Source organism: Bufo gargarizans, chromosome 2, assembly GCF_014858855.1.
Source record: "Bufo gargarizans isolate SCDJY-AF-19 chromosome 2, ASM1485885v1, whole genome shotgun sequence".
Classification (NCBI taxonomy): domain Eukaryota; kingdom Metazoa; phylum Chordata; class Amphibia; order Anura; family Bufonidae; genus Bufo; species Bufo gargarizans.
In genome coordinates this window covers 1,485,457-1,557,304 of record NC_058081.1, presented here as the reverse complement: position 1 = coordinate 1,557,304, position 71,848 = coordinate 1,485,457, and the positions used below count along the sequence as shown (strand labels likewise).

At 50.8% G+C, this 71,848-nt stretch overlaps 2 protein-coding genes across 5 annotated transcripts; one reads left to right on the top strand and one right to left on the bottom strand.

The window, feature by feature from the left end:
• Positions 1 to 32,956: 32,956 nt before the first annotated feature.
• KIF1C (kinesin family member 1C) lies at positions 32,957 to 58,244 on the top strand. Of its 4 annotated transcripts, none has more exons than XM_044278495.1 (22): positions 32,957 to 33,257; positions 37,917 to 38,237; positions 40,553 to 40,693; positions 40,789 to 40,865; positions 41,007 to 41,186; positions 42,110 to 42,175; positions 45,510 to 45,688; positions 46,536 to 46,647; positions 46,736 to 46,813; positions 46,923 to 46,988; positions 48,528 to 48,603; positions 48,826 to 48,904; positions 49,862 to 49,992; positions 50,123 to 50,411; positions 50,964 to 51,039; positions 52,825 to 52,904; positions 53,192 to 53,286; positions 53,376 to 53,459; positions 55,139 to 55,322; positions 55,674 to 55,746; positions 55,840 to 56,433; positions 57,153 to 58,244. In XM_044278495.1, the coding sequence occupies exons 3-22, from the start codon at positions 40,588 to 40,590 to the stop codon at positions 57,834 to 57,836; spliced, it is 3,309 nt and encodes a 1,102-aa protein (XP_044134430.1). In that variant the 5' UTR covers positions 32,957 to 33,257; positions 37,917 to 38,237; positions 40,553 to 40,587; the 3' UTR covers positions 57,837 to 58,244. The 4 variants fall into 4 exon arrangements, with proteins under 4 accessions (XP_044134430.1, XP_044134432.1, XP_044134431.1 ...); XM_044278493.1 differs by lacking the exon at positions 32,957 to 33,257 and adding an exon at positions 33,381 to 33,506; XM_044278497.1 differs by lacking the exon at positions 37,917 to 38,237.
• A 69-nt stretch (positions 58,245 to 58,313) lies between these two features.
• Positions 58,314 to 69,665, bottom strand: LOC122926966 (motile sperm domain-containing protein 1-like). Its single transcript, XM_044278498.1, has 6 exons — positions 69,595 to 69,665; positions 62,500 to 62,709; positions 62,357 to 62,432; positions 62,070 to 62,281; positions 59,212 to 59,376; positions 58,314 to 58,694 (listed from the first exon to the last, which is right to left on the bottom strand). The coding sequence occupies exons 2-6, from the start codon at positions 62,663 to 62,665 to the stop codon at positions 58,663 to 58,665; spliced, it is 651 nt and encodes a 216-aa protein (XP_044134433.1). The 5' UTR covers positions 62,666 to 62,709; positions 69,595 to 69,665; the 3' UTR covers positions 58,314 to 58,662.
• Between the last annotated feature and the right edge of the window lie 2,183 nt (positions 69,666 to 71,848).

Here is a 71,848-nt window from a genome sequence, read left to right as displayed (position 1 = left end):
ACCCCCAGCGCTCAGATATTTTTCATTAAATCTCACCTCATTCTGCAGTATTGCATGGGTTAATCATCCTTTGGTTCTGTGTGCGGCTATGTCTAATGTGTTAATCAGCTCTGCTATATATGATATGCTGTTTGCCCCATCTGTGCCTGAGCAATAGGTTTACTAGCTTGCTAGAAAAGGAGCTATAATCTGGTTGTCTGGCTGTGTACTGACTTCTGCTTGATTTCCAGATTCTGACCTTCTGCTGTCTGACCTGACCCATGCCTGATCACCTTACTGACCCTGTGCTGCCTGCCTTGGCTTTTGGACTGTTTCTCAGAATTGCATAAACTCTGCCTTGACCTCGGTTCGTTACTGACTACGAGTTTTGTCTGAGGGTCAGCTGTCAACCACACCAGGACTACTCCAGGAGGTAGCAGCCTGGGTGTTGTTGGCTCCTCTTCAGTGAAGTCCAGATCCCTTTTATAGGAATTTAAGAGTGAAAAACAGGGGTCTGCCAGGATAATGCACGTAGGTTTAGCCCATTGATCGTTACAAGTGGTGATACTGGCCTGGAAAGCGACTCATGTACCTACTCTGGTGCACTGGATCCAACTAGTTAATATGGTATATTCCACTATAAAATACATTGTATCTGAATAGGAAATGTTCATATAAATTTGAAAAGGTGAGGAAGAGCTGGTTGGAGACGGACATTACTGCTGAGTAAACTACTGATTTATGAGTTAGACCTACAGGTCCTTCTAAAAAAATTAGCATATTGTGATAAAGTTCATTATTTTCTGTAATGTGCTGATAAACATTAGACTTTCATATATTTTAGATTCATTACACACAACTGAAGTAGTTCAAGCCTTTTATTGTTTTAATATTGATGATTTTGGCCACAGCTCATGAAAACCCAAAATTTCCTATCTAAAAAAATTAGCATATTTCATCCGACCAATAAAAGAAAAGTGTTTTTAATACAAAAAAAGTCAACCTTCAAATAATTATGTTCAGTTCTGCCCTCAATACTTGGTCGGGAATCCTTTTGCAGAAATGACTGCTTCACTGCGGCGTGGCATGGAGGCAATCAGCCTGTGGCACTGCTGAGGTGTTATGGAGGCCCAGGAGGCTTCACTGCGGCGTGGCATGGAGGCAATCAGGCTGTGGCACTGCTGAGGTGTTATGGAGGCCCAGGATGCTTCAATGCGGCGTGGCATGGAGGCAATCAGCCTGTGGCACTGCTGAGGTGTTATGGAGGCCCAGGAGGCTTCACTGCGGCGTGGCATGGAGGCAATCAGCCTGTGGCACTGCTGAGGTGTTATGGAGGCCCAGGAGGCTTCAATGCGGCGTGGCATGGAGGCAATCAGCCTGTGGCACTGCTGAGGTGTTATGGAGGCCCAGGATGCTTCACTGCGGCGTGGCATGGAGGCAATCAGCCTGTGGCACTGCTGAGGGGTTATGGAGGCCCAGGAGGCTTCAATGCGGCGTGGCATGGAGGCAATCAGCCTGTGGCACTGCTGAGGTGTTATGGAGGCCCAGGATGCTTCACTGCGGCGTGGCATGGAGGCAATCAGCCTGTGGCACTGCTGAGGGGTTATGGAGGCCCAGGAGGCTTCGATAGCGGCCTTAAGCTCATCCAGAGTGTTGGGTCTTGCGTCTCTCAACTTTCTCTTCCCAATATCCCACAGGTTCTCTATGGGGTTCAGGTCAGGAGAGTTGGCAGGCCAATTGAGCCCAGTAATACCATGGTCAGTAAACCAGTTACCAGTGGTGTTGGCGCTGTGAGCAGGTGCCAGGTCGTGCTGGAAAATGACATCTTCATCTCCATAAAGCTTTTCAGCAGATGGAAGCATGAAGTGCTCCACAATCTCCTGATAGCGGCTGCATTGCCCCTGCCCTTGATAAAACACAGTGGACCAACACCAGCAGCTGACATGGCCCCCAGACCATCACTGACTGTGGGGACTTGACACTGGACTTCAGGCATTTTGGCATTTCCCTCTCCCCAGTCTTCCTCCAGACTCTGGCACCTTGATTTCCGAATGACATGCAACAGTCCAGTGCTGCTTCTCTGTAGCCCAGGTCAGGCGCTTCTGCGCTGTTTCTGGGGAATGCGGCACCTGTAGCCCATTTCCTGCACACGCCTGTACACGGTGGCTCTGGATGTTTCTACTCCAGACTCAGTCCACTGCTTCCGCAGGTCCCCCAAGGTCTGGAATCGGTCCTTCTCCACAATCTTCCTCAGGGTCCGGTCACCTTTTCTCGTTGTGCAGCGTTTTCTGCCACACTTTTTCCTTCCCACAGACTTCCCACTGAGGGGCCTTGATACAGCGCTCTGGGAACAGCCTATTCGTTCAGACATGTCTTTCTGTGTCTTACCCTCCTGCTTGAGGTGTCAATGATGGCCTTCTGGACAGCAGTCAGGTCGGCAGTCTTACCCATGATTGCCGTTTGGAGTAATGAACCAGGCTGGGAGTTTTTAAAAGCCTCAGGAATCTTTTGCAGGTGTTTAGAGGTAATTAGTTGATTCAGATGATTAGGTTAATAGCTCGTTTAGACCTCGTTTTCATGATATGCTAATTTTTTTAGATAGGAATTTTGGGTTTTCATGAGCTGTGGCCAAAATCATCAATATTACAACAATAAAAGGCTTGAACTACTTCAGTTGTGTGTAATGAATCTAAAATATATGAAAGTCTAATGTTTATCAGCACATTACAGAAAATAATGAAATTTCCTTGGATTGTGAGGGGAGGTGGACGCATCTGAATGTGATATATGTGAGTGACTGGATGTATATGTGTGTACTATAGGTTTATTTAGATGATTTGGTGGGTTGGTTATATAAGAATATACACTGTGGATCCATATGATGTCTATATTCTTCTTTTAAATGTATAATGTGTTGTGTAATGATAACGATAACAGTATTATCACACCCAAATCTAATCTTTTTTGGTTGGTTATGTATATTAAATGATAACTAAAACTACTGTTTATAATAACAATGTACTGGATGGTAAGAAATATTGCAGATTTTGATTCATCAGACCAAAAAGAACAGGTTTCTTCCACTGCTCCTCTTCTTAGTTCTCTCCACCAGCAGTGACCTTATTACCTCCACCCCGAAGTCCTGATGAACAGAATCTACACCAGGCATCCTCAAACTGCGGCCCCCGGCTGTTGCAAAACTACAACTCCCAGCGTGCCCGAGCAGCCTACAGGTATCAGCCTACAGCAGGGCATTGTGGGAGTTGTAGTTTTACAACAGATGGAGGGCCGCAGTTTGAGGATGCCTGATCTACACCAAGGGTAACATCTGCATGGAGTGTGGATGTTTTGCCCGTGTTAGCATGAGTTTCCTCCAGCCACTCCAAAACATATTCGTAGCTTTTTTATTTATTTTATTTTTAAAAAAAAATTTCCCCAGTTAGGAAGAGGAACCTATGTGAGTGATGACAAGCTGCAAACAGCACTGCACAATATGTTGGTGCTATAGACATGAACAATAATAGCAGCTGATGTTAAGTTGCGTCTGCAGCTTGAACTCAGGGAAGCATCTAGATGGCATATGATACAACTCCTGTAAAGCGCAGGTCACGATTGATGGGCCTTTCCTGCGCAGATCCCCATGAGATTGTGTTTCATGCTAGAACTTGAACCCGTAGAGGACCCCCACCGTACATGTTCGGTGCTGGGATCCGTGACCTAAGGACCAGCGCCGTACAGCTACGGCAGGCTGATCAGGTGGGTGCAGGAGCTGCATCTGCCCAATCAGCGGCACGAACCCGGCAGTCTCTGACAGCCGGACCCCTGCTGCATACGCTGGCATCGATGAAAACACAGATGCTGGCATATTAATCCCTTGTATGCCACGGTCAAAGCTGACTGCGGCATGCAAGGGGTTTGCAGAGGGTTCGGGTTCCCTCCGCATCCGCATCGGGGCCCGCGCTGCAGTGACAGGGACCTGATGGCTGAGAAGGCAGCCCAATGCCTTCCATAGGCATCGAAACCCCTTAGGCTGGGTCTCATAGGCTCTCTGTCAGTGTAAAGGCTGACAGACAATGTATTACAATACAGATGTATTATAATGCATTTCAGAGGGGATCAGAGCCCCAGAAGTTGAAGTCCCAGAGTGGGACAAAAAAGATAGAAAAAAGCCATTTCCCAAAATAAAACACATTAAAAAATAGAATAAAAAAAATAAAAATAAAAACAGACATATTGGGTATCGCCACGTACATAACAACCAGCTCTATAAAAATATCACATGATCCAACCCGTCAACTGAACACCGTAAAAACAAAAAAACTGTGCTAAAACAAAAAAATTTTTGTCACCTTACATCACAAAAAGTGATTAAATAATCATATGTACCGTACCCCAAAATAGTACCAATCACACCGTTACGTCATCCCGCCAAAAATGAGCCCCTACATAAGACAATAGCCTGAAAAATAAAAACAATATGGCTTCCAGAATACAGAGACACTAAAACATGATTTTTCTTTTTTCAAAAATGCTTTTATTATGTAAAACTAAAATAAACAAATAAAAATATTAGGCATCGCTGCGCTGCATTCGTAGCGACCTGCTGTATAAAAATATCCCATGACCTGACCCCACAGATGAATGGCGTAAAAAAATTAAAAAAATCCTGTGCCAAAAAAAACATTTGTTTTGGTCCCCTTGCCCCATAAAGTGTAATAATGAATGATCAAAAACTCATATGTATGCAAAAATGGTACCAATAAAAACATCAACTCTTCCTGCAAAAAAACAGCCCCTACACAAGACGATCGGCAGAAAAATTAAAAAAATATGGCTTTCAGAAAATGGAGACATAAAAACATGATTTTTTTTCTCAAAAATGCTTTATTATGTAACGGAAACAGCAAAAAAGTAGTCATATTTGGTATTTTTGCATCAGTAACAATCTGCTCTATAAAAATAGCTCATGATCTAACCTGTGAGATGAACATTGTAAAAAACAAAAAATAAAAAACGGTGCCAGAACAGCCATTTTTTGTTACCTTGCCTCACAAAAAGCATAATATAGAGCAACCAAAAATCATATGGTCCCCAAAATAAAACAAAACTGCCACCTTATCCCATAGTTTCCAGAATGGGGTAACTTTTTTGAGAGTTTCTACTGTAGGGTGCATCAGGGGGTCTTCAAATGTGACAATGGCAACTTAAAGTTATCCCAGCGACAACGGCCCTCCAAAAACCATTTAGCGCTCCTTTCCTTCTGCGTCCTGCCGTGTGCCCGTACAGCAGTGTACCACCACACAGAGGGTGTTTCTGTAAACTGCAGAATCAGGGTAATAAAGTTTTGAGTTTTGTTTGGCTGTTAACTCTTGCTGTGTTACAGGAAAAAATGGATTAAAATAGAAAATCTGCCAAAAAAGTGAAATTTTGAAATGTCACCTACATTTTCCTTTAAAGGGGTTATCCCATCTTAGATAATGGGGGAATATCACTAGGATATGCCCCCATTGTCTGAAAGGTGTGGGACCTGCACCTACAAGGAGAACGGAGCGGAGAAAGTTGAGGAGGGCGCACTGCGCATGCACAGCCGCCCTCCATTCATTTCTATGGAGCCACCGAAAATAGCCAAGCGCTGGCTCGGCTATTTCCGTCGGCCCCATAGAAAAGAATGGGAGCGGTGGCCGCGCATGTGCGGTGCGCTTCCAATTACTTCAATGGGAGAGGCGGGGAGCTGCGCCTGGTGGTGGACGGACCCCGGGAAACCCGGGGTCCTCCAGCCACAGCTCTCCCGGGCTCCGTTCTCCTTGTAGGTGAGGGTCCCAGAGGTGAGACCCACACCTATCAGACAATGGGGGCATTGTCTAAGATGGGATAACCCCTTTGATTCTTGTGGAACACCTAAAAGGTTAACAAAGTTTGTAAAATCAGTTTTGAATACCTTGAGGGTTTCTACTTTCTACAATGGGGTCATTTATGGGTGGTTTCTACTATGTAAGGACCTCAAAGTGACTTCATAACTGAACTGGTCCTTAAAAAGTGGGTTTTGGAAATGTTCTTAAAAATTTTAAAGGGGTTTTGCCATCACATACAATGGGGGCATATCGCTAGGATATGCCCCCTTTGTCTATTAGGTGCAGGTCCCACCTCTTAGCAATATGCCCCCATTGTATGTGATGGGAATACCCCTTTAAGAATTGCTTCTAAAATTCTAAGCCTTCTAACATTCCAAAAAGTTGCGAATTTGTCCATATTTTTTTAAAAATTTTTGGCTTTTCAAAAAAACTAAAAATGAAATATCGACTCAAATTTACATGAATAACATGAAGTACAATGTGTCACAAGAAAACAATCTCAGAATGGCTTAGATAAGTAAAAGTGTTCCAAACATATTGCCGCATAGTAACGCTCATTGGTGATTATCTGGTGGTGTAAAGTTACCGCAGATTACCCAATGAACGAGCAAAACGCTTGTTTGTCAGGTAATAAGTTTGTTTGTGCAGGCACCTAAATCGCCGTTTGCAGATCGTGCTGTGTAAACAACAAGCCTGTATGGGGACAAGCGATGGCATTAGCGGCTGCTCCTCCCGATATTGTGGGGGAGATTGCTGCATGTAATGTGTCTCCTCCACTGGCGAAAAGGCGCTTGCACAATTGCTGCTGAATTGGGACCTTAAGGCTCTTTCTTGCTTTCAAATTTTTGGCAATTATCTGGATTATTTTTGCCACATTAGGGCCCATTCACACGTCCGCAAAATGGGTCCATATCCAGACAGGTGTGGACCCATTCATTTTCAATAGGGCCGGAATGGCTGGTCCCGCCAACATTTATCTAATGTGTATGTCCAGATTTAAAGAGGTTTTCCAACATTTTCTATCCTATCCTCTGGATAGGTCATCAGTACCTGATCTGTGGGGGTCCAACACTCGGGGCCCCTGCCGATCAGCTGTTTGAGAAAGCACTGGCACTCACAGTCGCAGATTTTGCTAGGCTGTGTGATGTCACGTTCATCGGTCACGTGGCCTAGGAGCAGCTCAGCCCCATAGAGCGCCATACCAAGCACGGCCACTATACAATGTGCAGCGCTGTGCTTGGTGAGCACGCAGAAGGCCGCGGCATTCACGGGAGAGCCGATGCCTTCTCAAAGAGCTGATTGACAGGGGCCCCGAGCGTCGGACTCCCACAGATCAGATACTGATGACTTATCCAGAGGATGGGTCATCAGTATTAAAATCTCGATAAACCCTTTTAAGCTATTCTTACCATGTCTATCAGGAAAGATGCCTTTCGGAAGATTTAATCAATCATTCTCCACCTCTAAATGTTAATTAAAGCTTTTGTTTTAAAAGGTGCTTCATCTGTAGACACATTTATCTAATTTCTATAAACTGCTCAGGAGCGTCCAAACCTCGGGCAGATACTAGACGACTGAGGAGACTTACCGATCCAGTGACCCCAGTGTTATAGACACTGAAAATAAAAGAATAATGTCACTATACAAGAAGAGAGAGAGTGACGAGGCTGAGACAGATAGGTACAATAACGAGTCACTTACCTGGGTTGTTTCATCAGTCGATCCCAAAACTCAGGCCCATAACGCTTCTGTGGGTGAATCAGTGGTGAGTGAGGAACGATGGGCTCCGGGGGAAGACGGGTGACCGTCCGAGATCGCCTGGGAGGGACAGTTATCACAGTGACCTCTATAGTAAGGATACTGCTTTAAAGGGTATGTACATTATTCAGCCTCATCTGACACCTCACAGAGGCATGATCGTTGATGGGGGCCATGTGTCAGGGTGTCAGGACCACCACCAATCTACTCTGGTAGTGTGGCCAGGATTGTAAAGATCATTATCTTACTAGACCTACCAAAAGGAGGGATCTGTCTAACACATGATTAAATCCCTGCAATATGACGTTAAAGTCATCAGAAAATTACCTATTGTTTAAATAATATTTTTATTAATTTAGATATTTTTTTTAAGAATTTTTTATTTCACTTACCACGTGACTATAATGGACCAGTTTTCATATTGGCCACTGGGATTAATATTATGTTGGGACATTCTGTTCTGTTCAGGTACGTTTTCAGAAGCTACTGCATTATCATCACAGGTGGGATTACAATGACAGATAACACAGGATCCACAATAAGTGATATCACAGCTTATATGCTCCCTCCCTCTATGTGGATACTCTTGACATGCTTTACATCTAGTAACTAGTGTAAAAACTGCACATTTTTAGAATTTTTTTTTTTTTTTTTTTAAAGGTAAAAACAAAAAGAAAGCATTTAGGAATTATTAAAAAAAACAAAAAAAAAAAATGAGGATGACAGGCAAATTTATAAGATTAGGCAGAGAGAGGCCAAACAAGTTATAAGAGCTTCTAAAGCACAGGCAGAAGAGAAATGAGCTCAGTCAGGGAAAAAAGGCGATAAGGCATTCTTCAGATACATAAATGAAAAAAAGAAAACTAAAACAAGGAATTACCAAATTAAAAACATAAGAAGGAAGGTATATGGAAGAAGATAAAGAACTAGCTGACTGCCTCAATGATTACTTCTGTTCAGTTATTACAAAGGAAAATGAAGGAAAGGACCTCAGTTAGGAAAGAAGACTAATGAATCTTTTGATGCATGTGTCTTTACAGAGGAAGAGGTTCTAAGTCAGCTGTCTAAAATTAATAGAAATAGGTCACAGGGGCCTGATGGGATACACCCAAAGCTATTAAAAGAGCTCAGCGGTGAACTAGCAAAACCATTAACAGATTTATATAACCAATCACTGGTAACAGGAGTCTTCCCAGAAGATTGGAAATTAGCAAATGTTGTGCCCATTCACAAGAAAGGTAGTAGGGAGGAATCGGGCAACTATAGGCCAGTAAGCCTGACATCAATAGTGGGGAAATTAATGGAAACCATACTCAAGGAGAGGATTGTGGAACATCTAAAATCCCATGGATTGAAAGATGAAAAACAGCATGGGTTTACTTCAGGGAGATCATGTCAAACTAATCTTATAGATTTTTTTGATTGGGTGACTAAAATAATAGATGGAGGAGGTGCAGTAGACATCGCTTATCTAGACTTCAGTAAGGCTTTCGATACTGTCCCACATAGAAGGCTTATCAATAAAGTGCAGTCATTGGGCTTGGACTCCCATATTGTTGAATGGATTAGGCAGTGGCTGAGGGACAGACAACAGAGGGTTGTAGTCAATGGAGTATATTCAGACCAAGGTCTTGTTACCAGTGGGGACCTCAGGGATCTGTTCTGGGACCCATATTGTTTAATATCTTTATCAGCGAAATTGCAGAAGGCCTCGATGGTAAGGTGTGTCTTTTTGCTGATTACACAAAGATATGTAACAGGGTTGATGTTCCTGGAGGGATACACCAAATGGAAAAGGACTAAGGAAAACTAGAGGAATGGTCAAAAATCTGGCAACTAAAATGTAATGTTGATAAGTGCGAGATAATGCACCTGGGGCGTAAAAACCCAAGAGCAGAATATACAACCAGTGATACAGTCCTAACCTCAGTATCTGAGGAAAGGGATTTAGGGGTCATTATTTTAGAAGACTTAAAGGTAGGCAGACCATGTCATAGAGCAGCAGGAGATGCTAGCAGAATGCTTGGGTGTATAGGGAGAGGCATTACCAGTAGACAGAGGGGGGCGCTCATGTCGCTCTACAGAGCACTAGTGAGACCTCATTTGGAGTATTAGAGTATTGTGCGCAGTACTGGAGACCATATCTCCAGAAGGATATTGATACTTTGGAGAGAGTTCAGAGAAGAGCTACTAAACTAGTACATGGATTGCAGGATAAAACTTACCAGGAAAGATTAAAGGACCTTAACATGTAGAGCTTGGAAGAAAGACGAGACAGAGGGGATATGAGAGAGACTGCTAAATACACAGTGGCGTACATATAGGGGTCGCAGGGGGCGCAGTTGCGACCGGGCCCGGCACCCCAGGGGGGCCCGGCCGCCTGCGGACCCCTGGGGCCCCTGCTGCAGCTGTGTCTCAGACTCAGACGGACCGTCACATACGTTGCCCCCCCGGCCCGGGCCCGCCCTCCTCCTTCCTCCTCCTTCCTCCTCCTTCCAAGTTCCACCTCCTTCCACCTCCTTCTTCCTCCTCCCTCCTCCAGTCCTCCCTCCTCCTCCTCCCAGTCCTCCCTGCGGTCACTCACGTCAGCGCCGGCGCCGGGCCCGTGAACTCCCGCGAGACCTGTGCGAACTCCTGTGCAGGTCTCGCGGGAACACGCGCCTGTTCTCAGACGGGATCCGGACGTGACGACGAGAGGACGTGTCTTGTGAGAAGAGGACCCGCCGAGGCGCCGACCGGAAGAACACAAGAAGAAGAACCGGACCGGACCCCGACCCAACCGGACCCTGGGGCCGCCAGCAAATGACGGGGGGGCAGCAGCAGGCCCACAGCCCCCCAGGCAAATGACCGGGAGGGGGCGGCAGCAGCAGGCCCACAGCCCCCCAGGCAAGTGACCGGGAGGGGGCGGCAGCAGCAGGCCCACAGCCCCCCAGGCAAATGACCGGGGGGGGGGCAGCAGCAGGCCCACAGCCCCCCAGGCAAATGACCGGGGGAGGGGCAGCAGCAGGCCCCCAGCCCCCCAGGCAAATGACCGGGGGGGGGGCAGCAGCAGGCCCACAGCCCCCCAGGCAAATGACCGGGGGGGGGGGCAGCAGCAGGCCCACAGCCCCCCAGGCAAATGACCGGGGGGGGGCAGCAGCAGGCCCACAGCCCCCCAGGCAAATGACCGGGGGGGGGGGCCCCATGGATCAATTTCGCACCGGGGCCCCATGGAATGTGTGTACGCCACTGTAAATACATAAAGGGAATCAACAAGGTAAAAGAGGAGAGAAGATTTAAAAGAAGAAAAACTGCTACAAGAGGACAGAGTGTTACATTAGAGGGGCAAAGGTTTAAAAGTAATATCAGGAAGTATTACTTTACTGAGAGAGTAGTGGATGCATGGAATAGCCTTCCTGCAGAAGTGGTAGCTGCAAATACAGTGGAGGAGGTTAAGCATGCATGGGATAGGCATAAGGCTATCCTTCATATAAGATAGGGCCAAGGGCTATCCATAGTATTCAGTATATTGGGCAGACTAGATGGGCCAAATGGTTCTTATCTGCCGACACATTCTATATGTTTCTATGTAAGGACATGAAAAATGCAAAAATAAAATAAAAATAATACTAAAAAAAAAACTCTGTTTAACATAAAAACTTGATTTCTACATTGTTTATTTACTGATGATGCAGGAACTGTTCCTGGTGCACACCATGGAGGCTCCCTCTGGCCTCAGAACAGTAACTTTTTTTTCCACTGTATTGAAAAGTATAGTCAAGCATTTCTATGCCCATAGTGCACCTGGTACCATCACTGCTCCGGGTAAGTGAGGCACAGATGCCCGGTCGTTCACATGATGTAATGTGATTCATCAGATCAGGCGTCTTCTTCCCATAGTGCACCTGGTACCATCTCTTCTCAGGTAAGTGATGCACACTCACCTGGCCATCAACATAATGTAATGTGATTCATCAGACCAGGTGTCTTCTTCCCATAGTGCACCTGGTACCATCACTACTCCGGGTAAGTGATGCACACACACCTGGCCATCCACATAATGTAATGTGATTCATCAGACTAGGTGTCTTCTTCCCATAGTGCACCTGGTACCATCACTACTCCAGGTAAGTGAGGCACAGATGCCCGGTCGTCCACATGATGTAATGTGATTCCTCAGGCCAGGTGTCTTCTTCCCATAGTGCACCTGGTACCATCACTACTCCGGGTAAGTGAGGCACAGATGCCCGGTCGTCCACATGATGTAATGTGATTCCTCAGACCAGGTGTCTTCTTCCCATAGTGCACCTGGTACCATCACTGCTCCGGGTAAGTGAGGCACAGATGCCTGGTCGTTCACATGATGTAATGTGATTACTCAGACCAGGTGTCTTCTTCCCTTAGTGCACCTGGTACCATCACTGCTCCGGGTAAGTGACGCACACACACCTGGCCGTCCACATGATGTAATGTGATTCCTCAGGCCAGGTGTCTTCTTCCCATAGTGCACCTGGTACCATCTCTTCTCAGGTAAGTGAGGCACAGATGCCCGGTCGTCCACATGATGTAATATGATTCCTCAGGCCAGGTGTCTTCTTCCCATAGTGCACCTGGTACCATCTCTTCTTAGGTAAGTGAGACACAGATGCCCGGTCGTCCACATGATGTAATGTGATTCCTCAGGCCAGGTGTCTTCTTCCCTTAGTGCACCTGGTACCATCACTACTCCGGGTAAGTGATGCACACACACCTGGCCATCCACATAATGTAATGTGATTCATCAGACTAGGTGTCTTCTTCCCATAGTGCACCTGGTACCATCACTACTCCAGGTAAGTGAGGCACAGATGCCCGGTCGTCCACATGATGTAATGTGATTCCTCAGGCCAGGTGTCTTCTTCCCATAGTGCACCTGGTACCATCACTACTCCAGGTAAGTGAGGCACAGATGCCCGGTCGTCCACATGATGTAATGTGATTCCTCAGACCAGGTGTCTTCTTCCCATAGTGCACCTGGTACCATCACTGCTCCGGGTAAGTGAGGCACAGATGCCCGGTCGTTCACATGATGTAATGTGATTCCTCAGACCAGGTGTCTTCTTCCCTTAGTGCACCTGGTACCATCACTGCTCCGGGTAAGTGACGCACACACACCTGGCCGTCCACATGATGTAATGTGATTCCTCAGGCCAGGTGTCTTCTTCCCATAGTGCACCTGGTACCATCTCTTCTCAGGTAAGTGAGGCACAGATGCCCGGTCGTCCACATGATGTAATATGATTCCTCAGGCCAGGTGTCTTCTTCCCATAGTGCACCTGGTACCATCTCTTCTCAGGTAAGTGAGACACAGATGCCCGGTCGTCCACATGATGTAATGTGATTCCTCAGGCCAGGTGTCTTCTTCCCTTAGTGCACCTGGTACCATCACTGCTCCGGGTAAGTGAGGCACACACACCCGGCCGTCCACATGATGTAATGTGATTCCTCAGGCCAGGTGTCTTCTTCCCATAGTGCACCTGGTACCATCTCTTCTCAGGTAAGTGAGGCACAGATGCCCGGTCGTCCACATGATGTAATATGATTCCTCAGGCCAGGTGTCTTCTTCCCATAGTGCACCTGGTACCATCTCTTCTCAGGTAAGTGAGACACAGATGCCCGGTCGTCCACATGATGTAATGTGATTCCTCAGGCCAGGTGTCTTCTTCCCTTAGTGCACCTGGTACCATCACTGCTCCGGGTAAGTGAGGCACACACACCCGGCCGTCCACATGATGTAATGTGATTCCTCAGGCCAGGTGTCTTCTTCCCATAGTGCACCTGGTACCATCTCTTCTCAGGTAAGTGAGGCACAGATGCCCGGTCGTCCACATGATGTAATATGATTCCTCAGGCCAGGTGTCTTCTTCCCATAGTGCACCTTGTACCATCTCTTCTCAGGTAAGTGAGGCACAGATGCCCGGTCGTCCACATGATGTAATATGATTCCTCAGGCCAGGTGTCTTCTTCCCATAGTGCACCTGGTACCATCTCTTCTCAGGTAAGTGAGACACAGATGCCCGGTCGTCCACATGATGTAATGTGATTCCTCAGGCCAGGTGTCTTCTTCCCTTAGTGCACCTGGTACCATCACTACTCCGGGTAAGTGAGGCACAGATGCCCGGTCGTCCACATGATGTAATGTGATTCCTCAGGCCAGGTGTCTTCTTCCCTTAGTGCACCTGGTACCATTTCTTCTCAGGTAAGTGACGCACACACACCAGGCCATCCACGTGATGTAATGTGATTCATGAGATTAGGTTGCCTTCCTCACATGCCCATAGCGGACACTTTTGGACAGGGGTCAACACTCTGACCGGTCTGCGGCCACACAAGCAAGCTGCGATGTCCTGTGTGTGCGCACACCTTTTATCATTGCTGGACGCCCGTGACCCTGTCACCGGCTCACCAGATGTCCCACCTTTAACCACTTTTGATAGGTGCTAACCACTGCACACTGGGAAGATCCCAGAAGACTGGAAGTTCTGGGGACACTCTGACCCAGTCGTCTACACATCACAATTTGGCCCTCGTCAAAGGCATGGGGACCTTTACACTTACAAAATTTTCCGGCTTCCAACACGTCAACCTCAAGAACTGACTGTTCGCTGGCTGCCAAATACAGTCCAACCCCCCGACAGGTGGCATTGTCACCAAACAGTCAGTGTCACTCACTTCTCCTGGTTTTAGGCTGGGTTCCCATGCTCTGGCTAGGAATGGTCACACAAATTTGAAGGCAATACCTCAGTTTTACCCCCAAATCATTGGTTACTGCGGGGATTTGACTGCATGCAGCAGCCACCGTGTGGGAACCCCGTCTTGATATTATGGCTGACCTACATACGGTGGTTTTTCATTTCTACTATATGCAATACTATATATGATGATAAAAACTAAATATTTTAACTACTTACATTATATGAGGAATGAAGATGTCGTCGTCCATGTTCACTAATCAAACGTCACAGCTGGAGAGACAACATTAGAACATTATTTATGACGGGAAAGGCTCCTGGCCTATATACACAGAGGGTATCTACAGAGCCCATTCACCCTATGGAGACCTAAAGAATATCCTTTTAGCCCCTAGCAGGTCGGTGTACCTTGTTTGTTGGGTGGAGTAACATAGTAGGTATAAGTAAAGAAGTGTAAAAAAAAATTGCACTTTGGAGCAAAATTGCATGAAGGCGTAGATCACTGTAAAGTGTCAGATGGCCTTTTGAGCATGTTCCACCACCACAATACATTACGTATAATCTCTTTCAAGCATTACCAGGCCCTAAGCCTGGGGCTGCACTACTGAGGGATTTCGAAATCCCCTTTTAGTGCAGTATCAAACCACCCTGTGTGGATGAATATCACCGTCCACATCAATGTCCACGCGTATCTGAGTCCAGCAGGACGTAGCTATGGACGTAGAGTGAAGAAAAGTATTTGTTTTTTGAAATATGCTTTATTGTAACAAATGTTTGGTGTTTGGACTTTGAATTTTATGTAAGGGCGTCCATTTTAGAGCCCTCCTCCCCCAGAGTATGACTACTCCAACATGGTCATCAGTTGTACGACTTCTCCGCACACATGTCTTCTCCTCACACCATGACTTCCCATACCCCATCTACTCCTTACACTGTCTTCTCCTCACACCATGTCTTCCACTCACACCATGACTTCTTCTTACACCATGTCTTCAACTCACACCATGACTTCTCCTCACACAATGACTTCTCCGCACACCATGGTAAGTAACGAAGCCGGCCGGCACTCGCTCGACTGCACATGCTGCCAAGGGAAGGAGCGAACCCCACATATGCGATATGAAGAACCCCAGCAGCCATGTCTTCTTATAAAAGTTCAATAAAAGAAAAGAATATCCCACGGCGCAAAAACCACCCAGTGGTTGGAAAGATGATGGTTCTTATTTATTTAGGCAAGCGATACAACGCGTTTCGGGGTTTTACCCCTTCTTCAGGTACAATTGACTTGCATAGTCAATTGTACCTGAAGAAGGGGTAAAACCCCGAAACGCGTTGTACCGCTTGCCTAAATAAACAAGAACCATCATCTTTCCAACCACTGGGTGTTTTTTGCGCCGTGGGATATTCTTTTCTTTTATTGAACTACTGGCTTTCTGAGGGATTCCAGGCATCCCTGAACAGAAGTATCCATCCCGGGCTGCATACCATCCGTTGTGAGGGGCTTATGCCAACTTGATACATGTCTACATTAGAGTTGTGCCTAAACTAGCACAACTCTACCAGGTGAGCCTCCATATTGGAGATACCAATTTATATATTTTTTTAAACGTTATTACCCTATGGTGCGCCATTCTTTTTGTTCTACAGCGGAACAAAGCCTGCTCTTAATTCTTATAAAAGTGTCAGCCTTCAAAGTGTCATGCCTTCATCAACAAGTATATCCTTATATGTATGTGCACAGTATATATAGGGAGGGGATCCGATTAAGCCACATGTAGTGATGTCAGACGCCCAGACTGGGCGGTAATTACCAGGTGGTAATCAATCAGCTTTGAAAAAACAAAATAGCAACAAACTAAAATTAAGTCTTCAAAACATTCTAGTTATAAACAAAAGATATTACATCGTCACCACAGGGATCCTTCAATGGAAAGAGGAGGTCTATGAAAGAAATAATATGAGAAGAAAGCAGTCAGAAAACACTGACAGAGGAACTAAAGAAATTAAAGATACATCATTTCATACTCCCTATTGAGGCCCCTTGGATGCAATGTATCTAGTACATGGATCCAGTACGCCTCCCTGCGCAATAAAAGTTTTTTAATGTCTCCCCCCCCCCCCTCATTGGTCTCTTTATTTGCTCTAGCACTTGAAATCCCAGTTGTGCTATGGTATGTTTGTGTCTCCATATTGGGTGAGTAAATTAGTATGTCATTGAGGTAAATAACAACAAACCTCCCCACCAAATGATGAAAAATGTAATTGATAAAGTGCTGGAAGACTGCCGGGGCATTAGTCAAACCAAAGGGCATGACCAGGTTCTCGAAGTGGCCCTCCAGGGTATTGAAGGCCGTCTTCCATTCATCCCTTCCCTGATTCTTATCAGATTATAAGCCCCTCTTAAATCAAACTTAGAAAACACCTTGGCTCCGACATTCTGATCAAATAAATCTGGGATCAAGGGAAGAGGATAAGGATCACGGACAGCAATGAGATTCAGTTCCCGGAAATCTAGACATGGTCTAAGGGTCGCATCTTTTTTTTTTTTTTTTTTAAACAAAAAAGAAGCCAGCTGCCATAGGTGACTTAGATGGTCTAATATGACCTTTTGTCAAACTCTCGGCAATATACTGCCACAGAGCTACTCTTTCGGGTTAGGAAAGATTATATAGCCGAGATTTTGGCAATTTAGCTCCAGGAATAAGATTGATCGGACAATCATACTCTTGGTGAGGGGGCGACTCCTGATCTCCACCCTCAGAGAATATGTCAGCAAAATCAGAAATAAATGAAGGTAACACCTAAGTGGATACCACAGAAATAGATGCACCGAGACAGTTTTCCATACAAAAATCACTCCAATTACTGATTTGTCTAGTTTGCCAATCAATGGTAGGATTATGTTTGGTCAACCGTGGTAAACCCAGTACCAGAGGAGCAGGCTAACCCTTCAGTACAAAACAAGAACTGGACCCAACATGAGAATCACCCACCCTCAAATGAATATCCTGCACAATATCAATTAGATATTTTTGCAAGAGAGGAGCGGAATCAATAGCAAACACAGATATCCCTTTCACCCTAGTCTTTCACCTAAAATGACCATTATACACAACAAACATCATGATATCAATTACATTCCCCATATTATAATCTTACCTTTCATATAGCTGTCCATCACCTATTTTCTCTTAAAAAACGCTTCTATTCCACATGCTAATTAGGTTTTGAAGGTGCCCAGGGGTGGCATTTATGCGGCTGGTGCCCATGCCCCACGGCGCTGTCAAAATTAAACTCCCCCCTTTTCACCCCTCTGGCCCACCCTAGGTTCTTCAGATTCCATCCTCCCGTCATTGACAAATCCGGCGCCTGCGCCATTCAACATAATCCTCGCGCCTGCACACTCCATTACCCACTAGGGCTGAGGCAGCAGAGCGTTTAATGCGCATGCGCCGGCACGTACCTCCCGATCTAGCCGGCGGAAGTAAAGGAATACAAATAAACCTTTTTTGACTCCCCATTCACGCTACCAAGGGTAATGAAACTCGTTTTATTAGAAAGAACCCCCTTTTTTTTTTTCCACTTTGAGGCTTCCTAAAAAGACACACATTAAAGGGTTTCTATCACCTCATTTTGACCTAATTAGCTGTCAGACACTAGCGATCTGCTAGTGTCTGATCTACCTAACAATGCTATTCTCAGACCTTTGTGTGGATCCGCTTCCCTAAAAAAAGAACTTTTATTGATATGCTTTTAACTTTTATTGATAGCCTCTAGGTGCTATGGGGGCGTCTTTTCAGGCTCGGTCTACTCACACTGTATGCCGCCCCGCTCGCCCGTCAAGCCCACCCATCTCCTCTGAAATGCGATCCTCCTTCTGAGCCAGTGGACAAATTCTCGCGCCTGCGCCGTGCGCGTCTGTATTCGGCGCAGGCGCAGTGAATGTCTGAACGCTCCCTGCACAGACATCTACACTGCGCCGATTACGTCAGAGTGCTCCGAGGAACAGATGGCGCAGGCGCAGTGGAGACTTCCTCTCGCTCCTGGCTCCTTCTTGCTCCGCCTCCCTTAGTCAAGTCTCCACACTCCACCCACGATCTGACATCAACGTCCGTCACCCCTCTGTGCCGGCTCTATGTGGCGAACTCTTTGTGGGCCCCCTATAATATAACGTCTATTTGTGGCCCCCATACAGTGTAACATCTCCTTGTGGCCCCCATACAGTGTCACGTCTCCTTGTGGCCCCCCATACAGTATAATATCTCCTTGTGGCCCTCATACAGTGTAACATCTTCTTGTGGCCCCTCCCATACAGTATAATGTCTCCTTGTGGCCCCCCTACAGTATAACGTCTCCTTGTGGCCCCCATACAGTGTAATGTCTCCATGTGGCCCCCCATACAGTATAATGTCTCCTTGTGGCCCCCATACAGTATAACGTCTCCTTGTGTTTTTTCTTTTAAACGGAAACGGGTATTTATCGCGATATACAGTACAGACCAAAAGTTTGGACACACCTTCTCATTCAAAGAGTTTTCTTTATTTTCATGACTATGAAAATTGTAGATTCACACTGAAGGCATCAAAACTATGAATTAACACATGTGGAATTATATACATAACAAAAAAGTGTGAAACAACTGAAAATATGTCATATTCTAGGTTCTTCAAAGTAGCCACCTTTTGCTTTGATTACTGCTTTGCACACTCTTGGCATTCTCTTGATGATCTTCAAGAGGCAGTCACCTGAAATGGTTTTCACTTCACAGGTGTGCCCTGTCAGGTTTAATAAGTGGGATTTCTTGCCTTATAAATGGGGTTGGGACCATCAGTTGCGTTGAGGAGAAGTCAGGTGGATACACAGCTGATAGTCCTACTGAATAGACTATTAGAATTTGTATTATGGCAAGAAAAAAGCAGCTAAGTAAAGAAAACGAGTGGTCATCATTACTTTAAGAAATGAAGGTCAGTCAGTCAGCCGAAAAATTGGGAAAACTTTGAAAGTAAGGGCTATTTGACCATGAAGGAGAGTGATGGGGTGCTACACCAGATGACCTGGCCTCCACAGTCACCGGACCTGAACCCAATCGAGATGGATTGGGGTGAGCTGGACCGCAGAGTGAAGGCAAAAGGGCCAACAAGTGCTAAGCATCTCTGGGAACTCCTTCAAGACTGTTGGAAGAACATTTCAGGTGACTACCTCTTGAAGCTCATCAAGAGAATGCCAAGAGTGTGCAAAGCAGTAATCAAAGCAAAAGGTGGCTACTTTGAAGAACCTAGAATATGACATATTTTCAGCTGTTTCACACTTTTTTGTTATGTATATAATTCCACATGTGATAATTCATAGTTTTGATGCCTTCAGTGTGAATCTACAATTGTCATAGTCATGAAAATAAAGAAAACTCTTTGAATGAGAAGGTGTGTCCAAACTTTTGGTCTGTACTGTATATCGTTATCGCGCTAAAAAAAAATTTATATCGTTATTGTCTGAATATTTTTGATATCGTCCAACCATAATCCCGGTATCCCTCGGAAATAAAAAGGCAGTACCATTCCTGGTCGATACGGGGGCAGCCAAAACAGTTGTTGACCATAACTTTTTAAAACCCTATCAACTTAGTCCATACCACGTCCCAGCCATGGGTTTCACTGGGGAAACTGTGTTTTTCCGTGAGTCTGAACCAGTCAAACTAAAAATCAAAGACAGTACTGTTATCACTCAAATTTTGGTAAAGGATGATCTCCCTGAACCTATTCTGGGAACTGATGTACTCCAAGTGCTCGGGGCCACTATCCATCTACACCCAGATGGGAATAGTCACGTAAACTTTGGAGTCCCAGAAGTTCTCTGCCCAATGATGGCTTCTATAATGGTGGCTGAATTAAATCTTGCTGATTGGGCAGAATCTTAAAAGAGTCTGCTCAGCCAGGTCCCCAAGAGCCTTTGGGCCACCTCAAAGACGGACATAGGCAAATTACCTGTGTCCCCTGTGATGGTGTCTCTAAAGCCCGGGTGTCAGTCCCCGCAAGTTAAACAGTACCCATTGAGTCATGCTCAGGAAATAGCATTGTCTAGCCAAATAGATGATTTTCTCCGAGCAGGTGTTCTCATCAAGACTGTGTCCCCGGCAAACACTCCCCTATTTCCAGTGAAGAAGGCTGTTAAGGGTCAGCCAGTCACATATCAAATGGTCCATGATCTTCGAGAGGCCAACAAAGTCACAGTCCTACAAACCCCAATAGTGCCCAATCCGCACACTCTGGTGTCTCAAGTTCCGTCCACAGCTACCTGTTTCACTGTGATTGACCTGCCAAATGCATTTTCCAGTGTACCTCTGCATCCAGATTGTCAGTATCGTTTTGCTTTCACTTTCAAGGGGAACCAGTATACATGGACAGTTTTACCCCAGGGGGCCCAGAACTCGCCCACCATGTACAGTCAGGCCCTACAGTCTGTCCTAGCCAATTGGTCCCCTCCTGGAACTGTTGTCTTATTGCAATATGTCGATGACTTACTTCTGTGTGCTGAAAAGGAGACCAGCTGTCAAGCTGCCACTCCTAATTTTTCTCCAAGAAAATAGGTGTAAAGATTCTTGGCATAAAGTGCAGTTTTGTAAAGACAAGGTGATATTTCTTGTGGAAAAGATACAGGTGCCCAAAGGAACACAGAACTTGAGAGTATTTTTGGGTCTTGTCTCATACTGCTGCCCCTGGAAACGGCACACATCTATGTTAACGCAGCCCCTCTATGACTGTTTGTCTTCTGATCCCTTTTAACTTACAGAAGAAGCTGTTAATAACTTTCATACTTTGAAACTGTGCATACTGTCTGCCCCCGCTCTGGGCATTCCAAAATATGACGAACCTTTCTGTTGGTTTTGTTCTGAAATGCAAGGGGCATAGCACTGCCGTACTGACTCAGAAACACGGAGATCAGCAAAGCCCCGTTGCCTACTTTTTTGCTCGCCTCGATCCTGTTGCAAGAGGCCCCCTCTTGTGTCAGGGCAGTAGTGTCAGTGCAAGCCATGCAGGGCCGTCTTTACCAATGGGCAAAAGGGGCAGCTGCCCCGGGCCCAGTTGCTCCTGGGGGGCCCAAGGCAGCTGCCTCTTGAGCCCTGCTAGCCACTGCCCCGGGTGTCAGGCTGTCAGCTACACAGGGGGTGCTGCCAGCACTGAATCCCAGGCATCGTACTGTGTTAGAGCTGTGAATGTGATCTAGGACCTTAGATGACATCATCACCATGTGACCAATAACCTAGCAATATTACGGGTCACATGGCTATGAGGTCATCACAGATCCTACCAGGAGTGTTGCAGAAGTTAACTGTGGAGCTTTTTTGTGTGAAGATTACATCAGAAAAAGGTGACAGGGGCTGTTATGTTAATATACTGTAAACTACTGTATAGTGGGGTGCTGTATACTGTGTGGGGGCCTGTATACTGTGGCGGGCCTGTATACTGTGTGGGACTGTATACTGTGGGGGGCCTGTATACTGTGGGGGGCCTGTATACTGTGGGGGGGCCTGTATACTGTGGGGGGGCCTGTATACTGTGGGGGGCCTATATAGTGTGGGGGTATGTATACTGTGTGGGGGCCTGTATACTGTGGGGGGGGGGCCTGTATACTGTGGGGGGCCTGTATAGTGTGGGGGGCTGTATATTGTGGAGTGCTATACTGCTGTACTGTATACTGTGGGGGTCTGTATACTGTAGGTGCTGTACAGTGTGGAGTGCTATACTGCTGTACTGTATAGTGTGGGGGGCTGTATCGTGTATAGTTTGGGGTGCTGTATACGGTGAGGTGCTATACTGTGGGCTGCTATACTGCTGTACTATATACTGTGGGGTACTGTATAGTCTGGGGTGCTATACTGCATACTGTGGGGTGCTGTATACTATAGGGTGCTATACTGCATACTGTGGGGTGCTGGGGTGCACTGTAACACTAGGGTGAGCCGAGCCCTGGTCTCCTTCCTGCAGAGCGGTGCCCACTTCCAGCCTGAGCCCAGCTGCCCAGAGCACTGATCCTGAGCCGCTGGAGTCTTCAGAACTGGAAGTATTTACAGTCATTCACTCTACTCTACCACATGTGTGGATTTTGTGTGTGTGTGTTGTGGTGGAGGGCCCGATTGCATGCTAAGGTGTGGGAAGGCGGGATCCAGGGGGCCCAAGTAAATTTTTGCCCAGGGTCCAATCAATATTAAAGACGGCCCTGAAGCCATGATTAAAAAAGCTTCTGAAATTGTTCTGGACTACCCTGTAACTGTTCAAGATCCTCATGACATTCAAGGCATTCTCGTGCAACCAAAACATACAGTATCTCCATGGCCTGACAACTGAGACTACAGTGTGCACTCCTCATGCCTGCAAACATCTCATTCAAACGTTGTACTACTCTGAATCCTGCTACTCTATTACTGATTACAGAATCAGAAATGGGGGAGGGAGGTATATCAGAACTTTTATCTGATCTTGTTGAACATGACCCTCATGATTGGTTACAATTAATGCAGCAGGAAACGTCTGGGTTTGAGTAACGAGTATTTTGTAGATGGAAGCAGGTTCGTGGGAGAGGATGGCCAGTTCCATACTGGATATGCAGTGGTCACACAGCACGAGGTAGGTACAGCTGAACCACTCCCACCTCAAATATCAGCACAAGAGGCGGAGTTGAAGGCACTCACTGAGGCGTGTAAAATGGTCAAGGGGAAGAAGGTGAACATCTACACAGACCGAGGTATGCTTTTGGTATTGCACATGACTATGGACCAATTTGGCAGGCCAGGGACTTCCTAACATCTGCAGGCCAGCCTATAAAGAATGAAGACTCTGTACTAGAACTTATGAACTCTCTGTTACCAGAGGAGAGGAAGTTGCCATCATCAAGGTCAAGGCACACACCAGGCACTGACAAAGTGGCCAAACAAGCCACACCACAGCCCATAAAGACTGTCCCCACCCCGGTAAAATTCCTGAAGACGTGTCTCTAAGTATGCTCCAGAAAATGACTGATCAAGCCACTCCTGAGGAAAAAGAACTTTGGTCAAAGCACGGGGCCAAGGTTGATTAACAAGGAATCTGGAGAAACAAAGAAAGGACTTGTTTACCTCGTCCAATGTATCCTGCTATGGCACAGGAGGCCCATGGACCTACCCATCTGTCTAAAGGTGCTATGGTAAGTGTTGTAAATGCTGGTTGGATTGCACCAAGGTTTTCCACAGTAGCAGCTCGGTTTATACAAGGGTGCATGATTTTTGCATTGAATAATCCCGATCAAGTGGTGAAGACTCCAAGCCAGCACCCCCCCGAGGCCATTTTACCCATTTCAGAGATTGCAGATAGACTATATACAGCTACCTAAGGTAGGTGTGTATGAGTTTGTTCTTGTGTGTGTTGATCTCTTTTCAGGATGGCCGGAAGCTTTCCCAGTAGCAAAGGCAAATGCAAAGAATACCGCCAAGAAATTGGTCAGTGAACTGATATGCAGGTACGAGGTTCCTGAAGTCATTGAGTCAGATAGGGGTTCCCATTTCACAGGAGAAGTAATGAGGGAGGACATGTAGGCATTAGGGGTCACTCAAACATTTCACACGGCCTACCATCCCCAAAGCAGCGGCCGAGTTAAACGCCTCAACGGCACATTGAAGTTAAAGATCCAGAAAGCCATGCAGGAAACCCAAAGACCTTGGCCAGAATGCCTATATTCTGTTAGGACCACACCCAAACGAAAAACCTTTTGAGATTTTGTTTGGGTGCGCTCCCAGGCTTGGGTTGTACTTCCCCAGCAGTTACAGATGAACAATGACAATCTCGCTGGGTATATCCAGGCCCTCCCAAAACGGCTTGAACATACTCATAAACAAGTGTTTGCTGCACTTCCAGATCATGACTCAGTAGAAGGAACTCACAGCTTGCAGCCCGGAGACTGGGTGGTGATAAAGAGGCATGTGAGAAAAGGACTAGACCCAAGATTCAATGGTCCCTTTCAAGTACTGTTGACCACCTACACAGCTGTAAAGGTTGAAGGAAAACCCAACTGGATACACGCTTCTCACTGCAAGAAAGTCTTGGAACCACAGGATGAAGACCCTCCTGCTGACAGTGGCTCTGACCCTAAGTGTGTCAGCAGTGTTTCATCCACTGAATGATGAATGGGACAATCCTTTGATATGGTTTGAAGGACTGAATGATATTGAAAAATTGAGTGACTGTTGGATCTGTACTCACAGTCCTGTGAGTTCAGCCAGTATGCCCTATTACGCCGTGCCCCTCAATTTTTCTGAACTGACTGAACTGGCCAACTCTACTATCTTTTTCTCAGGCATGAAGCAGGTTAAGTTTAAAACTACAGACAGGGAAGCACACCCTTACCCGTTGCAGGATGGGCTGAGCCCCCCTCTCTAATGGTAAACAGATCAGGGCCACCAGTTGATTATACAGTCATGTGAAAAAATTAGGACACCCTTTGAAAGCATGTGGTTTTTTGTAACATTTTTAATAAAAGGTTATTTCATCTCCGTTTCAACAATACAGAGAGATTAAAGTAATCCGACTAAACAAAGAAAACTGAAGAAAAGTCTTTTCAAGATCTTCTGTAAATGTCATTCTACAAAAATGCCTATTCTAACTGAGGAAAAAGATAGGACACCCTTGCCCCTAATAGCGAGTGTTACCTCCTTTGGCTGAAATAACTGCAGTGAGACGGTTCTTGTAGCCATCTACCAGTCTTCGACATCGGTCTGAGGAAATTTTACCCCACTCCTCAATGCAGAACTTTTTCAGCTGTGAGATGTTTGAGGGGTTTCTTGCACGTACAGCCCTTTTCAAGTCACCCCACAGCATCTCAATGGGATTCAAATCTGGACTTTGACTTGGCCATTCCAGGACTCTCCATTTCTTCTTTTTCAGCCAATCTTTGGTTGATTTACTAGTATGTTTTGGGTCATTGTCATGTTGCATGGTCCAGTTCCGCTTCAGCTTTAATTTTCTAACTGATGGTCTCACATGTTCTTCAAGCACCTTCTGATACACAGTAGAATTCATCGTGGATTCTATGATGGTGAGCTGACCAGGTCCTGCTGCAGCAAAGCAGCCCCAAACCATGACACTTCCACCTCCATGCTTCACAGTTGGTATGAGGTTCTTTTCTTGGAATGCTGTGTTTGGTTTACGCCAAACATGTCCTCTGCTGTTGTGTCCAAATAATTCAATTTTGGACTCATCTGTCCAAAGAACATTATTCCAGAAGTCCTGGTCTTTGTCAACTTTATCTCTGGCAAATGTCAGTCTGGCCTCGATGTTTCTCTTGGAAAGCAAAGGTTTCCTCCTTGCACACCTCCCATGCAAGTTAAACTTGTACAGTCTCTTTCTGATTGTAGAGGCATGTACTTCTACATCAACAGTAGCCAGAGCCTGCTGTAGTTCTCGAGATGACACTTTAGGGTTTTTGGAGACCTCTTTTAGCATCTTGCGGTCTGCTCTTGGGGTGAACTTGCTGGGGCGACCAGTCCTGGGCATGTTGGCAGTTGTTTTGAAAGCCCTCCACTTGTAGACTATCTTCCGGACAGTGGAATGGCTGATTTCAAAATCTTTTGAGATCTTATTAAATCCCTTCCCAGACTCATAGGCTGCTACAATCTTTTTTCTGAAGTCCTCTGACAGCTCTTTTGCTCTCACCATGGTGCTCACTCTCACTTCAACAGTCAGGAGCACACCAAACTAAATGTCTGAGGTTTAAATAGGGCAAGCCTCATTCAACATGCAGAGTAACGATCTACTAATTATGTGCACCTGGTGTGATATACCTGTGTGAGATCTGAGCCAATTTAAGAGGGAATACATGTGAGGGTGTCCTATCTTTTTCCTCAGTTAGAATAGGCATTTTTGTAGAATGACATTTACAGAAGATCTTGAAAAGACTTTTCTTCAGTTTTCTTTGTTTAGTCGGATTACTTTAATCTCTCTGTATTGTTGAAACGGAGATGAAATAACCTTTTATTAAAAATGTTACAAAAAACCACATGCTTTCAAAGGGTGTCCTAATTTTTTCACATGACTGTAGCTCTACCCCCTGGAACGAGAACATGTGGTACAATGTGTCATGCTTTCCAAGTTGGACACACTGTTATTGTTTGCAAATACTGTCGAAAGGTATGTCTTTTAGTCCTCATAACAAATTTGGCTGCAATGACTCTAACCCGAACAGCCTGGTGCAGTGTGTTGGTATAGATCCTGTAAAGGGTAAAAATCTGGCCTGCAACAACCATACCTTAGCTGATTTAATCACTGGAATAACCTATAACTCGGGTCAGGAAAAGGGACCAAAACTGGCAGAAGGTGTCCGACTGGCCAAATTGATAACTCAAATAGTATGGTGGTTGCAGTCCCAGTGGATATATTCCTGGTCTGTGGGCATAAGGTATACAAGTGGTTGCCCAGAAATGTCACTGGTTTATGTACAATTGTCCGGATTACGCCTGCAACCTTTATATTACCCCATTCCAACATAGATATAAACGCTGTACCTAAACATACTATGTATTGAATGGCCAAGGACAATACACCCATATCAAATGGTAAACCTCACGTAGTAGAGATGAGCATCTCCAATAAGATTTTCAGTACCTTGTTCTTGTACCCCATGGTAATGTAGATGTGGGACAAGCTAGAGATGGCAACTGATTATTTGGATGATCAGATATGGGAGGTGTTAAGACTCATGAACACCTCTAACATTGTCCAGAACCAGATAATCATTGTCACCAATCAACACACCTTGGTTTTAGACTACCTGACAGCAAAGGAAGGAGGTATGTGTTAGGGTTGTTTCGGGTATCGAATTTTCGATACCCAATCGATACTTTTGTCTGGTATCAACCTCGATACCGGGATTTGCCTTTTTCCAATACTAGGCTTCGCTATTGTGCAGTCTAGTATCAGAGAACATGGAGCGCACTCCATGTTCTCCTCAGCAGCACAGGGGAGAAGGAAGCACTCTCTCCCTCCCCCCGAGCCACTGCCACCAATGAGGGGAGAGGGGCGGGCGCACTGCTCCACCAATGAAAGTAAACGTTTAATACAATACAGCGGGGAGCTGCGATCAGCGGCAGTTAACCCCTCAAGTGCCGCACCCACCTCCTGTATTAACCTCTTCAGGACACATGACGTACCGGTACGGCATGTTGTCCTGGTACTTAAGGACACATGACGTATCGGTACGTCATGTGTATTTCCGATCACCGCCGCCCAGCAGGCGGTGATCGGAACAGGGTGCCTGCTCAAATCATTGAGCAGGCACCTTGGCTAAATGCGCGGTTTGCGACTTTTACCTGCGGTTGTGGTGGCGGTGCCATCGGGTCCCCATGCGGCTGTTGGGGGGACCCGATGGCACCTTCCAGTGACGAGCCTGTGAGATCCAGCTCCCTGGATCTCACAGGCCAGAAGCTGTACGAGTAATATTCACTGTATTACTCATACAGCCAATGCATTCCAATACAGAAGTATTGGAATGCATTGTAAAGGGATTAGACCCCCAAAAGTTCAAGTCCCAAAGTGGGACAAAAAAATTAAGTGATAAAAAAAGTTGAAAAAGTAAAGTTTCCCCCCCCAAAAAATTAAAAGTTTCAAGTAAAAATAAACAAAAACTTAATTTTCCCTAAATAAAGTTTTAAAAAAATAGAAAAAAAAAGGGTTTGGGGGGAGGGGGGGCAAGTATACATATTAGGTATCGCCACGTCCGTATCCACCGGCTCTATAAACATATCACATGACCTAACCCCTCAGATGAACACCGTAAAAAATAAAAACTGTGCTAAATAAATCATTTTTTTGTCACCTTACATCACAAAAAGTACAACAGCAAGCGATCTAAAAGGCGTTTGCCCACCAAAATAGTACCAATCTAATAGTCACCTCATCCCGCAAAAAACGAGCCTCTACCTGAGACAATCACCCAAAAAAAAAAAAACTATGGCTCAGAATATGGAGACACTAAAACATTATTTTTTTGTTTTAAAAAAGCTTTTATTGTGTAAAACTTACATAAATAAAAAAAGTATATATATTAGGTATCGCTGCGTCCGTATCGACCAGCTCTATAAAAATATCACATGACCTAACCCCTCAGATGAACACCGTAAAAATTAAAAACTGTGCTAAATAAACAATTTTTTGTCACCTTACATCACATAAAGTGTAATAGCAAGCGTTCAAAAAGTCACACGCACCCCAAAATAGTGCCAATCAAACCGTCATCTCATTCCGCAAAAAATGATACCCTACCTAAGATAATCGCCTAAAAACTGAAAAAACTATGGCTCTCAGAATATGGAGACACTAAAACATGATTTTCTTTTTGTTTCAAAAACTATATTATTGTGTAAAACTTACATAAATAAAAAAATAGTATACATATTAGGTATCGCAGCGTCCGTAATAACGTGCTCTATAAAAATATCACATGACCTAACCCCTCAGGTGAATACCGTAAAAAACTAAAAATAAAAACGGTGCATAAAAAAGCCATTTTTTGTCACCTTACATCACAAAAAGTGTAATAGCAAGCGATCAAAAAGTCACACGCACCCCAAAATAGGGCCAACAAAACCGTCATCTCATCCCGCAAAAATCATACCCTACCCAAGGAAATCATTGTGTAAAACTTACATAAATAAAAAAAAAAGTATACATATTAGGTATAGCCGCATCCGTAACAACCTGGTCTATAAAAATACCACATGATCTAACCTGTCAGATGAATGTTGTAAATAAAAACGGTGCCAAAACAGCTATTTCTTGTTACCTTGCCTCACAAAAAGTGTAATATAGAGCAACCAAAAATCATATTTCCCCTAAACTAGTACCAACAATACTGCCACCCTATCCCGTAGTTTCTAAAATGGGGTCACTTTTTTCGAGTTTCTACTCTAGGGGTGCATCAGGGGGGCTTCAAATGGGACATGATGCAAAAAATCCAGCAAAATCTGCCTTCCAAAAAGCGTATGACATTCCTTTCCTTCTGCACCCTGCCGTGTGCCCGTACAGCGGTTTACGACCACATATGGGGTGTTTCTCCCCATTGTGATTCTCCACATTGTAGAGCCCTTTTGTGGCCCAGTCTCCATGTTCTGTCTCTTTTGAGTCTCACCTGTTATGATCATGTGATTTATATTGAATAAAATGAGATTTTTTTACCTTGTTAAATCCTTGCTCTTTTTTTGTACAAGTTGTAGTATGTTGGGGAGTGAGGTTTGGTTTTTGGGTTATTGTAGGGTCTAATCACTACAGAATCAGGGCCATAAATATTGAGTTTGGTTTGGCTGTTAACCGTTGCTTTGTAACAGGAAAAAAATTATTAAAATGGAAAATCTGCCCAAAAAAAGAAATTTTGAAATTGTATCTGTATTTTCCATTAATTCTTGTGCAACACCTAAAGGGCTAACAAAGTTAGTAAAATCTGTTTTGAATACCTTGAGGGGTATAGTTTCTATTATGTAAGCCTCGCAAAGTGACTTCAGACCTGAACTGGTCCCTAAAAATTGGGTTTTTGAAAATTTCTGAAACATTTCAAGATTTTCTTCTAAACTTCTAAGCCTTGTAACATCCCCAAAAAATAAAATATTCCCAAAATGATCCAAACATGAAGTAGAAATATGGGGAATGTAAAGTAATAACTGTTTTTGGAGGTATTACTATGTATTATAGAAGTAGAGAAATTTAAATTTGGAAATTTGCAATTTTTTACACATTTTTGGTAAATTTGGTATTTTTTTCATAAATAAAAATTATTATTTTTTTTACTTCATTTTACCAGTGTCATGAAGTACAATATGTGACGAAAAAACTATCTCAGAATGGCCTAGATAAGTCAAAGCGTTTTAAAGTTATCACCACTTAAAGTGACACTGGTCAGATTTGCAAAAAAATGGCCTGGTCCTTCCCATCTTAATGATCACTGTTAAATCTGTTAATGCTCATTTTTCTAAATATATTTAACTAATTCCCACCCCTTAGAAGAAAATAAACATATACTTACCTGACTGTTGTCTTCCGTCTCCCCTGGTTACAGCCACCGCTCTTCTCAGGAATCGCGGTGGCCGCGCTTGCGCAGACTTCTCTTCTTCCGGACGCGCGCAGACACGAAAGCGCATGCGCTATGGTAATTTCTTCCTGGCCAGTATAGTATAATTTCCAGGAAGAAGTCACCAGGGCGCATGTGTGGCCTCGGCGTGCGGCCCAGCCGGGAGAAGACTTCAATCAAGATGGAGCCCGCCCCCTGCCGAAACCAGGAAGTGGACAGCGCGCCGGGAGCAGGTAAGTATGAAACGGCGTGTTGATAATACCCCTTTACGGTGAAATAAGGCTGTGTCCCAAAAGGGTTAAATGTTAATTATCACTGGTGGCCCAGTGCGCCCTCCCCAGTATTAAAATAATTTGGGGCGCAGTGCGCTCCCACCCCAATAATTAAAATCATTGGTGGCAGTGGCCACAGGGTCCCCTCACCACCTCCTCATTGGTGGCAGTGGCAGCTTCCGATCAGAGCCCCAGCAGTGAGATCTCAGGGCTCCTCTCGGTTACCATGGCAGCCAGGACGCACCAGCTGCCATGGTGAGCTCCCTGCTGCTGTGTGTACTATGCACCCTAATAGAAGTCCTATTCACCCTAATAGAGCTCTGTCAGGGTGAATAGGACAAGGGATTAAAAGATCCCAGGTTCTAGCCCCTAAGGGGGGAAATAGTTATTAAATAAAAATTTGAAAAAAAAAAAGGAAAAAAAAACACCACAATATTAAGTATAAATCACCCCCCTTTCCCATATAAAACATATAAACAATAAATAAATAAACAAACATATTACCACATCCGAAAAGTCCAAACTATTAAAATATTTAAAAAAAATGTCCTATGCGGTGAACGCCGTAACAGAAAAAAAAAAAAACTGCTTGATGCGTCATTTTTTTTTAGTCACCTCGTCACCCCAAAAAATAGGATCGGACTGTTCTATTATGGGCTCGACGTTCCATAAAATGCGGAATGCACGTTGCTTTTTTGATGTTTTATTTTTTTTGCGTGGTGTCGAATGGTATCGAGCATTGCAATACTTTTTTATGGTATCGAAATCGAATCAAAATTTTGGTATCGAAACAATCCTACTCCTCACACCATGTCTTCAACTCACACCATGACTTCTCACAAAATGTCTTGTTCTCACAGCCCATCTTCTCCTAAAACCCATGACTTCTCCTCACACCATGACTTCGCCTCACACCATGACTTCGCCTCACACCATGACTTCGCCTCACACCATGACTTCTCCTCACACCATGACTTCTCCTCACACCATGACTTCGCCTCACACCATGACTTCGCCTCACACCATGACTTCGCCTCACACCATGACTTCGCCTCACAGCATGACTTCTCCTCACAAAATGTCTTCTCCTCACAGCCCATCTTCTTCTCACACCATGTCTTCAACTCACACCATGACTTCTCACAAAATGTCTTGTTCTCACAGCCCATCTTCTCCTAAAACCCATGACTTCGCCTCACACCATGACTTCGCCTCACACCATGACTTCGCCTCACACCATGACTTCGCCTCACACCATGACTTCGCCTCACACCATGACTTCGCCTCACACCATGACTTCTCCTCACACCATGACTTCGCCTCACACCATGACTTCGCCTCACACCATGACTTCGCCTCACACCATGACTTCGCCTCACACCATGACTTCGCCTCACACCATGACTTCGCCTCACACCATGACTTCGCCTCACACCATGACTTCGCCTCACAGCATGACTTCTCCTCACAGCCCATCTTCTTCTCACACCATGACTTCTCATACCCCACCAACTCCACACACCATGACTTCTTCGCACACCAAGATTTCTCCTCACACCATGACTTCGCCTCACACCATGACTTCGCCTCACACCATGACTTCTCCTCACACCATGACTTCTCCTCACAGCCCATCTTCTTCTCACACCATGACTTCTCATACCCCACCGACTCCACACACCATGACTTCTTCGCACACCAAGATTTCTCCTCACACCATGACTTCTCCTAAAACCCATGACTTCTCATTCGCCATCTACTCCTCACACCCCATCTTCTCCTAAAAACCCATGACTTCTCATACCCCATCTATTCCTCACACTGTGTCTTCTCCTCACACCCTGTCCTCTCCTCTTTATTTTTCCTCACACCCTGTCCTCTCCTTCTCACACCTTGTCCTCTCCTCCTCAGTTTTTCTCACAACCTGTCCTCTCCTCTTTAGTTTTCCTCACACCCTGACCTCTCATCCTCCATTTTCCTCACACTCTTTCCTCTCCTCCTCACACCCTGTCCTATTTCCCTCAGTTGTCCTCCTCCTCCTCCTGTCCTCTCCTCCTCCTCAGTTGTCCTCACACCCTGTCCTCTCCTCCTTATTTTACCTCACACCCTGTCCTCTCCTCCTTATTTTACCTCACACCCTGTCCTCTCCTCCTTATTTTTCCTCACACCCTGTCCTCTCCTCCTTACTTTACCTCACACCCTGTCCTCTCCTCCTTACTTTTCCTCACACCCTGTCCTCTCCTCCTTATTTTTCCTCACACCCTGTCCTCTCCTCCTTACTTTACCTCACACCCTGTCCTCTCCTCCTTACTTTTCCTCACACCCTGTCCTCTCCTCCTTATTTTTCCTCACACCCTGTCCTCTCCTCCTTACTTTTCCTCACACCCCATCCTCTCCTCCTCAGTTTTCCTCACACCCCATCCTCTCCTCCTCAGTTTTTCTCATACTTCTGTCTGTTCCACACACCTTACGGTGTCTCTTCCAGTCTGTTTTCCCGCTCGATTGACAGGTGACGTCACAGCCGTCGGGGACAGACGGACACCTGACACATCAGCGGAGAGTTTTCAGGACGCATAGTGGAATGGGCGGGACATGCAAAGTAGTAGGTAAGGATAAAAGGCCTGAGTGACAGCTGGTGGGCGGGGCACACACTATGAGTGACAGGCGGTGGATGTGGAATGCAGTCGCGCATTAGGCGTGGCTGCCGGATGGTGACGTGATGATGTCATCTGGTGGGCGGGGGTTCCCGGCCTGGTGATGGCGGCTCCCGCCGGGATAAGCAGCTGAGAGGACAAGGAGGAGCCGCCGGGCCCAAGATCAAGAGGAAACTGAGCCCGGCACCGGACACCCCTGTGGTACGTCACCCGCTCCGTACTGACCGTGTGCTCCGTGCGGCGGAGAACCGCATGTGATTCGCGTGTAGTGTAAACTGAGCTGTACATTATATACACTGCCCCTGTGTACCGTACAGTATACTGCCCCCGTGTACCGTACAGTATACTGCCCCCGTGTACAGTACAATATACTGCCCCCGTGTACCGTACAGTATACTGCCCCCGTGTACCGTACAGTATACTGCCCCCGTGTACAGTACAATATACTGCCCCCGTGTACCGTACAGTATACTGCCCCCGTGTACAGTACAATATACTGCCCCCGTGTACCGTACAGTATACTGCCCCCGTGTACAGTACAATATACTGCCCCCGTGTACAGTACAATATACTGCCCCCGTGTACCGTACAGTATACTGCCCCCGTGTACCGTACAGTATACTGCCCCCGTGTACCGTACAGTATACTGCCCCCGTGTACAGTACAATATACTGCCCCCGTGTACCGTACAGTATACTGCCCCCGTGTACAGTACAATATACTGCCCCCGTGTACCGTACAGTATACTGCCCCTGTGTACCGTACAGTATACTGCCCCTGTGTACCGTACTGTATTCTGCCCCCGTGTACAGTACAGTATACTGCCCCCGTGTACAGTACAATATATTGCCCCCGTGTACAGTACAATATACTGCCCCCGTGTACCGTACAGTATACTGCCCCCGTGTACCGTACAGTATACTGCCCCCGTGTACCGTACAGTATACTGCCCCCGTGTACCGTACAGTATACTGCCCCCGTGTACCGTACAGTATACTGCCCCCGTGTACAGTACAATATACTGCCCCCGTGTACAGTACAATATACTGCCCCGTGTACAGTACAATATACTGCCCCCGTGTACCGTACAGTATACTGCCCCCGTGTACCGTACAGTATACTGCCCCCGTGTACCGTACAGTATACTGCCCCCGTGTACAGTACAGTATACTGCCCCCGTGTACCGTACTGTATTCTGCCCCCGTGTACAGTACAGTATACTGCCCCCGTGTACAGTACAATATATTGCCCCCCGTGTACAGTACAATATACTGCCCCCGTGTACCGTACAGTATACTGCCCCCGTGTACCGTACAGTATACTGCCCCCGTGTACAGTACAGTATACTGCCCCCGTGTACCGTACAGTATACTGCCCCCGTGTACCGTACAGTATACTGCCCCCGTGTACCGTACAGTATACTGCCCCCGTGTACCGTACAGTATACTGCCCCCGTGTACCGTACAGTATACTGCCCCCGTGTACCGTACAGTATACTGCCCCGTGTACCGTACAGTATACTGCCCCCGTGTACAGTACAGTATACTGCCCCCGTGTACCGTACAGTATACTGCCCCCGTGTACCGTACAGTATGCTGTCCCCGTGTACCGTACAGTATGCTGCCCCCGTGTACAGTACAGTATGCTGCCCCCGTGTACAGTACAGTATGCTGCCCCCGTGTACAGTACAATATACTGCCCCCGTATACAGTACACTGCCCCCGTATACAGTACAGTATACTGCCCCCGTATACAGTACACTGCCCCCGTATACAGTACAGTATACTGCCCCCGTGTACAGTATACTGCCCCCGTATACAGTACAGTATACTGCCCCCGTATACAGTACAGTATACTGCCCCCGTATACAGTACAATATACTGCCCCCGTATACAGTACAATATACTGCCCCCGTATACAGTACAATATACTGCCCCCGTATACAGTACAGTATGCTGCCCCCGTGTACCGTACAGTATGCTGCCCCCGTGTACCGTACAGTATGCTGCCCCCGTGTACCGTACAGTATGCTGCCCCCCGTGTATGCTGTCCCCCCCCTCCTCCTCCCACTCTTCTGCGCTGCCCCCCCTCCTCCTCCCACTCTTCTGCGCTGCCCCCCCCTCCTCCTCCCACTCTTCTGCGCTGTCCCCCCCTCCTCCTCCCACTCTTCTGCGCTGTCCCCCCCTCCTCCTCCCACTCTTCTGCGCTGTCCCCCCCTCCTCCTCCCCCCACTCTTCTGCGCTGTCCCCCCTCCTCCTCCCACTCTTCTGCGCTGTCCCCCCCCTCCTCCTCCCACTCTTCTGCGCTGTCCCCCCCTCCTCCTCCCACTCTTCTGCGCTGTCCCCCCTCCTCCTCCCACTCTTCTGCGCTGTCCCCCCTCCTCCTCCCACTCTTCTGCGCTGTCCCCCCCTCCTCCTCCCACTCTTCTGCGCTGTCCCCCCTCCTCCTCCCACTCTTCTGCGCTGTCCCCCTCCTCCTCCCACTCTTCTGCGCTGTCCCCCCTCCTCCTCCCACTCTTCTGCGCTGTCCCCCCCCTCCTCCTCCCACTCTTCTGCGCTGTCCCCCCCCCCTCCTCCTCCCACTCTTCTGCGCTGTCCCCCCCCCTCCTCCTCCCACTCTTCTGCGCTGTCCCCCCCCCTCCTCCTCCCACTCTTCTGCGCTGTCCCCCCCCTCCTCCTCCCACTCTTCTGCGCTGTCCCCCCCTCCTCCTCCCACTCTTCTGCGCTGTCCCCCCCTCCTCCTCCCACTCTTCTGCGCTGTCCCCCCCTCCTCCTCCCACTCTTCTGCGCTGTCCCCCCCCTCCTCCTCCCACTCTTCTGCGCTGTCCCCCCCTCCTCCTCCCACTCTTCTGCGCTGTCCCCCACTCTTCCTGCGCTGTCGCTGCCCCCCTCCTCCTCCCACTCTTCTGCGCTGTCCCCCCTCCTCCTCCCACGTCTTCTGCGCTGTCCCCCCCCTCCTCCTCCCACTTTTCTGCGCTGTCCCCCCCCTCCTCCTCCCACTCTTCTGCGCTGTCCCCCCCCTCCTCCTCCCACTCTTCTGCGCTGTCCCCCCCTCCTCCTCCCACTCTTCTGCGCTGTCCCCCCTCCTCCTCCCACTCTTCTGCGCTGTCCCCCCCCCTCCTCCTCCCACTCTTCTGCGCTGTCCCCCCCCTCCTCCTCCCACTCTTCTGCGCTGTCCCCCCCCTCCTCCTCCCACTCTTCTGCGCTGTCCCCCCCTCCTCCTCCCACTCTTCTGCGCTGTCCCCCCCTCCTCCTCCCACTCTTCTGCGCTGCCCCCCCCTCCTCCTCCCACTCTTCTGCGCTGTCCCCCCCCCTCCTCCTCCCACTCTTCTGCGCTGTCCCCCCCCTCCTCCTCCCACTCTTCTGCGCTGTCCCCCCCCCTCCTCCTCCCACTCTTCTGCGCTGTCCCCCCCCTCCTCCTCCCACTCTTCTGCGCTGTCCCCCCCTCCTCCTCCCACTCTTCTGCGCTGTCCCCCCCCTCCTCCTCCCACTCTTCTGCGCTGTCCCCCCCCTCCTCCTCCCACTCTTCTGCGCTGTCCCCCCCCTCCTCCTCCCACTCTTCTGCGCTGTCCCCCCCCCTCCTCCTCCCACTCTTCTGCGCTGTCCCCCCCCTCCTCCTCCCACTCTTCTGCGCTGTCCCCCCCCTCCTCCTCCCACTCTTCTGCGCACTCTTCCTGAGTGTCGTGGCTGGGACCCGTCCCGCCATCTTGGATGTGCCCACCCCCCCCCCCTCTTCTGCACTGCCCCCCCCCCCCCTCTTCTTCTACAGTGGACTCTTCCACCCCTCTGGCTGTGACCTGTCCTCTTTATACCTGCAGATACCTGAGCCTCCCGTCACCCTGAGGGTCGTGGCTGGGACCCGTCCCGCCATCTTGGATGTGCCCATCCCCCCCTCTTCTGCGGTGCCCCCCCCCCCCCTACTTGTACAGTGGACTCTTCCACCCCTCTGGCTGTGACCTGTCCTCTTTATACCTGCAGATACCTGAACCTCCCGTCATCCTCAGTGTCGTGGCTGGGACCCGTCCCGCCATCTTGGATGTGCTCACCCCCCCCCTCTTCTGCGCTGCCCCCCCCCTTCTTCTACAGTGGACTCTTCCACCCCTCTGGCTGTGACCTGTCCTCTTTATACCTGCAGATACCTGAACCTCCCGTCATCCTGAGGGTCGTGGCTGGGACCTGTCCCGCCATCTTGGATGTGCCCACTCCCCCCTTCTTCTACAGTGGACTCTTCCACCCCTCTGGCTGTGACCTGTCCTCTTTATACCTGCAGATACCTGAACCTCCCGTCATCCTCAGTGTCGTGGCTGGGACCCGTCCCGCCATCTTGGATGTGCTCACCCCCCCCCCCCCCTCTTCTGCGCTGCCCCCCCCCCCCCCCTTCTTCTACAGTGGACTCTTCCACCCCTCTGGCTGTGACCTGTCCTCTTTATACCTGCAGATACCTGAACCTCCCGTCATCCTCAGTGTCGTGGCTGGGACCCGTCCCGCCATCTTGGATGTGCTCACCCCCCCCCCCCCCCCCCCTCTTCTGCGCTGCCCCCCCCCCCCCTCCTTCTTCTACAGTGGACTCTTCCACCCCTCTGGCTGTGACCTGTCCTCTTTATACCTGCAGATACCTGAACCTCCCGTCATCCTGAGGGTCGTGGCTGGGACCCGTCCCGCCATCTTGGATGTGCCCACCCCTGCCGGGCATTGTGTATGTAAAAAGGGACGGAAGTGGGAGACACCTGTTGGGACATACCATTCATCCTTATGTGATGGGGGAGGCCATCCAGACCGGCAGCTGCGGAGCACCCTAGTAGCCCTGATAGTCTGGACGCCCGCGGGTGATGCCGGTCCCGTCACTCCTTGTCTGATTGTGCAGCGGATTATTACAAGACGTGAGACTGTTCGGAATAATGTGACAGAGCGAGACGGGCGCCAGGAGACTGCGGTAAGAACGCCAGCTCTATAGGGGATCGGCTGTGCCCTATACGTCTCCTCATGGCATCTGCAAATGACAAGGTGGTCGCCTCATTGCTTCTTTACAACTTGTGACGCCCTGTCCTGCGGAGCTGACAATCTACTCTCCCGCTGCACACACTAATACCGCCGTCCTGGTAGGAGTGGTAGCATAGCCACTTGTAATTGACACCACTCTGGCACTACAACTCCCACCATGCTAGGACCCAGTGAGGAGCAGGCGCTTCTCCTGACCGCCTCTGGATAAGGTAACTTCCTGCGGTCACCAGAGGAGGCGCTGTGCACTACCATGGCACTGTGACGGCAGGGTATGCTGATACAGGGCAGAATAGGGCTTTGTTTGCTGGGCACGGTGTGGCAGTATTATGTTGGTTTGGGTTCTGTGTGGCACTGTATTATGTGGCACTAGTATGTCAACTGTATAGCGATATTGTGCTGGGAGCTAATGTACATTATGGCGAGAGCTAGGGCACAGTATGGCGGTATGTTGGGAGCTAGGCCACAGTATGGAGGTTTTGTGCTGCAATCTAGGGCACAGTATGGCGGTATCGTACTGGGTGCTAGGGCACAGTATGGCAGTATTGTACTCAATGCTAGGGCACAGTATGGCGGTATTGTACTGGGTGCTAGGGCACAGTATGGCGGTATTGTACTGGGTGCTAGGGCACAGTATGGCAGTATTGTACCGGGTGCTAGGGCACAGTATGGCGGTATTGTACCGGGTGCTAGGGCACAGTATGGTGGTATTGTACTGGGTGCTAGGGCACAGTGTAGCAGTAGTAAGCTGGTGAGGGCACAGTATGGCAGTATTATGTGTGGGTGTATGTTTACGGTAGCGTTTGTACATCATGTATGATCAGGCTCATTATATTCCCCGTGGCAGTGGGTGTAGGGGAGGGTTTCAGATCCGCCACAGTCCTAGACTACTGGGGTTCTTCTGGTAGTCCGGCACGTCGCCAGGATACCGGACTGACGAGTCTCCTGTCCGTAAACAGCGCGGGTCAGACGGTCAGGATTGTGCAACGAGCCCCTGATAAGAGTCAGTGCAGCCGGGAATATCCCAGCGTCATGTGACCTCCTCCCTGGGACGGAGCTGAGTGATAGTCTGCGGCAGATGTCAGCAGTCCTGGGCTCTCTGTACATGGTGTGTACCGTGGACCGCAGCCAGATGGCGCTTCACCTTCCTGATCTTCACACATCTTTAGCAATGCTCTGCATATTCTACTTTTTATCCCGTTTCTCATTTTATATAACTAATAATATATGAGCAGGCCGCGGGGTCTCTCCACATCCGGGGGGGGGGGGGGCCGCGGGGTCCCTCCACATCCGGGGGGGGGGGGGGGGCGCGGGGGTCCGTCCACATCTGGGGGGGGGGAGGCGGCCGCGGGGTCCCTCCATACCTTGGGGGAAGGGGGGACTGGGGGAGGTGGCGGCCACGGGGTCACTCCACATCTGGGGGGGCGACAGTAGCAGAGGAGGCATGCAGGGCCCTGGTTATTACATGTGCTATAGCGTGGTGTGACCCTTACATGGTGGGGGGAGTAGTCCCTGTACCCGCGGCCTCCCCCTACGTCCTGCCTCATAGCAGCACATTACATACGGTGGTCCAGGAGGGGGCGTTAAGCAGTGCCCGCTCTGTAGCGCCCCCACCCGACCAATGTCGGTGATGGATGCCGGCGGTGGGAGGAAGGATAAGTGCTGAGGAGTTTGTCACTTATCCTCCACATGCCAGGATATGTACAGCAGGCGTCTGGGAGGTGGCAGCAGGGCGGCGGTGCCAACTGTGTCAGCTCTGACATGGCAATTATCAGGGGGATGGGAACGCTGCCATTCCCTGGCTCACCTGTGCCCTGGGATGTACATGGCGGTATTCGCACCCCCACCGCCATGTACGGCCATGAGCATGTGACCTGCGAACACTCAGCATGTATGTGCTGCGAGTCACCCATCAGGATGCCAGGCGTGCACACGTGTGTCCATCCGATCCCGGCACATGTATGCAGTCAGCCCCTTCTGTGACCTCCTCATGTCTCGGGCCATGCCGCACATTCTTCAGATTTTTGCTCTGTAAGATATGAGTCCTCAGGGTTTAACCCTTGGGATGCTGCGCTGCCTGGTGATCGGAAGGTGGCACGGCTTATGCTGCCCATCCTGGAGGGACGCACCCACTCCACCACCTCCGAGGCTGTGAGTCATGTACAGGCTGCTCCACCAGAGGGCGCACTACACCGACGCTGTAAGGATCAGACATGGCCGCCGACACTAACCCCACTTCTTTCTCTCCAGAGATTTCCCGTTGGTTTGAGTGACTCCATTTAAAGATGTCGGGAGCTTCGGTGAAAGTCGCCGTCCGCGTGCGTCCCTTTAACGCCAGAGAAATCTCCCATGATGCCAAGTGCGTGATACAGATGCAGGGGAACAGCACGTGTAAGCCACTTTAGTATTCATCTTCGCCATCATCATGTGACCTCACGTTGTGGGCCCTTTAAGTGATGTCATGGCCACCGTTCTCCTTATTTCAGGTATTTCAAACCCTAAACAGCCGAAAGATGCCGCGAAGAGCTTCACGTTTGACTACTCGTACTGGTCGCACACCTCGGTGAGATACCTTACGTGTATACGTCTTTCCCTCCTACTAAGCTCAGCTGTTATACAACTACTACTCCCAGCAGGCTCTGGCACCCATGTGTGTGTGATGTGTGTCTGTAATGTAGTAATGGTCACTGCCTCCATCACCCAGGAAGAAGACCCGAATTTTGCGTCTCAGCGGCGGGTGTACCAGGACATCGGGGAGGAGATGCTTTTACACGCTTTTGAAGGATATAATGTATGTATATTCGCCTATGGACAGACGGGAGCTGGAAAATCCTACACTATGATGGGGAAACCGGAGAGCGAGCAACATGGGATTATCCCCCAGGTATGGAAATGATGTCATCATATGTGGTGGAGGGGTAGTATTGGATTATATACCATGTATGGAGGTGATGTCATCATATGCGGTGGAGGGGTAGTATCAGATTATATACCAGGTATGGAGGTGATGTCATCATATGCGGTGGAGGGGTAGTATCAGATTATATACCAGGTATGGAGGTGATGTCATCATATGTGGTGGAGGGGTAGTATCGGATTATATACCAAGTATGGAGGTGATGTCATCATATGCGGTGGAGGGGTAGTATCAGATTATATACCAGGTATGGAGGTGATGTCATCATATGTGGTGGAGGGGTAGTATGGGATTATATACCAGGTATGGAGGTGATGTCATCATATGTGGTAGAGGGGGTGGTATGGGATTATATACCAGGTATGGAGGTGATGTCATCATATGTGGTAGAGGGGGTGGTATGGGATTATATACCAGGTATGGAGGTGATGTCATCATATGCGGTGGAGGGGTAGTATCAGATTATATACCAGGTATGGAGGTGATGTCATCATATGCGGTGGAGGGGTAGTATGGGATTATATACCAGGTATGGAGGTGATGTCATCATATGCGGTGGAGGGGTAGTATGGGATTATATACCAGGTATGGAGGTGATGTCATCATATGCGGTGGAGGGGTAGTATGGGATTATCCCCCAGGTATGGAGGTGATGTCATCATATGTGGTGGAGGGGTAGTATGGGATTATGTACCAGGTATGGAGGTGATGTCATCATATGCGGTGGAGGGGTAGTATGGGATTATGTACCAGGTATGGAGGTGATGTCATCATATGTGGTGGCGGGGTTGTGCAGGGTATAATGTAATTAGTGGATATGATTGGTTAGTCCTGGTCATGTGATCAGTCTTAGCGTTGAGCTCTAATGAACATTTTCCACTTTTTTGCAGTTATGTGAAGATTTATTTACCAGGATCTCTGAGAATAAAAGCCCCCAGCTGTCCTTCTCCGTGGAGGTGACGTATATGTGATGTACAGAGAAGGGGGCATTTATCAAACTGGTCACCCATAGGAACCAATCGTATTTCTCCTTTCATTTTGGAAAGCTCCTTTGGAAAATGAAAGGTTGAATCTGATTGGCTGCTATGGGCGACTCAGCCAGTTCTACTTTACACCAGTTTAATAAATGACCTCAATAGTTTATATAAACAATGCTTATAGGAGGAGGAGGAGGGGGTGTACGTAATACATGTAGGTTATACAGGTGACAGATATGTATATAGGAGGAGGGGGTGTACGTAATACATGTAGGTTATACAGGTGACAGATATGTATATAGGAGGAGGGGTGTACGTAATACATGTAGGTTATACAGGTGACAGATATGTATATAGGAGGAGGGGGTGTACGTAATACATGTAGGTTATACAGGTGACAGATATGTATATAGGAGGAGGGGTGTACATGGTCCATGTAGGTTATACAGGTGACAGATATGTATATAGGAGGAGGGGGGGCGGGGGTGTACATGTAGGTTATACAGGTGACAGATATGTATATAGGAGGAGGGGGTGCATAGTACATGTAGGTTATACAGGTGACAGATATGTATATAGGAGGAGGGGTGTACATGGTACATGTAGGTTATACAGGTGACAGATATGTATATAGGAGGAGGGGGGTGCATAGTACATGTAGGTTATACAGGTGACAGATATGTATATAGGAGGAGGGGGGTGCATAGTACAGGTAGGTTATACAGGTGACAGATATGTATATAGGAGGAGGGGGTGTACATGGTACATGTAGGTTATACAGGTGACAGATATGTATATAGGAGGAGGGGGTACATAGTCCATGTAGGTTATACAGGTGACAGATATGTATATAGGAGGAGGGGGTGTACATGGTACATGTAGGTTATACAGGTGACAGATATGTATATAGGAGGAGGGGGGGGTGCATAGTACAGGTAGGTTATACAGGTGACAGATATGTATATAGGAGGAGGGGGTACATAGTACAGGTAGGTTATACAGGTGACAGATATGTATATAGGAGGAGGGGGTGTACATGGTACATGTAGGTTATACAGGTGACAGATATGTATATAGGAGGAGGGGTGTACATGGTCCATGTAGGTTATACAGGTGACAGATATGTATATAGGAGGAGGGGGTACATGGTACATGTAGGTTATACAGGTGACAGATATGTATATAGGAGGAGGGGGTGTACATAGTACATGTAGGTTATACAGGTGACAGATATGTATATAGGAGGAGGGGGGGTGCATAGTACAGGTAGGTTATACAGGTGACAGATATGTATATAGGAGGAGGGGGTACATAGTACAGGTAGGTTATACAGGTGACAGATATGTATATAGGAGGAGGGGGTACATAGTCCATGTAGGTTATACAGGTGACAGATATGTATATAGGAGGAGGGGGTGTACATGGTACATGTAGGTTATACAGGTGACAGATATGTATATAGGAGGAGGGGTGTACATAATACAGGTGACAGATATGTATATAGGAGGAGGGGGTACATAGTCCATGTAGGTTATACAGGTGACAGATATGTATATAGGAGGAGGGGGTGTACATGGTACATGTAGGTTATACAGGTGACAGATATGTATATAGGAGGAGGGGGGGGTGCATAGTACAGGTAGGTTATACAGGTGACAGATATGTATATAGGAGGAGGGGGTACATAGTACAGGTAGGTTATACAGGTGACAGATATGTATATAGGAGGAGGGGGTACATAGTACATGTAGGTTATACAGGTGACAGATATGTATATAGGAGGAGGGGGTGCATAGTACATGTAGGTTATACAGGTGACAGATATGTATATAGGAGGAGGGGGGTGCATAGTACATGTAGGTTATACAGGTGACAGATATGTATATAGGAGAAGGGGGTGCATAGTCCATGTAGGTTATACAGGTGACAGATATGTATATAGGAGGAGGGGGTGCATAGTACAGGTAGGTTATACAGGTGACAGATATGTATATAGGAGGAGGGGGTGTACATGGTACATGTAGGTTATACAGGTGACAGATATGTATATAGGAGGAGGGGGTGTACATAGTACATGTAGGTTATACAGGTGACAGATATGTATATAGGAGGAGGGGGGGTGCATAGTACAGGTAGGTTATACAGGTGACAGATATGTATATAGGAGGAGGGGGTGTACATAGTACATGTAGGTTATACAGGTGACAGATATGTATATAGGAGGAGGGGGTGCATAGTCCATGTAGGTTATACAGGTGACAGATATGTATATAGGAGGAGGGGGTGCATAGTACATGTAGGTTATACAGGTGACAGATATGTATATAGGAGGAGGGGGTGTACATGGTACATGTAGGTTATACAGGTGACAGATATGTATATAGGAGGAGGGGGTACATGGTACATGTAGGTTATACAGGTGACAGATATGTATATAGGAGGAGGGGGTGTACATGGTACATGTAGGTTATACAGGTGACAGATATGTATATAGGAGGAGGGGGTGTACATGGTACATGTAGGTTATACAGGTGACAGATATGTATATAGGAGGAGGGGGGGTGCATAGTACATGTAGGTTATACAGGTGACAGATATGTATATAGGAGGAGGGGGTGCATAGTACATGTAGGTTATACAGGTGACAGATATGTATATAGGAGGAGGGGGTGCATAGTCCATGTAGGTTATACAGGTGACAGATATGTATATAGGAGGAGGGGGTGTACATAGTACAGGTAGGTTATACAGGTGACAGATATGTATATAGGAGGAGGGGGTACATAGTACAGGTAGGTTATACAGGTGACAGATATGTATATAGGAGGAGGGGGGTGCATAGTCCATGTAGGTTATACAGGTGACAGATATGTATATAGGAGGAGGGGGTACATAGTACAGGTAGGTTATACAGGTGACAGATATGTATATAGGAGGAGGGGGTGTACATAGTCCATGTAGGTTATACAGGTGACAGATATGTATATAGGAGGAGGGGGTGTACATAGTCCATGTAGGTTATACAGGTGACAGATATGTATATAGGAGGAGGGGGTGCATAGTCCATGTAGGTTATACAGGTGACAGATATGAATATAGGAGGAGGGGTGTGAACGTATAGTATAGACATGGCCAACCTGCGGCTCTCCAGCTGTTGTAAAACTGCAACTCCCACCATGCCCTGCGGTAGGCTGATAGCTGTAGACTGTCCGGGCAGGATGGGAGTTGTAGTTTTGCAACAGCTGGAGAGCCTCAGGTTGGCCATCCCTGGTATAGTATGTATGCGTATCGATCACTCTCATACCACCACTAGGTAAGCTACATGGAGATCTACTGTGAACGCGTCCGTGATTTGCTGCGCCCTAAAAGTAAAGGTAACCTAAGAGTGCGGGAGCACCCCATCCTGGGGCCGTATGTGGAGGACCTGTCCAAACTGGCCGTCACCTCCTATAATGACATCGCCGACCTCATGGACTGTGGGAACAAGGCCAGGTGAAGAGCCCCTATGTGTGCGCTCGGTATAACCCCTTGTGTGTGTCGTGTGCGCTCGGTATAACCCCCTTGTGTGCGCTCGGTATAACCCCCTTGTGTGCGCTCGGTATAACCCCCTTGTGTGCGCTCGGTATAACCCCCTTGTGTGCGCTCGGTATAACCCCCTTGTGTGCGCTCGGTATAACCCCCTTGTGTGCGCTCGGTATAACCCCTTGTGTGTGTGTGTGTGTGTGTGTCGTGTGCGCTCGGTATAACCCCTTGTGTGTGTCGTGTGCGCGCGCGCGCTCGGTATAACCCCGTGTGTGTGTGTGTGTGTCGTGTGCGCTCGGTATAACCCCTTGTGTGTGTCGTGTGCGCGCGCTCGGTATAACCCCTTGTGTGTGTGTGTGTGTGTGTGTGTCGTGTGCGCTCGGTATAACCCCTTGTGTGTGTCGTGTGCGCGCGCGCGCGCACTCGGTATAACCCTGTGTGTGTGTGTGTGTGTGTGTCGTGTGCGCTCGGTATAACCCCGTGTGTGTGTGTGTGTGTGTGTCGTGTGCGCTCGGTATAACCCCGTGTGTGTGTGTGTGTGTGTGTCGTGTGCGCTCGGTATAACCCCTTGTGTGTGTCGTGTGCGCGCGCGCACTCGGTATAACCCTGTGTGTGTGTGTGTGTGTCGTGTGCGCTCGGTATAACCCCTTGTGTGTGTCGTGTGCGCGCGCTCGGTATAACCCCTTGTGTGTGTTGTGTGCGCGCGCTCGGTATAACCCCTTGTGTGTGTCGTGTGCGTCGTGTGCGCGCGCTCGGTATAACCCCTTGTGTGTGTCGTGTGCGCGCGCTCGGTATAACTTCCATGTTCTCTCCACAGGACAGTCGCTGCCACTAACATGAATGAGACCAGCAGTCGCTCACATGCCGTCTTCACCATCGTCTTCACTCAGAAGAGACATGATGAGATGACCAACCTGGACACGGAGAAGGTGTGGGAGGAAAGCTGGGATCACTTACTGCCCCCCCCCCCCCCCACTATGTAGACTTCTGATCACATGATCTTTCTTTATGCTGCAGGTCAGTAAGATCAGTTTGGTGGATTTAGCAGGAAGTGAGAGAGCCGACTCCTCCGGCGCCAAAGGAACCCGTCTGAAGGTGAGTGACTTTGGCCACTCCACTGTCATTCTGCTGCCCTCCACCAGAGGGAGTCGCTGCTGGATCTCTGAGATCGCCTACACAAACTGTGCATCTGATCATGTTGTAGGAAGGTGCGAACATCAACAAGTCGCTGACTACGCTGGGGAAGGTGATCTCAGCTCTGGCTGAAATGGTGAGTGTGTGGGGTTACTCCTCCTCTGTGTGTCCTGTGTAGACCCTCCTCCTCCTCCTCCTCCTCCTATCCTGTCCTGTGCAGTGGCTCCTCCTCCTCCTCCTCCGTGTGTCCTGTGTAGACGCTCCTCCTCCTCCGTGTGTCCTGTGTAGTCGCTACTCCTCCTCTGTGTGTCCTGTGTAGTCGCTCCTCCTCCTCTGTGTGTCCTGTGTAGTCGCTCCTCCTCCTCCGTGTGTCCTGTGTAGTCGCTCCTCCTCCTCCGTGTGTCCTGTGTAGTCGCTCCTCCTCCTCCGTGTGTCCTGTGTAGTCGCTCCTCCTCCTCCGTGTGTCCTGTGTAGTCGCTCCTCCTCCTCCGTGTGTCCTGTGTAGTCGCTCCTCCTCCTCCGTGTGTCCTGTGTAGTCGCTCCTCCACCTCCTTGTATCCTGTGTAGTCGCTCCTCCTCCTCCGTGTGTCCTGTGTAGTCGCTGCTCCTCCTCCTCCTCCGTGTGTCCTGTGTAGTCGCTCCTCCTCCTCTGTGTGTCCTGTGTAGTCGCTCCTCTTCCTCCGTGTGTCCTGTGTAGTCGCTCCTCCTCCTCCGTGTGTCCTGTGTAGTAGCTCCTCCTCCTCCTCCTCCGTGTGTCCTGTGTAGTCGCTCCTCCTCCTCCGTGTGTCCTGTGTAGTCGCTCCTCCTCCTCCGTGTGTCCTGTGTAGTCGCTCCTCCTCCTCCGTGTGTCCTGTGTAGTCGCTCCTCCTCCTCCGTGTGTCCTGTGTAGTCGCTCCTCCTCCTCCGTGTGTCCTGTGTAGTCGCTCCTCCTCCTCCTCCTCCGTGTGTCCTGTGTAGTCGCTCCTCCTCCTCCTCCTCCTCCTCCTCCTCCTCCTCCGTGTGTCCTGTGTAGTCGCTTGCTCCTCCTCCTCCTCCTCCGTGTGTCCTGTGTAGTCGCTCCTCCACCTCCTTGTATCCTGTGTAGTCGCTCCTCCTCCTCCGTGTGTCCTGTGTAGTCGCTCCTCCTCCTCCGTGTGTCCTGTGTAGTCGCTCCTCCTCCTCCGTGTGTCCTGTGTAGTCGCTCCTCCTCCTCCGTGTGTCCTGTGTAGTCGCTCCTCCTCCTCCGTGTGTCCTGTGTAGTAGCTCCTCCTCCTCCTCCTCCGTGTGTCCTGTGTAGTAGCTCCTCCTCCTCCTCCTCCGTGTGTCCCTGTGTAGTAGCTCCTCCTCCTCCTCCGTGTGTCCTGTGTAGTCGCTCCTCCTCCTCCTCCTCCTCCTCCTCCGTGTGTCCTGTGTAGTCGCTGCTCCTCCTCCTTCTCCTCCTCCTCCGTGTGTCCTGTGTAGTCGCTGCTCCTCCTCCTCCTGTGTAGTCGCTCCCACTCTTTTATAATCTCCGGATTGTGAGGGTCACTGTGTTATCACATGTCTCACCTCTGTCTCTCTCCAATGCTGCGTATCACATAGTGGGGAGATGGCTGATGACACGTAAGTATGCGGCTTGTGATGTCATCGGGTGCGGGCGGGACTCCCTATGGCTCATTACATCCACTATAAGTTGTTGTTTTTTCTGTTTCTTCAGCAATCAAAGAAGAAGAGATCGGATTTTATTCCTTACCGGGACTCGGCCCTGACCTGGCTGCTGAAGGAGAACCTGGGTGAGTCTGGGAAAATGGGGAGGCAATTCTAGTAATCCGGCATTAGTGACATCATCAGTGAGGAGGTGCTGCCATCTGGTGCCTCCTGGTGATTGAGTAGTGGGTGCAATGTCTGCATGTATCGCCCACTAGGGGCGCTCTGCCTGATCTCCTGTCCTGGAGGGCTTGTCATAGGGACCTGGGCAGTGTATGCAGACAGTAATGTATGAGCTTTTGCTGCAGGTGGGAACTCGCGCACAGCCATGATCGCAGCTCTGAGTCCGGCCGACATAAACTACGAAGAGACGCTGAGTACCCTCCGGTAAGGCCCTGGCGTCACCCCTGTATCCTCTGTCTCTTGTATATATCTCGTGTACTGCTCTCTTTATATATTATATAAAAACACACACATTCATGACATTGTGTCACTTATCCCAGAGCTGAACTTATAATTCTGCTATTTGTTACTGGAAACAAGAAGCTTGTGGACGGACAAAGCTCTCATAGTGTAGGCACCATCAGATACACTGTGTCTGGGGTACAAGCTGTGTACAGACACTGAACAAGCGGTGAATGCAGCTCTGGAGTACAATACAGGATGTAACTCAGGATCAGTACTGTATGTACACAGTGACTGCACCAGCAGAATAGTGAGTGCGGCTCTGGAGTATAATACAGGATGTAACTCAGGGTCAGTAATGTATGTACACAGTGACTGGATCGGCAGAATAGTGAGTGCAGCTCTGGAGTATAATACCGGATGTAACTGAGGATCAGTGCAGGATAAGTAATGTCTGCACACAGTGACTGCACCAGCAGAATAGTGAGTGCAGCTCTGGGGTATAATACAGGATGTAACTGAGGATCAGTACAGGATAAGTAATGTCTGCACACAGTGACTGCACCAGCAGAATAGTGAGTGCAGCTCTGGAGTATAATACAGGATGTAACTCAGGATAAGTAATGTATGTACACAGTAACTGCACCAGCATAATAGTGAGTGCAGCTCTGGGGTATAATACAGGATGTAACTCAGGATCAGTACAGGATAAGTAATGTATGTACACAGTGACTGCACCAGCAGAATAGTGAGTGCAGCTCTGGAGTATAATACAGGATGTAACTCAGGATCAGTACAGGAGAGGTAATGTATATGCACAGTGACTGCACCAGCAGAATAGTGAGTGCAGCTCTGGAGTATAATACAGGATGTAATGTATGTACGCAGTGATGCATATGTATGTATAGTGACCGCTGTGCTTTATACCGCCCTCTCCAGTTACGCTGACCGCGCCAAGCAGATAAAATGTAACGCCATTATTAATGAGGATCCGAACGCCAGGTTAATCAGGGAGCTGAAAGAGGAAGTGGCCAGGCTGCGGCAGCTCCTGTACAGCCAGGGTCTAGCGGGTGAGTCTGGGGGCATGCAGTGACTTACCTCTGATAATGGGGTATGTGTGCAGTGCCTCTCACTGGCCTTTTAAAGGGACAGTGTGGCTTTGCCATTTTATAGGACGTTTCCCCTTCATTTGTCTCACAGATCTTGCCCTTGAGGATGGTATAGCTGCCCCCTGTGCCCCTCTACAATCCTCCGCTCCTCCGGCACTATTACCATCTGAGCCAGGCTCCCCTCCCCCTCCTCCTCTGTCGCCCCCTGCCATGAACGGTCAGCCAGAGCCCTTTGATGAGGCTGTGGGTGAAGTGGGTGAAGACTCGATCTGTACGGAGGAAGCCATGGAGAGGCTTCAGGAGACGGAGAAGTTCATCGCTGAGCTGAACGAGACCTGGGAGGAGAAGCTGCGCAAGACGGAAACCATACGGATGGAGAGGTGGGCGGGGGCGGGCAGCTGGCGGCAGGTGATGTGGGCAGGGGCGGGCAGCTGGCGGCAGGTGATGTGGGCAGGGGCGTGCATCTGGTGGCAGGTGATGTGGGCGGGGGCGTGCATCTGGCGGCATGTGATGTGGGCAGGGGGCGGGCGGCTGGCGGCAGGTGATGTGGGCAGGGGCGTGCATCTGGCGGCAGGTGATGTGGGCGGGGGCGTGCATCTGGTGGCATGTCATGTGGGCAGGCGGCTGGCGGCAGGGGTGGGCGGCTGGCGGCAGGTGATGTGGGCAGGGGCTGGCGGCAGGTGATGTGGGCAGGGGCGGGCATCTGGCGGCAGGTGATGTGGGCAGGGGCGGGCATCTGGCGGCAGGTGATGTGGGCAGGGGCGGGCATCTGGCGGCAGGTGATGTGGGCAGGGGCGGGCATCTGGCGGCAGGTGATGTGGGCAGGGGCGGGCATCTGGCGGCAGGTGATGTGGGCAGGGGGCGGGCGGCAGGTGATGTGGGCAGGGGGCGGCAGGTGATGGCACAGATCTAATCATCCTTTCTCTTATTAGGGAATCATTGTTGGCTGAAATGGGCGTGGCTCTGCGAGAAGATGGGGGCACTGTGGGGGTCTTCTCTCCAAAAAAGGTAAGTATGAGCTGCGCCCCTGGTGGTGTTATGTACAGCTGTTCCAGCCTTACTTTACAGCAGGGGTCGGCAACCTTCAGCACTGCAGCTGTTGTGAAACTACAATTCCCAGCATGCTCTATTCATTTCTTTGAACATAATTTTTATTGTTTTCAGAAGAAAAAGAACAGGTAAGTGTCACATACAGAGCCCAAAATGTATGTTTTGTCTGCAGCATTAAGAATCATTATAAATCTTCTAATATACTCTGTATGGTGTCATCATTTTTAACATAATAATTAACAGAGCAGGTTATATAAACATTACTATAAGTAACATTGGGAGAATAGAGGAAAGGAAATGGATATAAAGGAGTAAGGGGGGGGGGAGGGGGGGGAGTGACAAGGAGTGTTAAGTACATCTGAGCTTTACCTATCTGTTAGGACTGTGTTAAATTTGGAGTGAAGCCAACAATCCCATGCAAGTTTAAACTTGGCTCGTTTATTGGATATGGAAGCATTGAACATCTCACATAGACAGTTGTTATTAACAGCATTTATAATTTCCGCTAGTGGAGGGGGGTTTGGATTCTTCCAAAAGTAGGCAATTTTCATTCTAGTGGCCACAATTACATGAGTAACAACTACTCTAATAGTATGAGGAAATAAGTCTAAATCCACGGAGAGTAAGGCCTGAGCTATAGATAGTGAGATTGGGATATTACATATTTGAGTAAGGATACGATTAATTGAGTTCCAGACCGGTTTGATGTCTCCGCATTCCCACCATATGTGTTCCATGTCGGCTTCAGCTGCAGAACATCTCCAGCAGACATGGGATGATAGAGGGTACATCTTGGATAATCTGTAGGGTGTATAGTACCATCTATAAAGCATTTTCCTGGAGTTTTCAAGATGGTTAATACATTTAGAAGAAGCCCGTATAATAGAGAATGCAGTTTCCCATTGTTCTGAGGAAATCTTCAAGCTTAATTTTGATTCCCATTTATTTAGTAAAGGGGTCAGTGGTGAGTCCGATCTCTCCGCCATAAGGTGATAGCTGAGAGATAGGGCCTTGAGGGTACTTAGAGGGTTTCGTAAGATTCCCACTATTTTACAAGTGTCAGAGAAAGTGGGGAGGGTTACCCCAGACAAAAAATGTCTGATTTGTAAATACTTATAAAAATCTCTATGGGGAACCTTAAATTTTCCTGCCAGGTCTGTAAAGGAGTTTAAAGTCTTATTGGTGTAGAGTTGACTTAGGTTCTTAATCCCTAGGTCGGTCCAATTAGAGATCCTTAAGTGTGGGATACATCTCTCCAATGTCCCCAAGGGGATGTCTGTAAATGAGACATTAATAAGTTTTAGTTTTGTCGTCAATAGGATCCAGAGTTCAAAAGCGGCCTGAATTGTGGGACATAAATTTGGGATGCGAATGTTTCCCAATAGGGAGTTGGAGAAGAAAAATAATTGGGGGTTTTTAACACCCATGATATAGTTTTCGATTGTGACCCAGTGCTTGTTAGTCTGGTTTAACCAAGTGTATCTCAGTTGTTCTAAAATACACGCCCTATAGTACTTGATTATAGAGGGGCATCCCAGTCCTCCTTTGGCAATGGGTAGATACATTACATCTGCCTGAATCCTTGGTTTTTTATCTTGCCATACAAATTTAAGAAGTAGTGTATTTCTTAGAAGAGCAGAGCAAGTGTGCATGCTGGGAGTTGTAGTTTTATAACAGCTGGAGTGCCGGAGGTTGCCTACCCCTGGTCTACAGCATGACCCTTCTGTCGTCCATCATACATAGATCCCACACCTGGTCAATCTGAATGAAGACCCCCTCATGTCCGAGTGTCTCCTGTACCATCTAAAGGAGGGCATTACACGGTAAGGTTCCCCGAGGGTTGCACCCTCACCCGCCCTCCGGCTGGCCTCTTCATTGCGCACCTTGGCTCACCCTTTTCCTGCGCGCCCTCTGGCTCGGCCCTTCCTCTCATGCGCCCTCTGGCTCGGCCTTTCCTCTCATGCGCCCTCTGGCTCGCCCTTCCTCATGCCCGCTCCTTCGCATGTCCTCTGGCTCGCCTTTTTTTCACGTCTTCCTTTCGCGCGCCCTCCCTATGGCTCGCACTCGCCCTCTGAACCCCCCCAGCGCACTCACTCTCTGTTTGTCGTAGGGTCGGTCGGGTGGATGTGGACATCAAGCTGAGCGGTCAGTTCATCAAGGAGCAGCACTGTCTCTTCCACTGCAGCACTAATGAGAATGGTGAAGGTGTGAAGGGTTATGGGACGGCGGGGGGTCTGTGTGCACATGGGTGGTCTGTCACACACCTTATCACGCCCCCTCTGATTTCTCTGCAGTGGTCGTCACGTTGAAGTCCTGTGAAGGAGCCGATACCTACGTGAATGGAAAGCAAGTGACCGAGCCGCTGGTGCTGAAGTCAGGTAAGTGATGGTGACGGCTCCCCCCCCCCCCCCCCCCCCCCGCGCAGGCTGTATAACTGCCCCTCTGGTGACGGCTCCCCCCCCCCGCAGGCTGTATAACTGCCCCTCTGGTGACGACTCCCCCCCTCGCAGGCTGTATAACTGCCCCTCTGGTGACGGCTCCCCCCCCGCAGGCTGTATAACTGCCCCTCTGGTGACGACTCCCCCCCTCGCAGGCTGTATAACTGCCCCTCTGGTGACGGCTCCCCCCCTTGCAGGCTGTATAACTGCCCCTCTGGTGACGACTCCCCCCGCAGGCTGTATAACTGCCCCTCTGGTGACGACTCCCCCCGCAGGCTGTATAACTGCCCCTCTGGTGACGACTCCCCCCGCAGGCTGTATAACTGCCCCTCTGGTGACGGCGCCCCTCTGGTGACAGCTTCCCCCGCAGGCTGTATAACTGCCCCTCTGGTGACGGCGCCCCTCTGGTGACAGCTTCCCCCGCAGGCTGTATAACTGCCCCTCTGGTGACGGCTCCCCCCCGCAGGCTGTATAACTGCCCCTCTGGTGACGGCTCCCCCTTCCCCCGCAGGCTGTATAACTGCCCCTCTGGTGACGGCTCCCCCTTCCCCCGCAGGCTGTATAACTGCCCCTCTGGTGACGGCTCCCCCCCGCAGGCTGTATAACTGCCCCTCTGGTGACGGCTCCCCCCCGCAGGCTGTATAACTGCCCCTCTGGTGACGGCTCCCCCTTCCCCCGCAGGCTGTATAACTGCCCCTCTGGTGACGGCTCCCCCCCCGCAGGCTGTATAACTGCCCCTCTGGTGACGGCTCCCCCCCCCGCAGGCTGAATAACTGCCCCTCTGGTTACGACTCCCCCCGCAGGCTGTATAACTGCCCCTCTGGTGACGGCTCCCCCCCCCGCAGGCTGTATAACTGCCCCTCTGGTGACGGCTCCCCCCCGCAGGCTGTATAACTGCCCCTCTGGTGACGGCTCCCCCCCCCGCAGGCTGTATAACTGCCCCTCTGGTGACGGCTCCCCCCCCCGCAGGCTGTATAACTGCCCCTCTGGTGACGGCTCCCCCCCCCGCAGGCTGTATAACTGCCCCTCTGGTGACGGCTCCCCCCCCCGCAGGCTGAATAACTGCCCCTCTGGTGACGGCTCCCCCCCCGCAGGCTGTATAACTGCCCCTCTGGTGACGGCTCCCCCCCCGCAGGCTGAATAACTGCCCCTCTGGTTACGACTCCCCCCGCAGGCTGTATAACTGCCCCTCTGGTGACGGCTCCCCCCCCCGCAGGCTGTATAACTGCCCCTCTGGTGACGGCTCCCCCCCGCAGGCTGTATAACTGCCCCTCTGGTGACGGCTCCCCCCCCCGCAGGCTGTATAACTGCCCCTCTGGTGACGGCTCCCCCCCCCGCAGGCTGTATAACTGCCCCTCTGGTGACGGCTCCCCCCCCCCCCCCCCCCCCCCGCAGGCTGTATAACTGCCCCTCTGGTGACGACTCCCCCCGCAGGCTGTATAACTGCCCCTCTGGTGACAACTCCCCCCCCCCCCCCCCCCCCCCCCCGCAGGCTGTATAACTGCCCCTCTAGTGACGGCTCCCCCCCCCCCCCCCCCCCCCGCAGGCTGTATAACTGCCCCTCTGGTGTCGGCTACCCCCCCCCCGCAGGCTGTATAACTGCCCCTCGTTTTCTGCAGGTAACAGGATAGTTATGGGGAAGAACCACGTCTTTCGCTTTAATCACCCTGAGCAGGCGCGGCTGGAGAGAGAGAGGAGCAGCGTGGTGCTGGAGAACCAGGCAGAACCCGTGGACTGGAACTTTGCCCAGCGGGAGCTGCTGGAGAAGCAGGGCATAGACATCAAGCTGGAGATGCAGAAGCGGTCAGTACGGGCTCAGCAGGGGGCGCTCTATCCGGGGGCCCAGTAATGGGCTCTTCTCTAGTGTCAGCAGGGGGCCCTGTACCCCAGCGGTCATTAATGATGTGGGTCGGCAGGGGGCGCTGTATCTCTGTGGTCGGCAGGGGGCGCTGTATCTCTGTGGTCGGCAGGGGGCGCTGTATCTCTGTGGTCGGCAGGGGGCGCTGTATCTCTGTGGTCGGCAGGGGGCGCTGTATCTCTGTGGTCGGCAGGGGGCGCTGTATCTCTGTGGTCGGCAGGGGGCGATGTATCTCTGTGGTCGGCAGGGGGCGCTGTATCTCAGGAGACATTAACCCTTGTGTTCCCCTCCCCTAGGCTGCAGGATCTGGAATTCCAGTATAAACGGGAGAAGGAGGAAGCGGATCTGTCCCTGGAGCAGCAGAGACTGGTGAGTTGCCCAGTCTTCTCCCCCCCCCCCCCCATTCTCTCTCTCTGAGTGGCGGCCATGTTTGCTACATCTTCAACCCTTTCCTCCCTGCAGTTTGGGGACTCGGATAGCGGCGATGACTCTGACAAGCGCTCGTGTGAGGAGAGCTGGCGCCTCATGTCATCTCTGCGGGATAAGGTGCCACCGGGCGGCGTGCAGAGCATCATGCGACGTTGCGGCCTCCCGAGCAGTGGCAAGAAACGGGAGCCCATCAAGGTGTACCAGATCCCGCAGCGGCGGCGGCGGCTGGGGAAGGACCCGCGCTGGCTGACGCTGGCGGACCTGAAGATGCAGGCAGTGAAGGAGATCTGCTACGAGGTTGCACTCAACGACTTCAAACACAGCAAGCAGGAGATCGAGGCCATGGCCGTCATCAAGATGAAGGAGCTGTGCCGCACCTACGGCAAGAGGGATGCCAACGAGAAGGAGTGGTGGAAGGCCGTGGCCCGAGACGTGTGGGACACTGTAGGGGTGGGAGAGGAGGACGAGGGTGGCGGCAAAGGTGGGGTGCAGGACCTGAAGGCGCACATCGACAAGCTGACTGACATCCTGCAGGAGGTGAAGCTGCAGAACAACATGAAGGACGAGGAGATCCGGGCGCTGCGGGACAGGATGGTGAAGATGGAGCGTGTCATGCCCCTCACCCAGGTGAGCCCGCCCTGCGCAGGAGAGCTTAGTGTGCATGCCCCTCACCCAGGTGAGCCCGCCCTGCGCAGGAGAACTTAGTGTGAATGCCCCTCACCCAGGTGAGCCCGCCCTGCGCAGGAGAGCTTAGTGTGCATGCCCCTCGCCCAGGAGAGCTTAGTGTGCATGCCCCTCGTCCAGGTGAGCCCACCCTGCGCAGGAGAGCTTAGTGTGCATGCCCCTCACCCAGGTGAGCCCGCCCTGTACAGGAGAGCTTAGTGTGCATGCCCCTCACCCAGGTGGAGCATTAGGCGTGACGCGGCTGTGGCTGGAGCGTTAGGTGTGACGCGGCTTTGGCTGTGGCTGGAGCATTAGGCGTGATGCGGCTTTGGCTGTGGCTGGAGCATTAGGAGTGACGCGGCTGTGGCTGGAGCATTAGGCGTGACGTGGCTGTGGCTGGAGCATTAGGCGCGGCTGGAGCATTAGGCGCGACGCGGCTGTGGCTGGAGCATTAGGCGCGACGCGGCTGTGGCTGGAGCATTAGGCGCGACGCGGCTGTGGCTGGAGCATTAGGCGCGGTGCAGCTGTGGCTGGAGCATTAGACGTGACGCGGCTTTGGCTGTGACTGGAGCATTAGACGTGATGTAACGCAGGCTGTGGGTACTGTAGGTAGGTTACATGTAGGTAGCCATATCCCGATGTCGCTGCCCCCGGTAATCTCTCCCTTTGGCCCCCACCCGCAGGACGACGTTTCGGATGATCTTTCGGATGAGTCTTTCGCCTGGTGCTCCAATGATGGCGACTCTGTGAACAGCGGCCATGTTGACGCTTCTCCGGATCGTTCTCCTAAGAGCCACCGGATGGAGCAGCTGATGGAGGACAACTCCACGTTTCGCCGGGGGAGGATGCGATGGTTGAAACAAGAAGAGAACCGGAGCCAGAACCTGCAGCAGCAGCAGATAAACCGCTGCCTCCGCCGGACTCCTGGCACCGGCAAATTTATCCCCCCACTGGACTGCAAGCTGCGCTTCCCCTTTAAGAGCAATCCCCAGCACCGCTTTTCCTGGGCTCCGGGAGCTACGTACGTGGTGGAAGAAGTGTCCAATCCGTGGTCAGAGGACAGGCGGAGCGGCAGCGAGGAGGACGGCGAAAGGCGGAATGACCCGCGGGGACCGGGGGAGGATCGGCAGAGGCACAGGAGGAACTCTCTGGATGGAGGCGCCAACCGAGGCCGTCGCCCCAACAACCGCCACAACGGCGAAGAGCGAGCGCACACTAGAGAAAGTGACGGCGGGCTGCAAGCGACTAAACGGCACCCCTCCTCCCCGCAGGAGCGCCCCTACAAGTACCACCCCTACACCGCGCCCCCGCGGATGCGTCGTCAGAACTCTGCCCCTGACCTGTGTGACCAGGAGACCCCAGTATGAAGACTGACAGACTGAGCATGTGCTAGTGAGGAGGAAGCGAGAAACGGAAGGTGAAACCTGCCCAGTACAAAGAGGAGCCGCAGCAGCTCTGCCACTGACGTGTTCTATGTTATTTTATGTTTTGAGTTTGTGTCTGAGAAGGAGATTGCTGCTATGAGGGGCGAAGGTGGCGCCCCCTACTGTACAATCACTGTGTGTACAGGCGCTATATGTATATAGGAGTGTATACGGGGGGAGATAGAGGAAGTTCTGCCCCTTCCCACAACCCTTTGCTTATAACACTACGGTCGCGCACAGACTTGCACTGCCCGCCGCGCGCCGCCTCCTATTTATCTTGTGTTATCTTCTGTGTGTAACCGGGGGTGGCCCGGAGAGCGCGCCCCCCGAAATAAACTGCCCCATGCTGCACCCACCCGTGTCCTGTCTGACCATTACTACCGCGTCCCCATGATCGCCCTCAGCCCAGCAAGCGCTGCAGCGGGAGAAGACACCTTTTATTTCCATACAGGCTGTTCTCTGTGGGACATGGTAGAGATAAGCGGCTGCCAGGAGCCTGTGTGATGACGCCCCTCTCCACGGGACAGAGTGTCACCAGAGTCTCAGTAGTGCAGCCTCAGTCCTGGGGGCCCCGCGCCGTCCTCTTTGTCATAGTAGAAGAAATGTTCCATTGACCAGCAGAGCCGACTCGCTTTACAGCCTGCTGCAAATGTCCTCACGGCTGCACTCCTAATAGCGCCCCCACGGGCAGGATGGACGGGTCTCATGATGAGGAGGAGGACCTGTCACGCATCTTCACTGCTCGGTCCCGGCTCGTGTTGTCCGTCCATCAGGCCTGGAGGAAGACCATGGTGAGGAGTCCTGCGGGGGCAGAGGAGGTCAGTCACAGGGGGCCATGGACACACACCTTCCTAATTAGCATATATCACAGTAAATTCTCTCCCCTGGGGCCTGTACATTGCTCCAGTCCCAGCCAGAGCTGCAAGAACTGACAACTTCACATTCCCCTCCCGCCCCCGGGTGGTGATGTAATGTCTGTGCAGTGGCAGGAAAACCGTGAGCAGAGTGTATACACCACTGAGTGCAGCTCTGGATGTGACTGGAGTATAAGACTAGCTGTAACAGCATTACTGAGCGCAGCTCTGGATGGGACTGGAGTATGACATGATGTAACAGCATTACTGAGCGCAGCCCTGGATGTGACTGGAGTATAAGACTAGCTGTAACAGCAGTACTGAGCGCAGCTCTGGAGGTGACTGGAGTATAAGACTAGATGTAACAGCATTACTGACCACAGCTCTGGATGGGACTGGAGTATGACCTGATGTAACAGCACTGTCACTGCAGCTCTGGATGTGGCTGGAGAACTGCTACCTACCTAACACGTAGGCAGCGACCAGTTTCTGGATGACGGAGACGTGGAGGTTTTCATGGAGGAGGCTCCGGGGGTCCCCGTGTAGCGGCAGCATGAGCACCAGCAGAGCCATCAGACCCACCAGGACGTAGAGGCTGAAGAGGCCGGACGATAGAGGCCGAGGGGCACCTGGGCATGAGACACGCGGGGTGTAAGCATGGCCGCCTGATGGCAATGACAGTACCACCCCCCCGACTATTAGAACCGCCTTGTCTCCTGCGTGCGGCTGAACACTATGGCGGTACTATGGACGCTCTCTGCTCCGCCACTCACTCTAACAGGATGGAACTCCTGTGCCCGCCACCCTCAGGCATACAGGCTGGCATTACTGCTTTCTGTAAGCCTCCTAGTAATTCTGTGTACTGAACAGAGAGGGGGGCCACTACTGACAGGCACGAGGGGGGGGGGGCATTACTGACAGGCGCACACAGGGGGGGGCGCCATTACTGACAGGCACACAGAGAGGGGGGGCCATTACTGGCAGGCACGAGGGGGGGGGTGTATTACTGACAGGCACACAGAGGGGGGGGGGGGGGGGGGGGAGAGGGCGCCATTACTGACAGGCACGAGGGGGGGGGGGGATGTATTACTGACAGGCACGAGGGGGGGGGGCATTACTGACAGGCGCACACAGGGGGGGGCGCCATTACTGACAGGCACACAGAGGGGGGCGCCATTACTGACAGGCACACGGGGGGGGGGGGCGGGCGCCATTACTGACAGGCACGAGGGGGGGGGGGGGGGTGTATTACTGACAGGCACACAGAGGGGGGGGCGCCATTACTGACAGGCACGAGGGGGGGGTGTGTATTACTGACAGGCACACAGAGGGGGGGGGGGGCATTACTGACAGGCGCACACGGGGGGGGCGCCATTACTGACAGGCACACAGAGGGGGGGCGCCATTACTGACAGGCACACAGAGGGGGGGCGCCATTACTGACAGGCACGAGGGGGGGGGGGGTGTATTACTGACAGGCACACAGAGGGGGGGGGGGGCGCCATTACTGACAGGCACACAGAGGGGGGGGGGGGGGGGCGCCATTACTGACAGGCACGAGGGGGGGGGGTGTATTACTGACAGGCACACAGAGGGGGGGGGGGGCATTACTGACAGGCGCACACAGGGGGGGGGCATTACTGACAGGCGCACACAGGGGGGGGGGGCGCCATTACTGACAGGCACACAGAGGGGGGGGGGGGGCGCCATTACTGACAGGCACACAGAGGGGGGGGCGCCATTACTGACAGGCACACGGGGGGGGGGGGGGCGGGCGCCATTACTGACAGGCACGAGGGGGGGGGGGGGTGTATTACTGACAGGCACACAGAGGGGGGGGGCGCCATTACTGACAGGCACACAGAGGGGGGGGCGCCATTACTGACAGGCATGAGGGGGGGGGGTGTATTACTGACAGGCACACAGAGGGGGGGGGCATTACTGACAGGCACACAGAGGGGGGGGGCATTACTGACAGGCACACAGAGGGGGGGGCGCCATTACTGACAGGCACGGGGGGGGGGGTGGATTACTGACAGGCACACAGAGGGGGGGGCATTACTGACAGGCACACAGAGGGGGGGGGGGGCGCCATTACTGACAGGCACACAGAGGGGGGGCGCCATTACTGACAGGCACACAGAGGGGGGGGGCATTACTGACAGGCACACAGAGGGGGGGGGCGCCATTACTGACAGGCACGGGGGGGGGGTGGATTACTGACAGGCACACAGAGGGGGGGGGCATTACTGACAGGCACACAGAGGGGGGGGCGCCATTACTGACAGGCACGAGGGGGGGGGGGGGTGTATTACTGACAGGCACACAGAGGGGGGGGGGGCGCCATTACTGACAGGCACACAGAGGGGGGGGGGCGCCATTACTGACAGGCACGAGGGGGGGGGGTGTATTACTGACAGGCACACAGAGGGGGGGGGCATTACTGACAGGCACACAGAGGGGGGGGCGCCATTACTGACAGGCACGAGGGGGGGGGGTGTATTACTGACAGGCACACAGAGGGGGGGGGCATTACTGACAGGCACACAGAGGGGCGGGCGCCATTACTGACAGGCACGAGGGGGGGGGGGGTGTATTACTGACAGGCACACAGAGGGGGGGGGGCGCCATTACTGACAGGCACACAGAGGGGGGGGGGGGGGGGGGCGCCATTACTGACAGGCACGAGGGGGGGGGGTGTATTACTGACAGGCACACAGAGGGGGGGGGGCATTACTGACAGGCACACAGAGGGGGGGGGCGCCATTACTGACAGGCATGAGGGGGGGGGGTGTATTACTGACAGGCACACAGAGGGGGGGGGCATTACTGACAGGCGCACACAGGGGGGGCGCCATTACTGACAGGCACACAGAGGGGGGGCGCCATTACTGACAGGCACACGGGGGGAGGGGGGCGCCATTACTGACAGGCACACGGGGGGGGGGGCGCCATTACTGACAGGCACACAGAGGGGGGGCGCCATTACTGACAGGCACACGGGGGGGGGGGGCGGGCGCCATTACTGACAGGCACGAGGGGGGAGGGGTGTATTACTGACAGGCACACAGAGGGGGGGGGGGGCGTATTACTGACAGGCACACAGGGGGGGGGGGGCATTACTGACAGGCACACAGAAAGGGGGGGGGGCGCATTACTGACAGGCACACAGAGGGGGGGGGGGGCGCATTACTGACAGGCACACGGGGGGGGGGCTCAGGACCTGGCTGTGTGCCTGGCAGCGGGTGTAGATGTCACTGTGAGGAGCGCCATTCGTCACCACTGACCCGGCTCGTTACTAGGCGGCGCTCTGTGACCTCACCTTGCCGCATGGAGAACAGGTGAGAGGGCGGCTGCCATTGTGCAGGGTCCCGCGCGCCTCGCACTCGGGTTTCGGGTTTAGTTGGATGCAGTGTGGAGGGAATGTCCTTCCTCCCGATGACGCCTTGTCCTCCGCCCTCTTCCCGCACCTCCACACGGAATCTGTCTGCGGCGCCGTAATGCCGGGCGCGGATATCCCGATGCCGTGTGACTCTACAAGAGGACAGAGGGGACGGTCAGGGTTAGACGCCACTTCTTACGTGGCCTGCCCCTCCCCCGCGCACTCACATGTCAATGCAGGAATTTGGCTTCACAAGCCCCTCGGCATCGACCACCGTGTAGCGCAGTGGAGCCGTGGACAGGACTGCGGGCGAGAAGAGACATGAGGGGGCGCTCCGCCAGCTGCATACAGTGTACAGAGCGCCCCCTACCTTTGTATCGCAGCACCCGGGGGAAAGGGTTGTACAGGGTGAGCACCTGCTTGTGGCTGGCCTGGTCATCGGCGTAGAAGTCCAGAGCTGGAGGGAACACGAACACGGGGACGGCCGGCAGCGAGGGGGGGTCCGTCCTCCGCTCATGTGCCACCCCCCTCTGCATGGCAGTGCAGCGATGACATCACATCACTGTGGATTCCCGGGGACCTGCAAATACACAAGAATGATCAGTAATATCCACTGAGGGGACCCCAAGACTGTGACCCCCCAGAGCAGCACGATAATAGCCATGGAGGTACAGCATTACCGGTATAACGGACACTTACCGACATAGTCCACAGGCAGCACTAATGGGTTAAAGTTCCCCAGGTACAACCGGACAGACACAGGTTAATGGGTTTTGTTTTTACAGCGTTCCCTATGAGATGAAACTGACCTCCTGTTCCCTTCACTCTCCGGTCAGTACGGTTACAGCGATACCACATTTACAGTCCGGTCCATGACTATTGGGACATGGACACAATGTAACATTTCTGGCTCTATACATCACCACAATGGATGTGAGATGAGACGGACAAGACGTGCTTTACCCGCAGACTGTCGGCTGTACCCGCAGACTGTCGGCTCTACCCGCAGACTGTCGGCTCTACCCGCAGACTGTCGGCTCTACCCGCAGACTGTCGGCTCTACCCGCAGACTGTCGGCTTTAGTAATGGGACAATTGTCTTCTCAGCTGTCCCATGGCCGGTGTGTGTTATTCCCTCATTATCCCAATTACAATGAGCAGATACAAGGTCCAGAGGTCATTTCCAGTCTGCTATTTGCATTTGGAATCTGTTGCTGTCAACTCTCAAGATGAGATCCAAAGAGCGGTCACTATCAGTGAAGCCATCATTAGGCTGAAAAACACCACAAACCCATCAGAGAGATAGCAAAAACATTAGGCGCGGCCAAAACAACTGCTTGGAACATTCTTACACAGAAGGAACGCACCGGTGAGCTCAGCAACACCAAAAGACCCGGAAGACCACGGAAAACAACTGTGGTGGATGAGCGAAAAATTCTTCCCCTGGTGAAGAAAACGCCCTTCACAACAGTTGGCCAGATCAAGAACACTCTCCAGGAGGTAGGTGGATGTGTGTCAGAGTCAACAATCAGGAGAAGACTTCACCAGAGTGAATACAGAGGGTTCACCACAAGATGGAAACCATTGGTGAGCCTCAAAAACAGGAAGGCCGGATTAGAGTTTGCCAAACGACATCTAAAAAAGCCTTCACACTTCTGGAACAACATCCTATGGACAGATGAGACCAAGACCAACGTGTACCAGAGTGATGGGAAGAGAAGAGTATGGAGAAGGAAAGGAGCTGCTCATGGTCCTAAGCATACCACCTCATCAGTGAAGCATGGTGGTGGCAGTGTCATGGCGTGGGCATGTATGGCGGCCAATGGAACTGCTTCTCTTGTGTTTATTGATGATGTGACTGCTGACAAAAGCAGCAGGATGAATTCTGAAGTGTTTCGGGCAATATTATCTGCTCATATTCAGCCCAATGCTTCAGAACTCATTGGACGGCGCTTCACAGAGCAGATGGACAATGACCCAAAGCATCCTGCAAAAGCAACCAAGGAGTTTAAGGGAAAGAAGTAGAATGTTCTGCAATGGCCGAGTCAATCCACGGACCTGAACCCGATTGAGCATTTCACTTGCTGAAGACAAAACTGAAGGAAAATGCCCCAAGAAGAAGCAGGAACTGAAGACAGTGGCAGCAGAGGCCGGGCAGAGCGTCACCAGGGATGAGACCAGCGTCTGGAGATGTCTATGCGTTCCAGACTTCAGGCTGTAACTGACGGCAAAGGATTTGCAACCAAGTATTAAAAAGTTAAAGTTTGATTTATGATTATTATTCTGTCCCATTACTTCTGGTCCCTTAACAAGTGGGAGGCACAGATGCAACTGATGTAATTCCTGCACCGTTCACCTGATCTGGATGTAAATACCTCAGATTACAGCCGACAGTCTGCGGGTAAAGCCGACAGCCTGCGGGTAGAGCCGACAGCCTGCGGGTAGAGCCGACAGCCTGCGGGTAGAGCCGACAGCCTGCGGGTAGAGCCGACAGCCTGCGGGTAAAGCACATCTCGCTTCATCTCACATCCATTGTGGTGGTGTATAGAGGCAAACATGTTACATTGTGTCCATGTCCCAATATTTATGGACCTAACTGTATATAGTTTTATGGGTTTTGTTTTTACAGCGTTATCTATGAGATAAAACTGACCTTTTCTCTTCATTCTCCGGTCAGTACGATTACAGTGATACCACATTTTAAGGTGTTTTAATACTTATAAAAAACTAATTAAAAAAAAATAATTAAAATTTCCATTGCCATATTCTGATTTCGTTTCATCTGCGGAGCAACATGAGGGCTCATTTTCTTGAGTGACGATCTGTATCTCACAGAGCTGGGAGGAGGTATACAGACACACTGACCTGTATAGGCTTCAGCGAAGCACCACACCTATCTCACAGAGCAGGGAGGAGGTATACAGACACACAGACCTGTATAGGCTTCAGCGAAGCACCGCACCTATCTCACAGAGCAGGGAGGAGGTATACAGACACACTGACCTGTATAGGCTTCAGCGAAGCACCGCACCTATCTCACAGAGCAGGGAGGAGGTATACAGACACACTGACCTGTATAGGCTTCAGCGAAGCACCACACCTATCTCACAGAGCAGGGAGGCGGTATACAGACACACAAACCTGTATAGGCCTTAGCGAAGCACCGCACCTATCTCACAGAGCAGGGAGGCAGTATACAGACACACAGACCTGCATAGGCTTCAGCGAAGCACCGCACCTATCTCACAGAGCAGGGAGGAGGTATACAGACACACAGACCTGTATAGGCCTTAGCGAAGCACCGCACCTATCTCACAGAGCAGGGAGGAGGTATACAGACACACAGACCTGTATAGGCTTCAGCGAAGCACCACACCTATCTCACAGAGCAGGGAGGAGGTATACAGACACACAGACCTGTATAGGCTTCAGCGAAGCACCGCACCTATGTCACAGAGCAGGGAGGAGGTATACAGACACACAGACCTGTATAGGCTTCAGCGAAGCACCACACCTATCTCACAGAGCAGGGAGGCGGTATACAGACACACAGACCTGTATAGGCTTCAGCGAAGCACCGCACCTATCTCACAGAGCAGGGAGGAGGTATACAGACACACTGACCTGTATAGGCTTCAGCGAAGCACCGCACCTATCTCACAGAGCAGGGAGGAGGTATACAGACACACTGACCTGTATAGGCTTCAGCGAAGCACCACACCTATCTCACAGAGCAGGGAGGCGGTATACAGACACACAAACCTGTATAGGCCTTAGCGAAGCACCGCACCTATCTCACAGAGCAGGGAGGCAGTATACAGACACACAGACCTGCATAGGCTTCAGCGAAGCACCGCACCTATCTCACAGAGCAGGGAGGAGGTATACAGACACACAGACCTGTATAGGCCTTAGCGAAGCACCGCACCTATCTCACAGAGCAGGGAGGAGGTATACAGACACACAGACCTGTATAGGCTTCAGCGAAGCACCACACCTATCTCACAGAGCAGGGAGGAGGTATACAGACACACTGACCTGTATAGGCTTCAGCGAAGCACCACACCTATCTCACAGAGCAGGGAGGCGGTATACAGACACACAAACCTGTATAGGCCTTAGCGAAGCACCGCACCTATCTCACAGAGCAGGGAGGCAGTATACAGACACACAGACCTGCATAGGCTTCAGCGAAGCACCGCACCTATCTCACAGAGCAGGGAGGAGGTATACAGACACACAGACCTGTATAGGCCTTAGCGAAGCACCGCACCTATCTCACAGAGCAGGGAGGAGGTATACAGACACACAGACCTGTATAGGCTTCAGCGAAGCACCACACCTATCTCACAGAGCAGGGAGGAGGTATACAGACACACAGACCTGTATAGGCTTCAGCGAAGCACCGCACCTATGTCACAGAGCAGGGAGGAGGTATACAGACACACAGACCTGTATAGGCTTGTATCTCACAGAGCTTTGGAGGAGGTATACAACACACAGACCTGTATAGGCTTCAGCGAAGCACCCACCTATCTCACAGAGCAGGGAGGCGGTATACAGACACACAGACCTGTATAGGCTTCAGCGAAGCACCGCACCTATCTCACAGAGCAGGGAGGAGGTATACAGACACACTGACCTGTATAGGCTTCAGCGAAGCACCGCACCTATCTCACAGAGCAGGGAGGAGGTATACAGACACACTGACCTGTATAGGCTTCAGCGAAGCACCACACCTATCTCACAGAGCAGGGAGGCGGTATACAGACACACAAACCTGTATAGGCCTTAGCGAAGCACCGCACCTATCTCACAGAGCAGGGAGGCAGTATACAGACACACAGACCTGCATAGGCTTCAGCGAAGCACCGCACCTATCTCACAGAGCAGGGAGGAGGTATACAGACACACAGACCTGTATAGGCCTTAGCGAAGCACCGCACCTATCTCACAGAGCAGGGAGGAGGTATACAGACACACAGACCTGTATAGGCTTCAGCGAAGCACCACACCTATCTCACAGAGCAGGGAGGAGGTATACAGACACACAGACCTGTATAGGCTTCAGCGAAGCACCGCACCTATGTCACAGAGCAGGGAGGAGGTATACAGACACACAGACCTGTATAGGCTTCAGCGAAGCACCACACCTATCTCACAGAGCAGGGAGGCGGTATACAGACACACAGACCTGTATAGGCTTCAGCGAAGCACCGCACCTATCTCACAGAGCAGGGAGGCGGTATACAGACACACAGACCTGTATAGGCTTCAGCGAAGCACCGCACCTATCTCACAGAGCAGGGAGGCGGTATACAGACACAGACCTGTATAGGCTTCAGCGAAGCACCACACCTATCTCACAGAGCAGGGAGGAGGTATACAGACACACAGACCTGTATAGGCTGCAGCGAAGCACCGCACCTATCTCACAGAGCAGGGAGGCGGTATACAGACACACAGACCTGTATAGGCTTCAGCGAAGCACCGCACCTATCTCACAGAGCAGGGAGGCGGTATACAGACACACAGACCTGTATAGGCTTCAGCGAAGCACCGCACCTATCTCACAGAGCAGGGAGACGGTATACAGACACAGACCTGTATAGGCTTCAGCGAAGCACCGCACCTATCTCACAGAGCAGGGAGGCGGTATACAGACACACAGACCTGTATAGGCTTCAGCGAAGCACCGCACCTATCTCACAGAGCAGGGAGACGGTATACAGACACAGACCTGTATAGGCTTCAGCGAAGCACCGCACCTATCTCACAGAGCAGGGAGGCGGTATACAGACACACAGACCTGTATAGGCTTCAGCGAAGCACCGCACCTATCTCACAGAGCAGGGAGGCAGTATACAGACACACAGACCTGTATAGGCTGCAGCGAAGCACCGCACCTATCTCACAGAGCAGGGAGGCGGTATACAGACACACAGACCTGTATAGGCTTCAGGTTTGGAGAGCGCTGGACAAGTGTTTGCATGGATAATGTGTTGCAAGAGATGCAATGTATTACACATCAGGGGAGGCGCCATCTGCTGCTCCTTCGAGGGACAGAGGCCACGCCCGGTCCGTAAGCCGGCAGGGTCCTGGTATATCTTTATGCGGTCAGATCTTGGCTCCTCCTCCTGCTCAGCTTTATATTTATAGGGTTCAAGGTGATTGGTTAACTGATTGACTGATCATTACTGCTGGTTGTACCTGGGGGGCTTTAACCCATTCATGACTGTGCGGCTGTAGGATGTCCAGAAAACCGGCATTATGACGTCATCACGAGGACACCGATATTATGACGTCATCACGAGGACACCGATATTATGACGTCATCACGAGGACACCGATATTATGACGTCATCACGAGGACACCGATATTATGACATCATCACGAGGACACAGGTAATATGACGTCATCACGAGGATACCGATATTATGACATCATCACGAGGACACAGGTATTATGACGTCATCACGAGGACACAGGTATTATGACGTCATCACGAGGACACCGATATTATGACATCATCACGAGGACACCGATATTATGACATCATCACGAGGACACCGATATTATGACGTCATCACGAGGACACCGATATTATGACGTCATCACGAGGACACAGGTAATATGACGTCATCACGAGGACACCGATATTATGACGTCATCACGAGGACACCGATATTATGACGTCATCACGAGGACACCGATATTATGACGTCATCACGAGGACACAGGTATTATGACGTCATCACGAGGACACCGATATTATGACATCATCACGAGGACACAGGTATTATGACGTCATCACGAGGACACAGGTAATATGACGTCATCACGAGGACACAGGTATTATGACGTCATCACGAGGACACCGATATTATGACATCATCACGAGGACACCGATATTATGACGTCATCACGAGGACACAGGTAATATGACGTCATCACGAGGACACCGATATTATGACGTCATCACGAGGACACCGATATTATGACGTCATCACGAGGACACCGATATTATGACGTCATCACGAGGACACCGATATTATGACGTCATCACGAGGACACAGGTAATATGACGTCATCACGGGGACACTGGTAATATGACATCATCACGAGGACACTGATATTATGACATCATCACGAGGACACTGATATTATGACGTCATCACGAGGACACAGGTAATATGACATCATCACGAGGACACTGATATTATGACATCATCACGAGGACACTGATTATGACGTCATCATTCGCATACAGATATTACATGGAGATTATAAATGATACGTTGTAACCAGGTACAGATCATGTTATATTATATCTCAGGGGGAGGGGCCACAGCTGACGTCATCCACCTTTCTACCTCCCCTCTCCACACGGTCACTCCATATGAGATGATTACTGGACAGAGCCGAGTGTCCGGAGCCTCTGGGATAACGAGACAAGAGCCGTTACCTGCAGCTTCAGCCATCTCTCCGCCCGCTTCCGGGTGTCTCCGTCCAATCTTCCTATTGGTCAGAACTTCCGTCCATCAATTGGTTGCCTGGAAACAGATCGACAGCAAAATGGGTAGTGTCCAGTTCCCAGTGCTCTGATTGGATGAGAGTTCACCAATCACCGTTAGCTGATTGCGGTCATTGGCAGCGATGAGGATCCGCCCTCTGCCACGAGTTTTGCCTCACGATGTGTTCTCGTGGAGTCGGCCATTTTCTCAGAGACCAAAATGTACTTTCTGACTTGGTTGATCTCAAACAAAATGGACGTTTTAGTGGAGACACAAAGGAGGCCGCCCATTGATAGGCTCAGGATGTGTCACGTGTACGGCTCTTGTAGAAATGCCCTAAAATGGCCAGCAGATGGCGACAGAACACGAGGAGAGGCCCTGCTGCTGCGTGAGGGTTGCTTGGCTTGTCTCCATGGTAACTGCCACTTGTAGGTGTGACGGCGTTGCCATAGTGACCTACGGTGCATCCGGTGCTCATTATCACAGCTGTACACACGATGCGTTAAAGTTTCAGGATGGAGGCGACGGGGCAGGATGGAGAGGACAGGGCAGGATGGAGACATGGGGCAGGATGGAGGCAACAGGGCAGGATGGAGAGGACAGGGCAGGATGGAGGCGACGGGGCAGAATGGAGGCGACGGGGCAGAATGGAGGCGACGGGGCAGAATGGAGGCAATGGGGCAGGATTGAGGCGATGGGGCAGTATGGAGAGGACAGGGCAGGATGGAGACATGGGGCAGGATGGAGACATGGGGCAGGATGGAGAGGACAGGGCAGGATGGAGGCAACAGGGCAGGATGGAGGCATGGGGCAGGATGGAGACATGGGGCAGGATGGAGGCGACAGGGCAGGATGGAGACGATGGGGCAGGATGGAGGCAACAGGGCAGGATGGAGAGGACAGGGCAGGATGGAGACATGGGGCAGGATGGAGAGGACAGGGCAGGATGGAGGCAACAGGGCAGGATGGAGACGATGGGGCAGGATGGAGGCGACGGGGCAGGATGGAGAGGACAGGGAAGGATGGAGGCGATGGGGCAGGATGGAGGCGACGGGGCAGGATGGAGGGGACAGGGCAGGATAGAGACATGGGGCAGGATGGAGAGGACAGGGCAGGATGGAGACATGGGGCAGGATGGAGGCAACAGGGCAGGATGGAGACATGGGGCAGGATGGAAAAGACAGGGCAGGATGGAGGCATGGGGCAGGATGGAGGCAACAGGGCAGGATGGAGGCATGGGGCAGGATGGAGACATGGGGCAGGATGGAGGCGACAGGGCAGGATGGAGACGATGGGGCAGGATGGAGACATGGGGCAGGATGGAAAAGACAGGGCAGGATGGAGACGATGGGGCAGGATGGAGAGGACAGGGCAGGATGGAGACATGGGGCAGAATGGAGGCGATGGGGCAGGATGGAGGCGATGGGGCAGGATGGAGGCGATGGGGCAGGATGGAGAGGACAGGGCAGGATGGAGACATGGGGCAGGATGGAGGCCATGGGGCAGGATGGAAAAGACAGGGCAGGATGGAGGCAACAGGGCAGGATGGAGAGGACAGGGCAGGATGGAGACATGGGGCAGAATGGAGGCGATGGGGCAGGATGGAGGCGATGGGGCAGGATGGAGGCGATGGGGCAGGATGGAGAGGACAGGGCAGGATGGAGACATGGGGCAGGATGGAGGCAACAGGGCAGGATGGAGGCGATGGGGCAGGATGGAGGCAAACGGGCAGGATGGAGAGGACAGGGCAGGATGGAGACATGGGGCAGGATGGAGGCAACAGGGCAGGATGGAGACGATGGGGCAGGATGGAGGCAACAGGGCAGGATGGAGGCGACGGGGCAGGATGGAGAGGACAGGGCAGGATGGAGACATGGGGCAGGATGGAGGCAACAGGGCAGGATGGAGACGATGGGGCAGGATGGAGACATGGGGCAGGATGGAGGCAACAGGGCAGGATGGAGAGGACAGGGCAGGATGGAGGCGATGGGACAAGATGGAGGCGACGGGGCAGAATGGAGGCGATGGGGCAGGATGGAGGCAACAGGGCAGGATGGAGGCGATGGGGCAGTATGGAGAGGACAGGGCAGGATGGAGACATGGGGCAGGATGGAGGCGATGGGGCAGGATGGAGACATGGGGCAGGATGGAGGCAACAGGGCAGGATGGAGACGATGGGGCAGGATGGAGGCGACGGGGCAGGAT

Bases quoted from the DNA above. Each gene is read 5' to 3' on its own strand.
- KIF1C (XM_044278497.1), top strand. From the start codon at position 40,588: ATGTCGGGAGCTTCGGTGAAAGTCGCCGTCCGCGTGCGTCCCTTTAAC. The intron at 42,176-45,509 runs GTGACGTATATG...TACCACCACTAG, and splicing joins AGCTGTCCTTCTCCGTGGAG to GTAAGCTACATGGAGATCTA. The intron at 46,648-46,735 runs GTGTGGGAGGAA...TTTATGCTGCAG, and splicing joins CCAACCTGGACACGGAGAAG to GTCAGTAAGATCAGTTTGGT.
- LOC122926966 (XM_044278498.1), bottom strand. From the start codon at position 62,665: ATGCAGAGGGGGGTGGCACATGAGCGGAGGACGGACCCCCCCTCGCTG. The intron at 62,282-62,356 runs GTGAGTGCGCGG...GTCCTCTTGTAG, and splicing joins CCAAATTCCTGCATTGACAT to AGTCACACGGCATCGGGATA. The intron at 59,377-62,069 runs GTGAGGTCACAG...TCTCATGCCCAG, and splicing joins CCTGTTCTCCATGCGGCAAG to GTGCCCCTCGGCCTCTATCG.